General features: G+C 40.6%; 3 long non-coding RNA genes across 3 annotated transcripts; 2 read left to right on the forward strand and 1 right to left on the reverse strand.

The window, feature by feature from the left end:
• The first annotated feature begins 11,588 nt into the window (after positions 1-11,588).
• Positions 11,589-16,091, forward strand: LOC139085080 (uncharacterized). The gene is made up of 3 exons (XR_011543107.1): positions 11,589-11,723; positions 12,337-12,555; positions 14,329-16,091. It is a non-coding gene; the product is annotated as an uncharacterized lncRNA (long non-coding RNA).
• Positions 16,092-18,852: 2,761 nt separating this feature from the next.
• Positions 18,853-34,933, reverse strand: LOC139085081 (uncharacterized). Its single transcript, XR_011543108.1, has 4 exons — positions 34,872-34,933; positions 31,243-31,426; positions 21,007-21,171; positions 18,853-19,106 (listed from the first exon to the last, which is right to left on the reverse strand). It is a non-coding gene; the product is annotated as an uncharacterized lncRNA (long non-coding RNA).
• LOC139085082 (uncharacterized) lies at positions 22,840-25,131 on the forward strand. The gene is made up of 2 exons (XR_011543109.1): positions 22,840-23,112; positions 24,535-25,131. It is a non-coding gene; the product is annotated as an uncharacterized lncRNA (long non-coding RNA).
• Positions 34,934-72,089: the final 37,156 nt, after the last annotated feature.

Here is a 72,089-nt window from a genome sequence, read left to right on the forward strand (position 1 = left end):
AATTTCTCGGGAGTCCTGGCTCAAATAGTTCGATAACAAATGACATATTGAAAATCTTATATGCAAATTTTTCTCCCAGCTCCGTCCCATGATGCATCTCCCCCACTTTCCTGTGCTGGTCTTGATTCATCATTTGGCGGCCTTAAGACCCAGAGACTAGCGTGGATCCTATGGTGTCTATTTCCCATTAGTCCATACTTTCCCAAAGTTAATTTGCTTTAACTAGAGATTAATAATGATGATAATTGAATGGGTCCATCATTCCCACGGGAATCAGGGGAGGTAACTAATGGGCGATATTGTCTAATTCCTTGAGGCCATGGGCTGGCTTGCGGTCTCCAGTGAATCGTGCATCTAGTTCCTACTTCAAAGTTGTGGGAGAAGGAAGGTCATCCTGCCTCCTACAATCCAGTAAAACATAGAATTAGCTCTCATTGTAGAAATTGATAATTGAAGAATTAAACATAGTTCCCAGAAAAATCAAACCCCTACATGTATTGAAGGTTCAGAGAAGTTTTTCTGCAATTTAGCCACATAGCACACAGGTTTTCCGAATCTCCATTCAGCTGTTTCAAATGCTGGCTTTAAAGGGTCCCCGGAGTCCTATAGCACACCCGTGATTATAAAAATATTTAAAGCCACAGAAAGAATATATAGCTGTGCAGACGCAAGTGTTGATTTATCGTGTACCATGGTTTGAGACACACTGGAAGGCAAGGTTTCAGGCTGACAAAAGCATCGAAGTAGCAGGCTTCAATCCATATATTACCGTACCAGCCCCAGAAAGGGAGCAGGGCCTAAATAAAATAGGGTTTCTGAGAACTCCCCTACATAAGCAGGAGACAACATAAAAAGTTACATGACTATTTATGTGACACGGAGTCATATTCATAGTGATATGACCACATAAATAGTATTGTGAATTTTTGGAATATGGAAATTAAAGAAAAATATTTCAAACCTAAACCATATATTATGAAAAATAACAAATCTTCCCAAATGCCACTAAAAGAAATAGATGAAGTGGGAGAAGGGACAGAGTTCTAGAAATATCTATGAGTTTTCTTTACTGATGAAAATTTCACTTTCTAAAAATATCTCAAGATTTCACATATAGTAAATGTATTATGAAAGGGAGATAGTTCAGTGGTATTTTTCTAATGTCCTCCACAATTTTAGTGCCAATGTTGAAATATTGCAAAATACGTGTGTGTGTGTTTCTTCGAGTAGTTGTGTCGGGTGTTTACTTGCAGTTCCCTGTGTGGAGTCTTGGTCTAGGAAGCTCACCAACTACTTCTCACCTTGCCTCATGCCCCTCAGTCTTTGCTCACTAATGTCCAGCCACCCTGGGCTTCTTTCTGTTTCTGAAAGAAGGAGGCTTTGCCCTCCCTGTCTCTTTGTCCGGAATGTTCTGAGCTCAGATCTCCCCACATCTTACTCCTCTTCTCCTCAGAGCAGTGTAGCACCCCTCTCTTTCCCTCTGTCACCTCGGGCTTTCCTCTTCCTAAGAGGCAACCAGCAGATGCTTTCTTCCACTGATTCCAAGATAACCCCAGTGGCCTTTTACAAATAAGTTTCCTCCCAAAAGGAAGATGCTGAGGTAATGAGCAGAGAGATAGGGACAAAGAGAATGACTGGAGAAGCCCTAGGATGTGTGAATTATTTTAGCAATAACCCAAGAACTGTGCTAGACACATAGAAGATACACGGTACATGCATGGTTATGAGTTAATAAGTTAATGAAGTGATAAAGTAAATGAAGGAACACGTTCTGCTGACGTGGAATAAAGGATTGCATTATGGAGAGTCCCTGGTAGGTTATTTTTATTAAAATCAATCGTGAATAGCCAAAATAGAATATGTACAGAATAGAAAATAAAGAGCTATTTTATGAGATGTAATTGTATCTTTAACGTTCCTATCACCATATTTAAAACTTTCAGAAAGCTTGAATTTGTAAACAGTGATCACAAATTGATATTATATGTATTTATGGGCAGTATTCAAAAAGTGTAGCAGGTTAATTACTGACATGTTACACAGAGTTCGATATTTTCATTAGTAGTATAATATCTTGTTGGGAATAAGTGAGAGTAGTATAAAATCAATCCATTGTTAACTATTTGCGAACTAGTACACTTAAAGATTTGAATGGCTGGCTATTCTATACAAAGCCTGACAAGTGATTTTAAAATATTAAAAAAAAGTTTCCATCCCCAAAATCCGTTTCTGGATTGTTAAAGTTCGTGGAGAAGAGACTATGAATTGCTAAGTGTATTTCAGTTTATGCAGTTTTTTTTTTCTTATTATAATTAGGTTATTTAATAAAATATCATGTGACAAAAAAAGTTATTGTTTCTCTGAAAAGTAAGTTGAATTTTTATTAAACATTCAGTAAAGTCAAGTTGATAAGAAATTGCTGATGACTGAAGTGTGGACAATAAAGCAACTCATTTTTGGGAAAACAATCTCAAAGTCTAGGATTCTGCACTTAAATTTCTTCACAAGTTTTCTTATTCTCTTTTTACTTTAAAGAAATGTATAGAAGAAAACAGATGGTGAACTAGGGGTGTGGTTTATGCAAAAAAAAAAAACCAAACAAACCCAAAAACAGTGATGAATCCTGCGTCAAAAAAAGGTTTTGGCCCTCATTGGTGAATGAGTGTAGGCTTATAAATTTTGGTTAAAATAAGAAAAACATTAAGTTGCATGATATTTTTAATGATTTTCCTTGTAACCTTATCAGATAATAGGACTTCATCTGCAATTCGATGGACAGTGATAGGCAATAAAATAATATTTGAGCAGGTCTTCTCAGGAATAAATACATGAAGTTTTTTTGGTAACTAAAACAGGGAAGAAAATTTGTCTTGTCTTTTATGTTTTATGCTATTCAATTATTAAGGCTAATCATTTAAGTTGTTTTACTTTGATAAAGCAGTCAATGACAAAGAGTAAAAAATGAGGAATTGGAACAAGTTTCTTCAAAAAATAAAAATTGACTTCAGATTACCTTACTAGCATGACAGGACACTAAATAGCAAGGACAATGTCTTCAAAACTCTGAGGGAAGGAAATTTGAACTTAAAATTCCAGACCAGTAATTAAACATGGGAGTAAAAAACACTTCCCAGTAATAAAAGACTTGGAAAGTTTACTTAATCTAGAAAAGTCACTCTGGGAAAGCTCCCCACAAAACTGGAAGCGGCGAGGATAGAGGAGAAGTTGAAAGCAGGTAAACACACTCACCTTCTCATCTTTCATTGTAAGGAGTCATTAGATAATCCCTTAGGTTGACAGATCAGCATTTTATCCCCTTTTGTACGATTTGGTATTGTAATTATGTCTATACATTATTTGTAAAATAATACTTAATATTATAAAAAAAGTGTTTTAAAGTTTAGTGATATCTTTAAGTCACATGATGCTTTATGGCTTACAAAGCAATTACACCTATGTGGTTAAAGCTACATCTTGCTTTTTGGAACGCATCATTCCAAGAGCTGAGTAAAACAGAAAAAAGAATAAGATTGCTCATAAGAGAACTACAGACTTTAGGATACTATTTACAAGGGTCTCCTTAGGGAAATATTTTTTGGAAAATGTATCTAATAAGACATTTAAAATTCCTTAACTTTAATTTAGTAACAATTTTAAGGAAAAGACACAAAATTACGAAAGCTTAATTAGCCACAAAAGTCAATCTTTATTTAGGATAAGAAAATAAATTACAAAAAATTACAAATTTATAAAAGCTTGCAAATATCACAGGCTCCAAATAAATGTGTTAAAATTACATAATATTTTATTAACCAACTGCCCGATGTATGTCTATCATTCTTTCTTTCTTACTTATTCCTCGGTAGCCTTTTCATACAAAAATAAATTTGTAATACCATTTTCTATGAAGAGAATAGAAAGATATGTCTTCCCTTTATATGATGGATTAAAATTTATTGTTCCTAATAGTTTAGAGAAATTTCTTTCAGGTTCTCAACTTGCTATTGATATTTTACTGCCAATTATTAGATTCCTTATCAAATTTTGGAAACCTCTATCAAATTTTTATCATTTTTGGAAGAATTTTTAATAGAGTAGCTCCTGGCTTCATAAAGTTAGAACTTTGTTTCTTTTCTACTATTGCGGTGGATCTGGATATTGTAGGGCTTGAAGACTATGTAATTTCGATTCTCACTTTTAAGAATATGCAATTAAGGATGCAAAATTAGGTACAAGGCCTAAGAAGGGACTTATACAAATGAAGGCCTTAAAGCTTAAGCTTTACTAACTTCATGGTACATCACCTTGCTCTACTATTCAAATATCATACTTATGGTTGCTGGATCTGTGTCAGCAATCAGAAGTACATTCCTAGAAGCCATTTGACAGTGGAACAGTTAACAATAACTTCTCCATACTTGGAAGTGACTGTGAGGTACATAAACGTATCTCACTAATCCCAAAATAAACATATCCTCAATTCAGATTCCCTTTGGTCAGATCCCCAGAATGCCTATGGCTGCTGCATCACCTGATAAGCCTGACATCTGACGTGAGGAGACAAGTGTCAGAGAGAAAGTAGGAATGGAAAGAGAAAACAGTGTTCACTGACTGTGGTGAAACTTTTCTTTTGGTTTTCTTCAAACTTTTCTTCAAATTTTGCAAACATGACCATATGAACACACGTCTAGGGCTCCTCCCAGAGCTTTAGAAGGGATCCAAGCAAGTGAGGGGCCCAGAACTTAAGTGTCATTAGCTTAACAATGAATCTGCTTCTACTGAGGACATTAATAAGACATTTAAAAAGTTCTTATCATGTCTATTATTAGTGTCTATTTCTATGTGTATCTACTAAATTTTGATTGAATATTAGACATTGTGTATAAAAGTTGCTGAGGCCGTGAATAATGTCATCTTCCTTCAAGGAGAGTTCACTGTACCCTTCCGTGGGTAGAGAGTCTGGGGAGGTTATCCTAATCCAGTTAGGAACTGAATGAACTGGAGGCTAAAATCCCTTCAGGGATCTCAACAGAAAGGTTGGGGTTTCTAGTAGGGCTTTTCCTTCTTAGCAGCCTCTGAATTCCAATTGTGATCTTTTCAGAATCATGAAACTGCCTAAAATCTCCCTTTGCTGTTCAGCAGTTTTCTGCTTAGCTTCTTAGCTCTTTGCCTTGTGAAGGTTAAGAATTCAGCAAATGAATAAGGATGAAGAGAAAGTGCTTCTTCTCTGAGTATATCTTTTTGCATAGCTTTGACGCTTAGAACCATGGTAATACTTCATGCACTCCCCCAAGTAAACAAACAAACGAATAATATGAACCAGGATAAAGGGGAAATCTGAAATGGAATACAAACAGTAATGTACAAACCCAACTGGATTATAAATGAATTAATAATTCATTTACTTATTTACTTATTTTAATGAATAAGTAATTCCCCACACAATGGGATGGAGAAGAAAAGAACTAGTGTAGATAACTTTGGAAAATAGTATTCTGACATTATAATGTAAGGATAAAGATAAAAATAACTTTACAAAAATACCACAGTTAGTAAACTTGCTTCTCACAGGGGTACGAGTTAGAAACTCTGTGACTATTCCACCTGCATACCAGGATTGAGCAAATAAGTATATATATATGGTAGATGATGGGAACCAGGTTTCTCACAGTGAGAGAAAGGAGTTACAAATAAAGAAGTAGAAGGGCTAAAATGAAATGTGTGGTTTTTGAATTGGAATTGGAGGTATCAGTATGAACTTGTGGTTTTAAATATATATTCAGCCAGATGGATATAAAAAGTGATATGTACATATATATGTGTTAGTGCACATATATATATTTCCTAGCTCTGTATGCTGAGAGGGCCTAGGAGAAATTACAACTCATAGCAGTGAGCACACAGAGCCCAGATCTTGCTTTCTAAAGACCATCTCCAATATAAGGTGCCACAGCTTCCTGGAAAAGTGGTAGATTCCAGAGGTGGGGCAGAGAAAATATCACAAGTGCCTGGGACATCTTGTGGATCTGGAAAATAAGAAAGAGTTTGAAAACTGGTGGGAATACATCAAAAGGACACAGAAACTGACGTGAAAAAGCTCCCAATGGCAAAAGCCGGAATAATTTGGGGAACAAAATAAAAAATGGTGTATTGGGTTATAACCCATAGAATAAAATAAATATTCATGAGTCTATCCTGGTATAAAAAATGAGTAAATGGGAGAGAAGTGACAAAATTTCCTTACAGAATAATTCAAATTAATAAATGTAGAAGAAATGAGGGAAATACAAAATCACTGTAGGCAAGCCGCAGAGTAATAATTATGCAGGGAAGGCCCACTGATGGACACTAAAGTCATTGGACAACAGTTGTAAGATAAATAGAATATTTGCATATACTCAAAGGCTCTTCCCCCAGATATTTACCAACTACAAAGGAGAAATGATAATTTTACATTGGAGAAATATGGGAGACAATACCTTAACCAAGTTGATCAAGGTTAGTATCCCAAGTAATAATAGATTTTGGCAGGAGATTCCCCCGATAGGATGCATCACAAAGAAAAGAACACAACATTACTTCTGTGGTATTCTTGCCAAAAATCATAACCTCAATCTAGTAATGAGCAAAAATCAGACAAACCAAATCAAGAGACATTCCACAGATGAACTGACCAGGTCTCACCAAGTGATTCAAGGCCATGAAAGACAAAGAAAGACTGAGGAACCGGTACTGAGTGGAGTTGTTTAGGGAGATACAACAAATAAACAATGGATTCCTGGATTGGATCCTGGAACAGAAAATGCACAGCAGGAGAAATTTGTATGAAATCTGTATTTCATTTAATAGTGTTATAACACTATTAATTTCCTGTTTTGTTTTGTTTTGTTTTGGTGAGGAAGATTGACTCTGAGCTAACATCTGTGCCAATCTTCCTCTATTTTATATGTAGGATGCTGCCACAGCATGGCTTGATGAGTGATGTGTTGGTTCAAGCCTGAGATCTGAACTGACGAATGCCTGGCCACTGAAGCAGAGCATGTGAACTTAACCACTACACCACCGGGCCAGCCCCAGTTTCCTGGTTTTGATAGTTGTATAATGCTCATATAAATTGTTAACTTTGCAGCAGTCTTCTTCAACCTAGGATGATCTTGCTCCCAGGGGACATTTGGCGATGTCTATAGACATTTCGATTTTCATGACTAGCGGGGTACTACCGGCATCTAGAGGGTAGAGGCCATGGATACTGCTGGGGGAAGGGTGTGTGTGAACTCTCTGCACTGTTTTTGCAACTTTTCTGTGAGTTTAAATTATTTCAAAATTAAAAGTTAATGTTAAAAAAAGGATTCTGCAAATGCCTTGAGAGGAAATCCTTTAGATGTTGGGCATTTTGCTCTGAACCCTCCTTCTCTCAAGTGTCTTAACTCTTAAATTCCAGTTGTCTTAGAAGTTACGAGCTCCCATTTTTCTCTCTCCAGCATTGTGCAATTACCAAATTCTCTGCTGGACTCTGCATTTTCACGGCAGCATTCTGCTTGCATTCTCAGCCTCGTGCTCAACACCAAGAGTTGGAAAACGCAGCTTTCACTTCTTTCATTAAATTCCTTTTCTCCTGGAAGTCTCGGCCCCTGAAGTCCTGGTAGCATTGGCAAGTCCTACAAGCATTTAAAAACAATGTCATCCAGATCTCCTATTTGCTCTCTGTAGGACCATTGGTCTTCCACAAGTGACTCCATCATGGCAGAAAATATAAGTCCGATTGCCATCTTAGCAGCTTCATTGAGGCATAATTTACATATCAGAAAATTCACTTGTTTTAAGTATACAGTTCAATAATTTTTGTATATTTACCAAATTGTGCATCACCATAATCCAGTTTTAGAATTTTTCTAAATTTTCCAATTTCTAAAATTTTCAACTTTAGAATTCCCGCCCCCCGATTTTTTCATGCACTTTTCAGTTAGTCTCATTTCCACCTCAGCCCCCGACAATACTAATTTACATTCTGTCTCTACACATTTGCCTCTTCTAAACTTTTCATATAAATGCAGTCATATAACCTGTGGTCTTTTGTGACTGGGTTCTTTCACTTAGCATAATGTTGTTGAGGTTCACCCATGTTGTAGCACGTATTTTACGTTGTTTCTTTTTATTGCCAAATAGCGTTTGTTGTGTAGGTATACAACATTGTGCTTATCCATTCACCAGTTGATGGACATTTGGATTGCTTCACTTTTTGGTTGTGAATATTGCTGCTATAAACATTTGTGTGCAAGTCTGCATGAACATATGTTTTCATTTTTCTTTAGTAGATACCTAGGAATGGAACTACTGGGTCATAAGATAAATTTGTGTTTGGCCTTTTCAGAGCCTGCCAAACTGTTTTCTAAAGTGACTGCACCATTTTACATTTCCGTCAGCAGTGAATAAAGATGCCAGTTTCTCCCTATCCTCACCAAAACTTAGTATTGTCTGACATTTTGATTACAGCAATCCTAGTGAATGTGAAGTGGTATCTCATTGTAATTCTAATTTTTGTTTACTTAATGATTAATAATATTGAGCATCTTTTCATGTGCTTATCAGCCATTTTGTATATCTTCTTTGGGAAAATTTTTATTTAAATCTTTTGCCTATTTTTAATGGGCTATTTATCTTCTTAGTATTGAGTTGTCAGAGTTCTTTATATACTCTGGATACAAATCTTCTTTAGGACATATGATTTGCAAATATTTTCTCCCAGTCTGTGGCTTGCCTTTTTATATTTTTAATGGTATATTTTGAAGTGGAAAGGTTTTAACTTTGATTAAGTTCAATTTATCTTTTTCTCTTATCACTTGCGCTTTTGGTGTTTTATCTAAGGATTCTTAGCCTAACTCAAGGTCAAAAAGATTTACTCTATTTCTTCAAAGAAGTTAATAGGTTTAGTTCTTACATTTAGGTCTATCATCCATTTTGAATTATTTGTGTATGGTGAGAGGGAAGGTCTGGCTAAATCAGTCTTTTTCCAGGTAGATATCCAGTGTCCCAGTACCATCCTTCCCCCCCATTGGTTTGCCCCCATTACTTTTCAAGTAGGATTTTTACCTCCATTTCATTTTCTATTTGTCGTCTTGTCTTTAAAAGGACACATTTTTATTTTAACTTGTGTTCAGTCACTTTGCTGAACCATCTAATTTGATTCTTTTTTTTATATGTAGTAAAAATCATCTTCAACTAATGATAATTTCACATATTCCTTTCCAATAATTTTCTTCTGAATGTATCTTTATCTTATTGCATTGATTTGGAATTCCAAAGTGATATTGGAAAAAAATGAATTTAGTCATTCTTATCATAGTCTTGACTTGAAGTACGTCTAGTGTTTCACTATTTAGTATAAAATATTTGCTGTGAGTTTTGGAAGATATATTCCCCAGCCTGTTTGAGAACTTTCTTACTATCCTAATTTACTATATATCACTAAAAAACAGGAACAGCTGTTAAATTCTACTCAATGTCTCTTTTCTTTTTTTGCATCTGATGAAATGCTTATGTGAGATTTCTTTGTTTAACAATTAATGTAATAAATCATGTTAACAGACTTCCTAGATTTGAATTACAGTATGGAATAAACCCACTTCTTCACAGTATGTTATCCTTTTTTATTTTGTTGGATTCACTGTATTAATACTTGGAATTCCTTTAACTTGTACCAGTAAGTGAGGGGAAAGTGTAATTTTCAGTTTTTCCTATGTTTATCTGGCTTTGTTTTTAGTCTCAGTATCATAAATTTGTCTGGGAAATTCTCCATATTTTTCTACGCTATCAGATAGTTTAAATGACCCGTGAAAGTTGACAAATAACTCTGTGCCTGAAAACTTTTTGTGGTAGTTATTTGAGAAGCTTTTAAATTTCTTTTAAAATTATTAGTATAATAGGTTTTTACCATCTGTCCCTTTTGGGAGATGATTTTGGTAACATGTTTCCCTAAAAATAATATTTATTTGTTTTGTATGTTCAAATGATTGGCATGATGCTGTGCAGATATTATTTTGTTATGATTTAAAATTCTTTTACATTAATCTGTTTACTATCCTCTTTTCTCATTTCCGTTGTTGGTAATGTATATTTATATTCTCTTTCTCTCAGTTTAGTTTATTGTCTATTTTATTAGTCCTTTCAAAAAACTTCTGTTTTGGTTTCCATAAATTTCTGCTGCTTACTAATCTTTTATCTCTATTTTGTAGCACACATCACTTGCTCAAAAGAAGTCTGTTGAAAAGCATGTTTTCAAAATGGAGAAAATGGTAGAAGCAGAAACGCAGAAAAAGAAATGTGTAAGAAATCCTATATTTCTTAGACATCAATCCTTAAGTTACTTTCTTAACTAATCTTTTAAGAAACATCTTATTTTTCCCTTTTCACGAGTAACTTATATTTTTAAAATTTAAAAAACAAAGATTGCATCAATCTAGGTGTTTAAACTGCCTTTGTTTCGAAAAATCCTCAGTCAAACCATCATTTCTAAGTAGAGTTATTTGAAAAGCATTCAGACTCTTGGAGACACTCCTGAGGACTTTTAGGATGGAAAGCCCACGAGGTGTTCTGCCCTCTTTAAGGCTCATCTGAAACCGAGTCAAGCGTGATAATGGACGGGGCTGTGTGACGGAGCGTCCTGCTTCTTTGCCAAGTGAAAACTTAATTGTTTATTATTTTGTAGCCGCCTGCTCCTCAGTTCCCCTCTTCACACTCTAGGACTCCTCTCAGAACCCTCCCGTGGCTGCTCTTGGTTTATCCCAGAGGAATGGCGTTTGCAGCTGTCGCCTGGCCCGCCCCCCCCGCCCCCCCCGCCCCCCCCGCCCCAGAACAAGGGAGATCCCGGGTCCGTCCTGGGCCCTTGGTAGGAACGTCGGCTCCGGATGAACACATTTGGAGACGACGTTTGCCAGAGAATCGCTCCCCCCTTTCTGCAGACGTTAGGCAATATTCCTCCGCTTTGTCTTCATTTCCAGGAAGAGAAGGTAGATGTTCGAAACCCATGGTCCTGCGGGGTGGACTGACGCCTCTGCAGACGACACCGGGAGGGCTCGCCCTGGAAGGAGCAGGGCTCAGAAAGGCACAGAAACCAAGCCAAGCTCTGCTCTCAGTCTCCAGCCATGTCTTCTGCGTGGGAAAAAAAAAGTACACTTGATACATCATCTCAAATAGCCACAACTAGGAGAATTTCAGGACTGCCTTACTTCTGAATTCTTCGCTTTGATCCACGGGGTGGGGGTGGGGGTGGGGGTAGGGGGTGGGCTAAGGTGGGGGCAAAGGAACCCTTCCGATGGCCCTTTCCTCTCAAGAGTAGGGAGCTCTCTTTAAGACAAGGGTGGGAATCCACTGGAATAAATTCTCAAGTCCTTCTTTTCAAAGTCATGTACAGCAGAAGCGACCCCGGCCCTGGAAACCCGGGTCCTGTGCGACTTGAACTTTCTTAGTCACAGTTTTGTTTTGTTTTGTTTTTTTCCTCAAGGGATTAAACAGAAGTTGGACATAAAAGGACTTTTTAAGTCAGCTTGCCATTAGCCTCTCCCTATGAAATTTCTAGCTTAGTCATTACCGTTCACTTAGCAACACTCAAGCGGTGGGGGCAGAAAGTTGCCTTTTGCTCCCACAAAAGCAAACAATCTTTTCCTACGCAGGCGATGCCATTATGGAATCATTTTTCCTCCCGCCTCGGCCGATAGATAAATAAGGTGAGGCGCCCCAATGCTGCTTCTGAGCTCTGGGGCCCGCTCGGTTCCCAGGCCCCAGGGGTGCGGGCGGGGCGGGCGGGGGTGCCCGGGGCGGGGTGGGGGTGGGGGGCTGCCCACATCTGTCGGGGGCCGCCCCACAGCTGCGCAGGCCCGGCCCATCCATCACCCGCCGAGGCTGCGGGCGCTTCCCGGGCGGGCGGCCCCCTCGCCGGCCGGGTCTAGACGCCCCGCCCGCACACCCCGCGCTATCAGTCAACTTCTGGGTGAACTCTGTTTCACCTCCTGACCTCCCATTCAACCCAGACAAACATGAAAGTGTGAACTGGGCCTCCGAGGGGGCAAGGGGCCTCTTAACCCACTCAGCTCCTTCTCCAGCCCCACATCAAACGCGCGCAGCCTCCCCCGACGGCTGCCATTTGTCCTTACACGTGTACCTGGGGCTCCCGGGCGCTGCGCCGCCTCGGCCACCTGAATAAACGGCCGGGCTCCAGCCACTCGGGGCCACCGCCGGAGGCGGCAGGGATGCAGGGCAGCCCAGCAAGGGCGGCTCAGCCTACGGTGAAAACGCAGCTCCAGATCAAACCGCACCCCTGCCACCTGCCAATTCTTGCAGGGTTTCCAGGAAAGAAGATGCGCCCAAAGCGTCCCCCATTTCTCGCGAGGAAAACCACAGGCGAGCTCGTCCTGCAGGGCAGGGCTGGGCTGGGCTGGGCTGGGGGAGGAGGGGGCCACACGAGCGGCTCAGCTCCCTGCCTGGGCCCGGAGCAGAGTGGCGAGGGGATTGTTGCAGCTGTCTTACTTTAACAAGTCTGATGGAGGAGGCACTGAGACAGTAAGTGACTTTTTCCCCGTTTCCTTCAAAAGTCAGGTGTTAAAAAGCAAAGGAGTTCTTCCAGGACGGCCCGCTGTTTCTTCTGTCTCCCAGAGGAGGCGGTGGGCATCCCCTTGGTCTGAGGGCAGCTCTGCTCTGCCTGCCTCACTTCTCCTTCCTCCCTACTCCCCGGCTTGCCAGAAAGCCCTGTCATTCCCGCCAGGTCTTTGAGTCAACCCATCAACCCTTGAGGTGCAGAGAACTGACTCCACTTCCTCACCATGGCGATGCTCTGGCTCCAGGTTAGGCGTCCATGACGTCTGGTAAAGATCTACCCAACCCTTGGGTTTGTATGGCTTCCCTTGACGCTAACACACTAAGGGTAGGTCGTTAAGGTTCTTTCTAAGAAATGCTTTTCTTCAGTGGTAAAGAGAAAAGAAGAGTTCCTTTAGGTTAAGGGTCCGGATGGAGAGTGAAGGACGGGGAGGCCGCCGCTCTAAGGCACTGCACAGTGCTGGTGTCAGGGCTGCAGCATCAGCTGCCCGCCGGGTGGGCCCTCCTGGCTGGCAGCACACTGCCTCCGGGGAGCCTCCAGGTAGAGGTGAGAGAGGGGCTGGGGGTGTGGTGGCCGGCGAGGTGACCCCCACCTGCTGTGCTCTGGGGTGGAGGGAACCACCATCAGAGCATTCCCAGGGCTGCTGGGGCAAGCCCAGGGCCAAGCCTGAGAGGCACAGCTCCTGGGACGCACGTGGCCCATAGGAGAGCTCTACTGTCCAATTCCTTAAGGCTTCTAGGAAATGAAATTTTTGAATAGAAATAAAACCATGGCTTCCAAGCGACTTGTCGAGCATTATTGCTAAATGTATTGAAATATACTGATCATTGATAGGCTGCCTTAAACTACCAACAGCACCTGGATTCTGGATTCTAGAACTCTCGTGATTTAGTTTCCATACATGTGAATATATTTCCGCCTCCTTAAAGTGTCAAGTTGTGATAGTGTGTCAGTCCTCTTATATCTTGTGTGCTCTGTTGTAACCTGTGTGAATGCAGGTATCTTAGGGCTGTAAATAGTCCTGAGAATGGACTAAAGTCATGGTACAATTGGAATCTATCTCAGGACTTTTAATTGAATAATTTGATATAGATATAAAATATGACTTCATATTTCTGTAGTCATATGTTACACACCAGTTCAAACATATGGAAGAACAATTATAAACTTCATTAATTAGAATAGTGCTGTTTTCAAAATAATCATTCGTTTTGGGTTGAATTCTATCCCCCCCAAAAAGATGTATTGAAGTAATCTCTGGTACCTGTGAACGCAACCTCATCTGGAAATAGGGTCATTGTAGACATAGCTAGTTAAGATGAGGCCATAGTGGAGCTGGGCAGGCCTTTAATCCAATATGACAGGTATCCTTACAAGAAGAGAGAGATACTGAGGTGGAGACAGGGAGAGGATGGCCGCTTGACAATGGAGGCAGAGAATGGAGTGAAGCCTCTGCAAGCCAAGGAATGCCAAGGCTGGCAGGCAGACACCAGGAGCCATGAGAGGCCGTGAAGGATTCCTCCATGAGTTTCAGAGGGCACATGGCATGGCTTACACCTTGGTTTCAGCCTTCTGGCCTCCAGAAATGTGAGAGAAAAAATTCCTGCTGTTTTAAGCTGCCTAGTTTGTGGCACTTTGTTACAGAAGCCACAGGAAACATACAAACCTCTAAGAAAGGGATATGATTGTCTCCCATTTCCCAGATTTATCTGATCATACAACCTCTTCATTTTCTCCAGCATATCTTGAGGGCGTTTGGTCAACCCAGTGTGGCCACCCCTACCTCTTGGATGGCCTTTCGTCTTCATTTGATTCCTACATACCTCAAGAGCAGTGTGCTGGACAAACGACGACCCCCAAAGATGTCCACATCCCAGTCCTGGAAACTGTGACTACGTAGATTACACGGCAAAGGAGAGAGAAGGTTACAGGTGGAATTAAGGCTGATAATCTGTTGACTTTAAAATAGGAAGATAAATGGTGTGCAAATATTTTTTCCCAGTTGGTGGGTTGTCTTTTCGTTTTTTTCGTGGTTTCCTTTGCTTTGCAGAAGCTTTTTAGTCTGATGCAGTTCCATTTGTTAACTTTTTCTTTTTTTCCCTTGCCTGAGTAGACATGGTATTCTAAAAGATGTTGCTAAGATCAATGTTAAAGAGAGTACTGCCTATATTTTCTTCTAAGAGTTTTATGGTTTCAGGTCTTACATTCAAATCTTTAATCCATTTATCAGACAAAGGATTGACCTCCAAAATACATAAAGAACTCATACAAGTCAACAAAAAAAAGCCAAACAACCCAATCAAAAAATGGGCAGAGGATATGAACGGTCATTTTTCCAAAGAAGATATACAGATGGCTAATAGACACATGAAACAATGTTCAACATCACTAATTATTAGAGAAATGCAAATCAAAACTACAATGAGATATCAGAATGGCTATAATTACCAAGACAAAAAACAACAAATACTGGAGAAGATGTGGAGAAAAGCGAACCCTCATACACTGCTGGTGGGAATGCAAGCTGGTGCAGCCACTATGTAAAACAGTATGGAGATTTCTCAAAAAATTGACTAGAACTACCATATGATCCAGCTATCCCACTACTGGGTATTTATCCAAAGAACTTAAGATCAATGATCCAGAGACTTTTGCGCCCTATGTTCATTGCAGCATTATTCACAATAGCCAAGATATGGAAGCAACCCAAGTGCCCATTGACTGATGAATGGATAAAGAAGATGCATATATGTACAATGGAATACTACTAAGCTGTAAAAAAAAAGACAAAATCATCCCATTTGCAACAACATGGGTGGACCTTGAGGGTATGATGTTAAGCCAAAAAGCCAGACAGACAAAGACACATACTGCATGATTTCACTCATATGTGGAAGATAACAAATTCATGGATGAAGAGAACAGATTAGTGGTTACCAGAGGGAAAGGAGGTTGGGGGTTGGGACAAAGGGATAAAGGGGCACATATGTATGGTGATGGATAAAAATTAGACTACTGGGGGTAAGCATGATGAAGTGTATTCAGAAACTGATGAAAAATAATGTGCACCCGAAATTACACAATGTTATAAACCGTCATGATCTCAACAAAATTACTTGGAAAAAAAATAGAGAGATTATCCAAGTGGGCCCAGCGTAATCCCCAGGGTACGTAAAAGTGGAAAGGGGATAAGAAGAGAGAGCCAGAGAGACAGCAATGTGGGAAGGGCTCAGCCTGAAGATGCTGGCTTTGAAGAGGAAGGAATGGCCCACAAGCCAAGGAATGCAAGTGGCTTTTAGAAGCTGGAAAAGGCAAGGAAATGGATTGTCCCCTAGCATCTCCGGAAACAAATGCAGCCTACTGACACCTTGATCTTAGTACAGTGAGATTCCTGTTGGACTTCTGATGCCCAGCACGGTAAGATGATAAATTTGTGTTGCTTTAAGCCACTAATTTTGTGGTAATTTGTCACGTCTGCAATAAAAAAAAATACAAGCAGTAAGTCAAATAGTTCTTTCTCGTTTTTCAGAAAATTTGGATTTTGATATGGAGAGTTGAATTTTAGACTTTTTAGAATCTGTTCCAGAATATTATCTATGTCTGCATTAATTTGTCTCATTTTATACTCAAAGAAAGACAATCTACATGAGTGTTTGCAACAAGACAAGCATATCATAGTGTAAAACCATGTCCTCCCTGGTGGTTCCTGGAAAAGATGTTGTATACATCGGAGCAGTAGGCTGTAATGTTTCTGTTTTAGATAAGCATTTGTGTTCCTGTTGCTATTTTCAGGAGCTCGAGATCATGTAAATCGTTTAATGTGATTGGAAGTGTAGTGATGAAAACATGGTGTAGGCTTCTTCTCATTCATCACGGATTTGCCTTCACAGGTTAGAGCACTGACTCCATTACTTCTCCATTTCCCACCTCCCTCGTCTCTGCTCCAAGTTCTTTGTTATTTGAGCTCTAGGTTTCCTGGTGTATGTGAACTTCAGCATTTGTGTTTTTTGTTTGTTTGTTTGTTTGTTTTTTTGAGGAAGATTAGCCCTGAGCTAACTACTGCCAATCCTCCTCATTTTTGCTGAGGAAGCCTGGCCCTGAGTTAACATCGTGCCCATATTCCTCTGCTTTATATGTGGGACGCCTACCACAGCATGGCTTTTGCCAAGTGGTGCCATGTCCGCACCTGGGATCGGAACCAGTGAACCCCGGGCCGCCAAGAAGCAGAACGTGCGAAGTTAACCGTTGAGCCACCGGGCCGGCCCCGAACTTTAGCATTTAAATCTACCAATTATAAGACACATATGCTTCATAATGTCACTTTACATGGATTTGATGCATGATTGGGGACCCATCTTTATCAGTTGGCCTGGATGTGGCCTCAAATCATTTAAATGTATTGCACAGAGTTTGGTTTGACAGACTAAATAAAAATACTACATTTTTAAGGTAAATGTTGGAAAGCTGTAACAACTGCTCCTCACCTTCCGTCGTGAAGTCAGTGGAGGTCAGAGACAAGTCAGGCTGCCCCAAGCGCAGGCGAATTTCTCGAGAGATTGAAGGGGTGACAGTGATGCTGTGAACTGAGATTCTTTTTCTTGCTCTCTTCCTCTCCCCCGCCTTCCCCTCCTTCCCGCCCTTCCTTCCTTCTTTGCTTTCTGTTGCACTGACAGACTGCTCACGGTGAAGGAGAGTGAGTAATTGCCCAGCATCTGCGGGCAGAGTCCATGGCAGGCCGGCTTCCTAAAAATGGGGATTTCTCTTCTCACAAAATTCACGAGGCTTTGACACCAGAGTTCCAGCGTGTCTGTGTATATTTCACAGGAAAATAGAGATGGCAGTAGCTTGTCAGCCAAGTTGCTCGCCCTCCCAGCCCTCCTCCGTGCTGATCTTGGGGCTTGGCTGCAGTCTGGATGTGAGGCTCGCCACCTGGCAGCTTGTCTCCAGCTAAACAGTCAACAAGGGGCCCAGTAAGCATGCAGTTGAGGTCATTGAGGAAGTACTGGGAAAACAGACACGTGCACAGCCACCTGCACACACACGTGCACACAACACACACATACAGACAGCACAGGCATACATCACAATACACACATGTGCACACATGCACCCACAATACACACATGTGTACACATGCACACATAGCAGACACATGCATACTTGTACAAACACATATGCACAACAATACACACGTGCTTAGCTCCACTGGATGGTAGAGTAGCTAGACTGAATGTGAAAAGCTGGAGAAAAACACTTATTCCACAGATGAGAAGTAGAGTCAAGTGAAGCTCCCGTCTCCTGGAGAACCTGGGAGGTCAGATGTGTGAGCCGTGCTTACTTCGCAGGCCCACCGCCACTCTTCTGTTGTGAGGGGTGCCAGGCCCCCCCTTTGTGCTTCCTCCTCCTCGTTTCTCCAGGCCTCGGTAGACCGGTGGAGATGTCCCTCCCAGGAGCTCGCTGTCCTTGGAAGCGATGGGAGCCATCTCTTACCGGGCAGGAGGTGCTGTGGCTGCTGGATCAGCCTATGAGTTTTGGGTATTCATAGGGTGACAAATTAGGAAGGGTGTGCTCAAAGGTTATTCAAATATTTCAGAGAAAGCATATTTGAGCTTGGAAAGGCCAGGGAACATTAATCAAATGTCAGCATCAGACACTTTGTGGGCTCTTTCTGGTCTGTGTTTGCTGAGCGCCAGTTTGGCATGGGCTCTGTGGGACGCAGGGCGGCCCCAGTGTGAGGGAACACGCGGCGAATTATGCGTGGAGCCTCTAGAAGCACTGGGAATATCAATGGAGTGCAGTGGGCAAGACGTGCTCTTAAAGAGCCCACAGTCGTTCCTCTCAAACAGATACCAAGGGTTCTACAATTGTGTTGACTGACAAGCAGAGTCTGTTCCCATTCCTGCCCCCTTGGGAAGTTAGATTAAAAGAGGGAAATATTTTGCATAAAACTGATTTTCACAGAATAATGACTGAAATGATAATGTGCCAGCAATGGGCATCAATCATAGTAGTGAAATATTGTCCTTCAAGATTCACACAACTGGCTATTCTCCCTCAGAAGTGTTTTTCCTCCCAGCATCCACCCCAGCATCCTTCTCGCTGCCCTCAGCAAGGCTTCCTTCCTCTGAAAGCCGAGCCGGCTCTGCCACCTTCTCTCCCCCAGCTACTATCAAAACAGTGCAGCAGCCCCAGTGACAAACTCAAGAGTCTTTTGACAGCAGCAATTAAACAACTTAATTAATGAGTGAATAAAAATGATAATATTTACTGAATGGGAGCATCCTGTTTTGCATTTTTATTCAAACTCTGCACCTGAAGAACACCACTGAGGAAAGCTCCCCAGCCCTGTTGTCGCCCGGGCTCGCCTCGCTCTCCATCTCTGTCTGGTTCGGTCTCTCTGTATCTCTGTTTGTCTGTCTCTCTCTGTCTCTGTCTCTTTCTCTTTGTCTGCCTCTCTTCTTCTTTCCCTCTTCTTTCTCTCCATCTCCTGCTTCCTTTGGATTGGCCTCAGAAGCCCCTAGGACAACAGACTCCGAGTAAGATGCGTATGTGAGGCAAATCCGTTTCCTGTTCCAAGGGGAATAAACTTCTACCTTTGTCATAGTCCTCGTTCACCCCTAAAAAACCTCATTCATACATGAAGGGCAATTTCAGGATACTTTTCTGAGGCTGAACTTTACATCAAAGTGGGTGATTAATTACTGATAAGGGTATCATAAAACATTAATGCATTTTGTAATTAACCAGCTTAGGAATGACATCCCCCATCTCTTCATGAGTGACGTGCTCAAGAGCACACACACTCACACAGAACTTTCTTTAAAATTCTTTATTTGGCTATTAATCTTGGCAGTGCCCTCAATGCATTACATTCTTTTTAAAAGCCACATATATTTTCCTCAATGAAATATATAATCCATCTCGAGTGTAAGAAAAGCCCCATACATAATTATTTCATTGTGACAGACAGTGAGTTTTTTAGCTATTATTTTTGACGGTGCTGTCATGGATGCCAAATGTGTATTGTGGTGGGAGCCAGCCAAAGTCGGGAAAACCCACCTGGAGTGCGGGCTCCTTTTTTCTCTCAGGAAAGGTGCCCCAAGTTTGACAGGCCCACCATTCTGGTTAAGCTTAATTAGTCAAGAGAGAAAAATAACTGACTTCAGAGCGTTACATTTGGGGCTCCCTCATTTTTTCCCCTTTCCACTCAGAATGTGACATTCTTTGGAGAAGATAAAGTTCCAAGTAGGATGTGTGTGTCGTGCTTTCTGGCCCTCTCGCCATCCTAGTGTGGGACACACTTTTCATAAGGCCCCTCTCTTGTGTAACTTGTGCCTCATAGGGCTCTGCCAGCCTGGCCCGTGGAGCCCAGGATTCTGCAGGGGCAGAACTGATGTAAGGTCACTTTGAGAAAAATTGATTTATTTAAGGATGAAATTGGTTAAAACGGAAGCACACAGGAGTTGGGTGGCCTGGAAGAAGACATCATCTGAATAGTGAGGTGCAGCAGAGTGGTCACGTGAACAGCTCTGTCTACACCTTTGCTGGTTCTCTCCCACGCTAATGCTGTCCTTGGTGATGTGACTTGTCCTGGCCAATGGGACAGTCTTGGTACAAGCTGAGTTTAAACATGTGCTTTTGCGTTTACACTTTCTTTCTTGGGGATGTTGGCCTGCTGGGGCATGTGGGAGACACACAGAGGAGAGCTAAGGCCATGCCCACCAACTAGTCCCCTGCCATCAGTCAAGCCATCAGCCAACAGCAAGTGTGTGAGGGAGCCCAGCTGGGGTCTCCAGAAATACATGGCTCACTCACAAATTTGTGAGAAATAATCAATCAGAATTTTAAACGTTAAGCTTCTGAGTTTTGGGCCGGTTTATGATGCACTAGGAGCATCATAGCACAAAGGAGTTGAGTTGAGCACCTACTGCATGCACAGCTCTGGGCTGGGTGAGCTGGGTATGCAAACAGAGCATAACAAATGGTTGCATTGAGAGTCACACTATAAGTCAGTTCTGGAGACAATAGAGGATGCTCGGAAAGACTAAAGGCTGTGGTGCAGTCATGAAGTTGGAGACTCCTGGGCCAAATTTCTTTCCCCTTACGTGTTTCTTGTACGTTTTTGATCTTAAATCTCTTCACACATTACTGAACTTTCTGACTGGACGTTGACATTTCCCATTAGACAGAAAGCACCGTGAGGGTCCCCATCCTTGCCTCCCTGTGGCCCAGGGGATGACTGGCACCTCCTCACCAAGAGATGTGAAGGGCGGTTATGGTGATTTAGAGGAGTGAGAGGCGGGGCCGAGGCAGGCGGCTAGGCCTCAGGGAGAAGTGGAGGGTGGTGGAGAGCGACAGACTCCTCCACTGCAGAGCTTTCTCTCCGGCTGCAAGGGTGTAATCACTGTTCAACTAACCAAACCTGCTGCTTCTCTGTTTCTGTTCAACTGCTTAACTCTTGACCAGGAAGATGGGCTGGGCCCTGTGTCCAGATTCCATGGAGGTGAGCTCTAAAGAGAGCAGGGCATCAGGTGAGATCTGGAGGGGAAGATCTGGGAAGGCCACCTGTCTCTCTGCAGAATCTGTGAGGGGACACGAAATGGGAGGGGTCCAAGGGCTGTGTAGGCTCTGGTGCACCCCCGGGCCTGGGAGGTGGACCAGCACCATAAGTAAGATCTTGGGGTCTAATGTCAGACTCACCTGAATTGACATGCTGCCTTTGTCAGCTTATTGGCTCTCTGAGGAGCCCTGTTTCCTCCCCTGTCAAGGTCATCGTAAGGATTAAACTGAGGAATATGTGACTGATCCTATGCCATTCCCTTGGCACAGCGAGGATTCCACGGGGAGCAGCCAGCACTGTTTTTGTTATTAATGTTGTGCCTGTGTCCCCTTGTTTTCCAGAGAAACTCTTGAGTACTGAAGGGTCCCAACCAGGAAAGAAAGGTTCATCAGAGAGGGCACATCAGGGCTTACAAAAGAGCTCACACGGGAGAAGAGATGGTTGAGGGCAAGATGCCCAGGAGCTTTCCTGTTGCCGTTGCCTGGGAAATCAGCACTGAATGAGACAATCCGCGCTAGGAATGGCTTCAGTGCCATCATTCAATGCGTTTATAAGTCATTAGATTTTGAAACGAAAAACATGATAACAAACAACCGTGGTGGGTGTTGATGATTCTGGTGTAGTCACTGGAGTGCTGGACAATAGAGTCCCTGGGCCTTGGTTTCCTGGTCCTTTCCTACCCAACACTGTCCTCGGGCAAAACACCAAACTCCCATGAGATCCACAATTCTTCATCTCAAAAATGGGAATAATTACCAATGCTTTTCTCTCTCGGTCCGTCTCTCTCTCAAGGCTAAGGTGAGCAGCTGATATGGTGGTGCTCATGAAAAGGATTTGGGAGCAGCCAAATGCAAAGCAAATATGAAGCCCATAACAGTAACAAGGTTCTGGTAACTCCCCTTCATTGATTCTGCTGTGTGCCACTCACCGTCTCCACACGGTGGATGTGCCCTCTCACTCAGTCCTCAAAACAGCCTCGTGAAATGTGTACACTCACTCTCCCGATGTTCCAGTGACTTTTAATGTCACAATGTTATTCACTATCTGTTGCATTTCATGCCACAGTATTCGGTTGTGCATGCCCCCAAGCACTGTGTCACAAGGCATTAATCCAGTTACTTCAGCTCTCTCAATGGCTGCTCTGGGTCCTTACCTACCTATGGTCTAGCCGATCAGCTGGGGACAATGGGCCATTGGTATGATTGAACAGGGCCAACCGGCTGCAAAACTGGTGGCTGAGTATAAACGAGGCCTAGTTGGGCATTAAGTGTTTCACACTCCCATACTTAACGAAATCCTGATACACCACTCCCTCCTGCAGATATAGCGCATCTGACAGGAAGGGGCTTCCCATCCCACACCAGCCATTCGGGTCCAGGGAGGCCATGTGCAGATGCGTAGTACTTTCCACCTGCTCAGGGGCGCGGCCTTCAGACACCACGCCTCCCTGGTCTCTCTCCACATTTACCTTTGCTGGGCTGGTACAGGCAGGACTCCGGATTACTTCCTCCCTTGAGCATCCCTTGCATTGCACTTTCTCATCATTGCCACCTCAACTTCTAGCTGGACATCATGACCAGCACGAGGCAAAATTTCTTATCAATGCCACACATTCTTTTTCTCTGCTGTCATTTTGGGCAGCTCAGGATTTCCCCCTCTTACTTCCCTGACCCTTGCACCTCTTTTCTAGTCTGCCTTAAGTATGACAGCTAGCCTTCTGAGGATGGTTTCATCTGTGGGACACATAAACTCACACCCTGAGCTATACTGATGTGTTATTGCGAGCAGCTTGATTTCCAGCCTCATCCAGACAAGCGTGAGCCTGGAGCGCATCCGTTACACCCTCAATGGGACGGCGAGGCACACACCGGTGACCCACGCTGGGCTTTGAAGGTCCTAAGTTGAGCCCCTACACGGCACCCTCACCTGGTCTGTGCTTCAAGTTACATAGGAGACGGAAGTGGTAAATACATTCTCCACTCCTAGCCACCTGCTAGCTAATGAGTGACATCATTTAACACTGTTTTGAAAAGAGAGATTTAAAGTTGTTTTGAAAACTGAAGGAAAAATACAAATGTTTGAGTGTTAAACATTTTGCCCAAATACTAAGATGTTAATGTCTTTTTATTATGACAGTTCTCCAGGAAAGTGAGCTTCAGCATGCTTGTGGTTGTCAATGAAAATCTCAGCACGGAGTTTGGTAAACATTATGGCAGCAGAGAGGCAGCTTAGAAACAAAGTTTAAAGACAGAAATGAGAGGGGTCCAATTTTCTTCAGATTTTCCCAAATTCACTCAATATTTCACTTTTTTCTTTAGTCTTTTAACTAAAATTTTTAAAAAGACTTCAAATTCTATCCATTTACATCCTATAATTGTTATTTATTGTGTTCTCTGATTATAAAATATATGCTTTCAGCAGGAAATTTGGAAAATACAAAGGTATGAAGAATAAAATAAAAATCACTCTAGGTTCCAAGTCTTAGGAATAATCACGTACATACCCATATTATTTTGATGCATATACTATACTCCAAACTTTTAAAAACAAAATTTGACACTACTTTAAATAGAAAGTTATATTCTGATTTTGTCTCTTAATATTATAATTTTCAAAGTAGGAGTTTTGTTACCTTTAATTTTCTTTATTACACAAACATATACATTCTTTTTAAGAAAAGTAAAATTATGGAAAAGAAAGGTATGGAAATAAAAATTATTGGAATCCCCTCACTTAGAGATAACTACTGTTATCTTTTCAGTTTTTGTTTCTATTTGTATACACTTGAATGAAAATAGTCTAATTATATATACATATATAATTTAGTAGCATAATGGCTTAATTTTATAATGAATAGCATTATATACCTCTTGTGAATAATATTCTATATGAGGGTTTATATTAGTTGCGTAGTGTTCCAGGTTCAATAACTTATTTAACAAATGAACTGTTATCTGACGTCTAGGCTGTCGTTTGTCTTCTATGACTTACAATGAAGCTGCAAACATCACTTATACCTAAATATTCATGGATACTCCTAATTACTTATTTCTGAAATAATGCATAGAAGTATAACTTTAGGACCCAAAAGTGGAAACATAATTTTGTTGTGTTCAGCAGATACTCTATCATACGGTTCCACCATAATTTATTTAACCATTTTCCCATCTTTTGACATTTAAGACACTGCAATGAACACCCTCATACCAAACTTTTCTACTGATTATAGATTGTTGGGATAGTTTTCTTCAAGGGGATATGGGGCCAGAGGAGATGAAGAAGTTTAAGGTTAAAATGGAAAGTTCAGATTGCTTATCTGTGGAATCTGGGTCTGATGAAGTAGAAGTAAATTATTTTAGTATTTTAATCTTTTTTTCTGTTTTAGCGAGAAGTACTAGCTATCAAAGAGACCTAACAATAATCCTAGTAATTGTATGAGATGGAATGAATGGTTCGGAAAGTGCCTGATTGAACAACGTATGAGTAAGCTGGTGATACAAGGGCTCAACAGAAGAGAGAAGAGGATTAAAAACAGGCATGCACAGGAAAAGAGAGAGGTGACAAAAGAAGCCACCTACACAGACTCTTCAGCTGGTCGTGATGGTAATCAAGCCTTATGTGAACCCCAAGCCACTGGGGTTAGCATCTTTAGATAAACTCTTATTGGAATCCTGCAAAAATTGACTTCTGTTATTTAAAGTGGATATTTGAGTGCAAAAGAAGCAGAAGCAAAACCAAAGTTTCTATATTGGCGTAGAGCATCCAAACCGTTACTAACGGAGCTTCTGAGGCTTCCTTCATTCAGATCATCCCGCTACGTGGCCTGCTTGGATTGAGATGGGCACATTCAAGAGAATGACCCAGGGATTTCACGTGATAGTAATGATCTCAGGAGGAAAAGTTTGGTGTTTTAATAAAAGAAAAGGTCTCACTAGAGGTGCTAAGCTAATGAAAAAACGTGCTAATAAACCCGTAATGCAGACTTTCCTGGCTCTTTGGCTTTCTTCTCTTTTTCGCCGTAGAGGTAGCTTCTTCAACAGAGGTCAACCAAGTGCAGGAGCAGTGCATGTGGCAAGCACTGTTCTGGGATGGGGCTGGATTTTGGAGATGCTGAGAACCACAGGCAAGTACTTGACCTCCAGAAGCTTGCCATGTAGTAGAGGAGTGGACGTGTGAACTGATAGTTGCATTACCACGTAACAGGCGTGGTGGAGGTGTGTGTAGAGGTCTCTAACAGATATAGGAGGTGTACACAGACAGTTTTACCTGCTTTTTTCACTCTATTCTCTCATGATAACTTTGACACCTGAAAAAAATCATATGCAAAGGCAAACAATACAGCTCCCTTGGGAAACATTTGGAATTTGCCAAAGTTAGTTGTGTGGGCTTTCTCTGAAGGTTCACATTATGTCCCTGGATTCCTGGCATGGACCTATCACATGAATTTCAGAAGAAAGTCCTTAGGGAAAACGAGAGAACTCAGGAGGCTGGCAGAGACTTTTAAGCTCTGTAAAGGAAAGGACAGACGCTGTCCTCACCTTTCTCCACTATGTGCCTTGGGTGGTGCTGGGGGTCAGGGTATAAGGCAAAGGAGCTCTGTCTTTTGCCCAGGTAGCTTCACTGTGGCAGAAACATCATGTCCTGCCCTTGTCACCACATTTCACTGTCCACAATTTCTCATCATCTCTACATAGACAGCCCTGGAGGAGATCATCAATTGCCAATGCAATTCAGCAGATACACTTCATAAATTTTAATTACATTCCCACTGAAAATGAATGGTCAGAAAATATAAAACATCTGCCATCCAGATCATTTACATTTTTCATACAATAAATCATCAACAACATCCAAAACCATGGCTTGAATCCTATGAGTGTGGTAGGTCATGAAGAAGGAACACTGTCCATCCTGCGATAACTGTTTGGATCCCAGCCCCTCTCAGGGTGTGGAAAACATGGCAAAGAGAGAGGAGGACCCCCAACAATGCCGAGATGTGATGGAGAGCATTTTGGCTTCGTCTTCCTAAATTCCCAAGTCCTATCTAGAACCTGCTAATTGATCTATTTACTATTATTTTGTCCATAGTAAAACAGGAGCTTGTTTAAGTAAAAGAATGTTTGGCCAATTATGACTGGGAAAAGCAGGCATTCATCACTCAAGTGGCTTGTTTCTCTACCCTGCAGGTAGTATAAAGAGGCAGCTTCATTTTCAAAAATCAATTTTTATTAACATTATATTCATAAAACTCCCATTTGCCTCTAAGCATCTTCCATGTCATAAAGCATGAGGTGGGGGCATTCCCTTAGTGATGGGCCTCTTTAGCGATCCCTTGGCAGGCAGACACCCCTCTGCTAAGGAAAGAGAGACTCTCAGGGAAACAGCAGCTCAATAAAAGCGTCCTGAATTACCTAAGCCACAGACAGAAAACGACCTGAAATGGAATCGCTGTGGAAGAGGTTAAGTCTCCTAAGGGAAGTTCTCCACAACTGCTTGCTGTGTCACCAAACATTTTTTTTCCATTCATTTGTGAGTTTTCCTCTTTCTGTCTCTCTTCCAAACACTTCCACCTCTATGGGATGAGCACAGTGATTGGGAGCAATCACTCCCTTTCCTGGCTTTGGGGAAAACTTGGTACGCCACATGAGTGAAATCGTGCACAACAAAAAGAAAATAAACAGTGTTGGGGCTGGCCTGGTGGTGCAGCAGTCAAGTTTGCACATTCTGCTTCGGCCGCCCGGGGTTCACTGGTTGGGATCCTGGGTGCCGACGTGGCACTGCTTGGCAAGCCATGCTACGGCAGGCATCCCACATATAAAGTAGAGGAAGATGGGCACGGATGTTATCTCAGGGCCAGTCTCCCTCAGCAAAAAAGAGGAGGATTGGCAGCAGATGTTAGCTCAGGGCTAATCTTCCTCAAAAAAGAAAAGAAAAGAAAACGAACAGTGAGAAGGGGCTCAAAGGTTGAATCAGAGTTGGGCTGGATGCGGAACCACTGGCTTTTGGCGATTCGTGACATTAAACCCAATAGGAACAATGGATGATGGCTATCTTTTTAAAGGTCAAAGAGACGTTGGAGTATTAATGTATGTCTTTCTAACTGAGGACACTGGGGCCCACAGAGGTCAAGTGACCTGCCCCCTGGTGCTGCAGTAACCAATCCTCCATCTGGAGGATCTGGGTCTCCTGAGAGCTGATTGGGCACTCGTAGGCTCCTGCTCTCCTTCTGCATTTATTGAACCCTGCAGTAGGCTATTCTGACTCAAATGTGTGCCTTACAACATGTGTGTGGTCTGAATTGAACTGAGAAATATAAAAAGAATGTTATAAGATGTGGTCCAGCTCTCAATAAAACAACCAAAAGACCTGACGGTCATTGGAATAGTATATGAAAGCATTATGTGAACTGTGAAAATGAAAAATATCATATTTGTGAGCATTATTTCGAAGTGCCAGGCACTAGGCTAGTTGAAAGAGAGGATGCACACCCGCTGTGGGGGTTTCTTCTCACCTGCCTGCAGCGCCCCTCTGGCCTTGATTCAACATGAAGATGCTACAAGCAAGTGTCTCCCCACTGTCCCTTTAACCACTTTGGACCACACGTCCCAGAATTTAACACACAAATTAACTCTCTTCCCATTTCCCAAAACTGCCCCTGTATCCTGGATTCTGGTTGATATTTCTTTCTCTGCATGGCATATCTCCTTTGACATGGTCTCAGGACATCCAAATAGGTGTACTGGCCTTGCCCAGGCTCTGTCAGGTGTGCCCAGGACTCCACTTATAGACATGGCAGACCCAACCCCTTCCCACAGGGTCTACTTGAAACTCAAAGCTGACTTTGACTTGGTCTTTTACAAGTTGCTGTTGCATTTCCCTCTAAAGTGAGCTGGGATGACTAGTGATTTCAAACAATATAGATGATTTAATATACATGAAAACTTGATAAAAATCATTAGAAGATGCCATTCAAAGTTAATGGACCATTTTTCTCTCTGGTATAGGTAATTGTTTTGGTAGGCATTTTTAAAAATAAAATCTTAAAGTTTACTGAATAATTGTTTTCCCTATTCTATTCTGAGCAGGGATGTGCTGGCTGACTAACACTCTCTTTTCAGATTCAATTGGATTCAGTTCTCCAGTGTTTCTTGGCTCTAATTATAGTGGAATGTGCCTGTGAGTTGTCCAACAGCTGCCATGTCCTTGTGAAGGGTAGTTGCATTTGAAAGTTGCTCTAACGCTAGCTATCCTCAGCAAAAGTAAACTAGAAGTTGCCGTATTTGTCTAGATAATTAAGAATGAGATGTGGTAAAAATGGGTCTGAATTTCAGATGGGTACTTTCTTTCCTGCTTGACTGTAATTGAAAAATAAAATGCCATTGTTTTGGCATTAGCATATTTCTGTTTCCCAGAAAAAAGTGTTTCTCATTGTAACCATTTCTGACGGGTCTAGAATTCTCTAGAAGACTGAGAGTCCTATCTGTCTAACAGGCAAAAATATTCAACACACCTGTAGAATTTAATATTGAAGGTGGATAATATTTTCCTTCATTCAGTTTGGTGCATGTTTCTGGCAGCGTAGAATTGTGAATCTTTATTTCTCCCTTATCATTTTCTAAAATAAAATTTTAAAAAATGAAAAAAAGCCAAAGACATTTTTTTGGATAAATTTTTCATATTCTTCATCTTCTCCTAGAATTTCAATTTTTGGAAATCTTGGAACAAATTTGTTTAACTTCAATATGCATAAAATAGTAAACTTTTAAAACTCTCTAAGCAAATAAGATATATTTTGGCTAAATGAAAAACGCGATTGAAGCTTTTCTTGGTCTACACTTTAATGAGAAAAGGTCTTGTGAGAAATTAGAAAGAAAAGATAATGAAGTTTAAGAGAAGATGAATGATATGTGGAGTGGTCAAACCATGGGGACTAGCCACCACTCTTTCCCTGTCCAGTAGCCCATTAGCTCATAGCATCTAGTTTGATGGGTGGGTTCTGAATTTGTGCTTTATCTATAGTTTATAAATGCAATAAACCCACTAAAACACATTCAATCACAAGTATTCTACTTAGCCACCATTATGTCTACCTTCACATCGGAAAACAACTTATGCAAAGTGCTTATGAGAAACTCTTTGTTGTTGGGAAATATTGGTCTGGGAGGCCTGTCATCCCATAAGTACGCTCATTTCTGGGTCAAAATTGGATCAGAAAAGAGTAGGAGCAAACATGTAGCTGGTTCTTTTAAAACATAAAAACCCGTTGGGTGATTTTCTAATTGTTGACAAATATGCTCAGTAAAATGATAAATGAAGAAAAATGAATGAATTAGGTGAGATTTACTTATATTTCAATATTAATAACAATAATTTACATTACTTCCGTTGAATAAAATAATCCTTGTTCCAGCATCAGCAGAACCTTCTGAAAGGACATGTAGCAAAAACAGTGGTCCCATGGGTTATGGAACACTTTCTATGTCAGGTCCACATTGTGCTCAACACTTACACGTTATTTCATTTGATCTCCTCTTAAGGTTGGCTTGGGTCTCAGATCAGAAAACAATTACCAAAGGCTTTAAGGCCACGTGGGTGGGTCACCTGGGCATGTCACTCCTCTGTTTAAACTCTAGGATGGAGTCCTAATGCCTTGAAAATAGAATATAACTATGTGAACATGTTATAAGCAATTTATACTACGATGATATCCTACTCCACGTGTCCAAGACAATTAAAAAAATCAAGTGTACTCTTAATTCTTCCTACCATATACTTCCATGTTTGTTACTTCCTGACAATTCCCTAACGTCTTTACTGATTACTTTCTTAAAAATATTATGAAACTGATAAAATTGGTAATCATCTCAGCTATCCTTTGGTAAGCCTTCTTTATCATGATGCTTTTGATTTTATTTTCCAAATATGTATACTGCCTCAAACCAGGCCACTGATGTTTTGATCCAAGAGCTCAACTTCTTCCATTTTAAGAATCTTGCTCAGTCACTTTCCTAACACCATCCTCCAATCATGAAAGTCAGCCAGCTTTGTAACATAGTCTTACAGATCCTGTTCAACTTTTATTGGTCACAACTTGTCTCCCTGAATTTTGTACATCTTTCAAATCTTCAAAGTTAGTGAAGCTTTCTTCAGCCAGGATGCATCTGTTTACAGAGCAGAGTGGGTGGTTTTTGGAAGACTTGCCATGTTGGAACATTGGGCTGGGGAGACATATGCTACTGTCCAAGGTCTCATTGAATGTACATGTCCTCCTCGGAATGGAGTCCTTAAGACTTTGAGTTCATCACCAATGGGAAAAATTAACATCCCTTAACAGTTTAATCTGTTGTAATATTGTGACCTCTGCATCAATGGCTTCCAATGATTAAGTTAGTTAATTTTCTCCTGATGTCATAAGCTATGTATTTCTCTTGCATTCTTGCCTTGGCCAGCAGCTACACTGCTCTTTCGGGTTATGGCTACAAACTATGATGAAGACAGTAGTTGTGTATTCACACTCAGCCACAGTGTGGTGAGCTGATCTCATGTTCTGAGCCCAATCTGTGTAGAGGAAAATATTTCTCATGTTCAGGAAACAACTTTGGTGTGTCCCCTGGTCTCAGCTTTAGATGTCCTTGGGACTGTCTCTAGTTGGAACAAACAGCCCGGAATAGAAGTCTTCCCTCTCCCTGGACTCTGCTCCTACTTTGTCCAGCTTTTTGGTGCTTCCAAATATAGGTTAAACAAGAAAACATAACAAACCAAAAAAACGAAAGACAAAAAGCAAAATAAAAACATACTGCTGCCACCCACCACGTGAGTTAATTTTGTTTTCTGTGAATGATTCCTTTAGAATTTATTAATTTTATATTCTCCAAGAAATCTGTGAAGATAATTCACAAATATATAAATAAAAAATATTCCTGGGTTTTAAGGAAAATCACAGCTAGCGAAAGTACTGATTTAAGACTGTAAAATAACCCCTGGTACCTCAGGCTGAAGGATATCTCAGTAAATGATTTGCTCCACCTCAAAATTTGGACAAGCTGCGAGCCTGAGGCCATTGCATTTGTGTTTAGAGGGCTTTCTCACTCGCCTTCTTGTCCTCTTGGTTCCATGAATCAGGAGTGCACGGGTGTGGCTGGCTGTGTGTGTCGTTTGCTCATCTTGTTTGAAGTACATGCTTGCTCACGAGTTTGGTTAACCTCAGCATATATGGCATCTGATGAAACAGGCTAGTCATGAATCCACTGAGCAAATGTTCATTTTGACTGCGAGCCCTGTCATTTTGTGAATTTATAAGAAATAAGCAGATGTACAGTTAACCCAAGTTTGTATCTTTTTGTTTAAGAAAACGAAAAAGCCATTCATAGGATGTCTCTAAAAGGCTACTTCTTATCCACTTCATGTTCTTCCAATGTTTCTCCCTGATTCTGTGTCAGGATGGAGTGATTTGGGAGTGTTACTACAGGGTCATGGATAGGAACGATATTGGCTTTCTGAGCACTGTTCACATGATGATTTATTACCAGTTGTATACACAATTGACACTGTGGATGTCAAGCATTGATATGAAAGTTTGCCCCTCTTGATTTCTGCTACTGAACCTCCCAAAGTGTCCCCGCATGTGTCCCCTTGACCAGGCTCATCCCATCTTCTCTAGCTGCCCTCTCCTCTATTTTTCCTCTTCCCCTTCAAGCTTAGCAAAAGCATTTCTATCAAGTTTTTTCTTCCAGTTTTGATTTGATAAAGTCAAATACTTTCTATTATTTCACTTGCAATGCTCTTTTTCTTAGACTATTAGCATTCTGTATGCTTTTCATTTTGGTGTCTACACTGCATTCCTACACCGCCTCCCTGCTCTCTCTATGGCATGTTCATATTCTACAACAGATTAGGCACTTTCAGGGTTCAAGGCACAAAGTCCATCTCAAGTTACCTCACGTGGTTGGGGTTTATTGTAAGGACACCACGGGACAGAATGAGCTTATAATATATTGTTCAAATCAGGGCTCTTTGGAGAGTGAAGAGAAGCGCCATTAACCACATCAGGCCACAGGTGTAACTGGGACCGTCCTGGCCCTACTGAGACAAGTCTTCCTTTCCTCCATCTGCCTTCTGCTCCTACATCTGCTCCTTCTGCTTGTCCTGCTACCTCCTGCTCATAGGGGAAATACACCATGTCTCTTTCTCTACCTAATCAATCAATCAATCTATCATCTTTCTTTCTAGCTATATCAATCAATCAATCTATCTATCTATCTATCTATCTATCTATCTATCTCCCAAATATAAACACTGGATAAGTCTCTTTACAAATTTTTGACTCTAGAACAATCCAATGCTGGCACACTTGCTAAACTCTTAGATAATTCCAGAGAGGAAAGGAATAGGGTTTTAGGTATTGTTTAGGATATGGATTAAGCTGTGGAGACAGAAACACAAAATCACAGTGGCCTAAACAACTTAGAGACGTATTCCTCTCTCAGTAAAGGTCTAAGCTGGTGTGGTGGGGTCTGCTCTGCAAAGTTGTGAGGGGCTCAAGCTCCTCTTGGTTTGCTGCTTCACTCTCTGGGGTGTTGTCCTCTCCACACGGTCTGAGATGACTCGCTATCAATCATCCTCCTGCCAGTGGGAAGGGGGAAGGGCAAGGGACGAGCATGTTCCATTCTCCAGCGTGTATTACCACCATTCGCCCTTCTTTTCATATCACTTCCCTTCCCTTCATATCCCATTGGCCAGAATATAGTCATCTAGCTTCCACTGATTGCAGAGAAGTCTGGGAATTGTAGTTTTTCCCCTGAGAAGGCATATGTACAGCTAAAAATTGGTAATTCTATTAATAAGAGAGAGTAGGAGCAAACAGGTACTTGGGGCATCAACGGTTTCTGCCACATTTATCAATATGATGCTGGAGGATGTATTCGTAACAAGACATAAAAATTCATGCTGCTGTTGCCTCTTGCTGTATTTTGTGGTCTTTAGTTTACCATATGGTGATATATGCTATGTAGCATCTATAAGAGCATCGTTACTTTAACTCAAAAATTCCCATGAAGAATCATGCAAATCTCTCTCTAATTGCAAAAGTATTATTTTAGTAAATTATGTGAAAAGCTCACTAGACCTACCATGCATTTCCTTACCATGACATTTTACTCAACTACAAAATCTCAAAATGTCTTTGAGTCCAAGACCTTTTGAAGCTCTTTTCATTTTGTACATCTTGCATTATAATTTAAAGCTTACAGCCACCTTTTTCAAGTCTAAAAATCTATCAGTCTGAATTTTTCTTTTTTCTAACCTTTCTAAACATTCCATCATATCAAGGAGCTGATGATGCTTATTATGACAATGAAGGTTCTTATGCGTTTAAGTTTTAGTCCACTTTAAGTGATAGGTGCATGATTCCTTCTTGGAATGGGATAACTTCCTACAGGCCCACAACTTTTACACCCTCATTAATTTGCAAGGCTGTTTTAGGAAATATGCTCTTGACACTGAATGAGGTACATCTTCAACTTTGAACAAATCATTGCATGAATGTTCTTCAGATTATAACATCCATCTAAAGAAATCCCTCACCATTGTCCCCAGGAGAGTCAATAAAAAGGCTTGTGCTTTGTTTATGGTCACTTAAATAATAGGAGAGCTCCCCCTACTGATTGGCATTGGGGAGTTATGGAGGAGGGGCTAATCTCAGGCCCTTTGCTCCTGGTAACTCCACTGATGCTCATGCACAGACCAAGATGAAAATCAAAAGGAAGCCTGTTTGACATTGGCTTTTGAAATACTTAAAAACATCAGCATTTGTCAGGTAGAAAGATTTTCATTTCAAAGTTCTAACAGGTTATTATTATTCCAAGCAATGGAGAGTTAAAAAAGGTTGAACAACTATAATAATGGTGGTGTCTAAATGTGGGTAGGGAATAGGTTTTTTTGTTTGTTTGCATAAAACTATATCACCTAGCCTTGTTTTGAGTTTGTTTAAGAAACGTCAGCTAATTAGACCATGCAAATCACTTTGTTTTCTGAAAATTAATTAAGCTTTCATGGCCTTACCAGGTTACAGGGCCAGGCTCGCATCCCACACAGTTCCTCTACAGTTACGTAGGAGGTGAGCCTGTCTCACGCTGAACTGTCAGATGATTCCATCAGGGAAAGAATGGAGTTTAGTCATGTGGCGTTTGAAAGCTTGTTCAAGTTGTAAAATGTTGGATTCTATTTTTATTAAATCACTTAAACTTTCAACATAGTGAAAAAAGATTTATTTAACATACATTTCACAAGCCATTTTGAATGCATATTTTTGGGAAAAAAATACAGCAGAGGACATTTTTAAAACTAAAGTTATTGTCCTGAAGGGACAAAACTAATGAGTTAACTATTGAAATCCTATTGTTTCATTAGACTGTGCATAAAAACATTTAAAATTTTATATTTGTAGTGTTATGAGGAAGCTATATCCATCTCCTTCAAATATACAGATATAAATACTCTTTATTATTTGGGCATATTATTTATAATGTACATAAACTTGTAGAGGCTGCAGAGAAATATGTTTTATTGTAAGAACCCCTAAGTAGAGAAACTAAAGCAAGCATCTGGAGGAGCATATAATGCAGTAAGCTTGATAAAAATGCCAGATCTATAGAAAGAAGACCATTTTTAGCAATCCCCTTTTCAAATCTGAACCTTTTTTTTTTAGCAGCTTTACTTACATACCATAAAACTCTCCCATTTAAAGTGTGCAGTTCAGTATGTTTAGTATATTTACAGAGTTGTGTAACAATCATCACAATCTAATTCTAGAACCTTTTTCATCATCTCCCAAAGGAACCCCGTACCCAACAGGGGTCACTCCCTATTAGCCCCCACTCCCCTCAACCCCACCCCAGCCCCAGGCAGACTCTGATCTACTTCTGTCTCTATGGATGTGCCAGTTCTGGACATTTCATATAAATGGAATCACATAATATTTGATCTTTTGTGACTGATTTCTTCCATGGCATAACGTTTGAGGTTTATCCTTATTATGGAGTGTGTAAGTACTTCGTTCCTTTTTTTGTGTGCTACCAAATAGTATCCCTTTGTATGGGCATACCACATTTTGTTTATGCATTTAAGAGTTGATGGAAATTTGGGTTGTTTCCACTTTTTGGCTATTATGAATAATAGCTGCTACACACTTTCATGTACGAATCTTTGTATGGACATATGTTCTCATCTTCCTTGAGTAGTTTCCTAGGAGTGGAATTGCTGGGACTTATGATATCTCTATATTTCACATTTTGAGGTACTGCCAAACTGTTTTCCAATGTAAATATATCATTCTACATTCCCAACAGCCAGATGGATTCTGATTTCTCCATATCCTTGTCAACACTTGTTATTGGCTGTCTTTTTGATTATAGCCATTCTGATAGATGTGTAGTGTTATTGTGGCTTTGATTTGTATTTCCCTAACAAATAACGGCATTGATCATTTTTTCATGTGCTTTTTCACCATTTTTATATCTTCTTTGGAAAGATGCCTGTTCAAATCCTTTGCCCATTTTATAATTGGGTGATTCTTATTATGTTATAGGAGTTTTTTTTCACTATACTCTGGATAAAAGTCCTTTATTGGATATATGACTTGTAAATATTTCCCCACATTCTGTGGGTTGATTTTTCAGTCACCTGATAGCGTTGCTTGATGCATTGAAGTTTTTAATTTGGAAGAAGTCCAATGTATCAACTTTATCTTTTATTGCATGTGCTATTAGTGTCATATCTAAGCAATCATTTCCTGACTGGAAGTTCCAACAGGTCACAAAGATTTATTTCTATGTCTTCTTATAAGAGTTCTATTGGTTTAGCTCTTAAATTTAGTTTTTTCAATTCAGTTATTGTATTTTTCAGCCCCAGAATTTCACTTGGTTCTTTTTTTATAGTTTCTATCTCTTTGTTGATATCCTCATTTTGTTCATGCATCTTTCTTGATTTCATTTAGTTGTTTATTTGTGTTATCTTTTAGCTCACTAGGCATATTTATAACAATTATTTTAAATTCCCTGTCAGGAATCTCATAAATCTGCCTTTCTGTAGGGTCACTTTTCTGGAGTTTTACTTTGTTCCTTTGATTGAGCCATGTTTCCCTGTTCCTTTGTTTGCGTTGTTATTCTGTTGTTGTTGCTGCCGTTGAGACTTGAGCATTTGAAAAAACAACCTTCTCTCCCAGTCTTTAAGGACTGGCTTCATGCAGGGGAAGACCGTCACTAATCAGACCAGGTAGAGATCCTAGGATCTCTCAGTGCTTACTGAAGATGTGTCCTCTCTTGGCTTGTGCATGTGCTCTAAGCCATCTTAAGCACCACAGCTTTTCTTCTTCTCAGAAGTCTGTAATCTCTTGCTCATCCTGGCATCTGCCTTTACAACTGCAGCTCTAACGTGGTTTCAACAGCTTCCAAATGATGCTGCAGTCCTGTCGGCGCTTTGAATCAGGCCAGAGACAGATATCAGTCTCTCATGCAGCCTCCAGACTAGCCAGAACCTCAGCTGCAACATCAGTTCTTTTGTTTCTGTCCTGAGAAAGTAACCTCAGTGTGGGAGCTTTCCTCCGGGTTGCACCTTATGGGGTCATATGGCGGGAGACATGGATGTGAACAGAAGAACAGCAAACTTTCCTACCAATTTTACTGGAATCACTTCTTGGTTCTACATTGGGCTGAGTGCTGAAACTTCTCAACTGGTCTCTAGAGTTCTTGTAAAGGTATTTTGGTCCATATATTAACTCAGTGTCTCTGTAGGAAAGTGAGGGCCTGAAGCTTCCGAGTTCCCCACCTTGCTGACATCACCTATTTGTCCTTTACTTTTGAAGGATAATTTCACAGATTACAGAATTCTAGGTTGTGATTTTTTTTTTCCTTTTAATACTTTAAATATTTTACCGCACTCTCTTCTCGCTTGCATGGTTTCTGAGAAGTCATGTGCAATTCTTACCTTTGCTCCTCTATAGGAGGTTCTTTTTCCTCCTACTTCTTTCAAGAGTTTTTAGTTATTTTTGACTTCCTGCAGTTTGAATAAGATATGCATAGTTTAGTTTTGTCATTTATCCAGTTTTGTGTGCTCTGAGCTTCCTGTACCTGTGGTTTGGTGTCTGACATTAATTTAGGAAAAATTTCAGTCATTATTGCCTACACCTATTATAGAAATTGAATCAATAATTAATAACCTTTCAAAAAAGAAAGCACCAGGCCCAATTGGGTTCACTGGTAATTTCTACCAAACATTTAAGGAAGAAATTATACAAATTCTCTACAATCTCTTTCAGAAGATAGAAGCAGAGGAAATAATTTCTAACTCATTCTATGAGACCAACATTACCTTTAGCCCCAAACCAGACAAAGATATTAAAAAAAAAGAAAACAACAGACCAATGTCTCTCATGAACATAGATGCAAAAATCCCCTAAAAATATTAGCAAATTGAATGCAGCAATGTATAAAAAGAATTATACACCATGACCAAGTGAGATTTGTCCTAGGTGTTGAAGACTGGCTCAACATTCAAACAAGATGTCCTTCAGTAGGTTAGTGGATAAATAAGCCGTGGTTCATCCAGACAATGGAATATTGTTTAACACTAAAAAGAAATGAACTACCAAGCTATGAAAAGACATGGGAGAACTTTAGACACATATTAGTAAGTGAAAGAGTCCAATCTGAAAAGGCTACATACTATGCAATTCCAACTATACGACATTCTGGAAAAGACAAAACTGTGGAGACAGTGAAAGGATCGTGGTTGCCAGGAGACAGTGGGGAGTAAGAGATGAATGGGCAGAGCACAGAGGATTTTTAGGGCAGTGAAACTACTCTGCCTGATGTTATAATTACGGATACATGTCATTATACCTTTGCCCAAACTCATAGAATATACAACACCAAGAGTGAACCCTAATGTAAACAAACTATGGACTTTGGGTGATAATGATGCGTCAAAGTAGTTTCATCGATTGTAACTACGTACCACTCTGGAGGAGCATGTTGACAATGGAGGAGGATGTGCACGTGTAGGGGCAAGGAAAAGTTGGAACTCTCTGTACTTTTTGCTCGATTTTGTTGTGAACCTAAAACTGCTCTAAAAAATAAAGTCTATTAGGAAGAGTTAAAGCCAAAACATGGCAGTTGAATAAAATGTGATTTTGTATCTAAAGTGTTTAGAACTCTGATAGCACATGGTGAGCACCCAGTAAATGCTAGCAATTATTACTATGTCACTCACCCCTCAGAACTCTGGTGAAGGTGGAAGCTGAGTCCACTTCTCATGGCAGTCCATTTTCTCCGTAACCCTGAGCTGAGAGAACTTGAACAAAGAATTAAGAGAAAAATTCTGATTTTGTAGCAATAAACCTTTTCTTTCTTCCTACATTTCCTCTCCACGTCCTTCTCATAATACATCAACTTAGATGTATATTTTTTCTGTTATCTCTCCTACTTAATCAACCATTTCCCTGGATTCAGCCCACTGGAAATCATTCTTATGAAAATTAATGACAATATATTTTAGCCATTTGAATGAACTCACATTTTTTTGTGAGTTTTTTTCCTTTTTGTCTGGCGATGTTAAAGCCCTTGTTAGCTATTTAACGGTGGACTAAAATATCAGAAATTAATTTGCCTTAATAAGGGCTCTGTGCCAGAGTTTAGGTAGGGGCTGTTAACAAGATTTCTGTTGACTAGCAGCATAGAAATCGCAATACCTGCATTTATTTCTGTTCCCATCTTTACTGAACTATGACAGACATCTGGCCAAACATTTCTAGGCTTCCTCTTCTACAACTGACAATAACCTCTAAGTAGCTAATAAGAATCTCAAGAGTGCCCACTGATGTCGATAGCTTGTAGACTTGAGATTCCAAACTCCTTCTGTTCTGAGGTGGGGTAGGTATAGAACAGGTAAAGAGGCAAATTAGGAGCATTTGGTTTACGTGTAGTTGAAGTGCAAAATCAGGTTAAAATAACAATAAATAACAACTAGAACAATAATGGATATTAACTTAACTTATTATGTGGGCCGGACATTCCTTTCCATGTGGTATGCTGTGTAATTCTAACAACCTTTTATAAAGACACATACTGACCTGCATTTTACTGTTAAATAAATGGAATGCAAATGAAGTAATGATTTGGACAAAGTCATCCTGATACTAAGTGAGTCCAGATGTGAATCCAGGACCTTTTGAGTCCGAAGCTTCACCACCTTACTGTACTGCAGATGGACAGAAGTTTGGGGACTGTGGCCATGGGGATGCAAAATTTCCGTGGGTTGGGACCCAGAGGAATTTGGGATTATAGGCCTTAACAGAGAGAGGGAAGGAGAAGAGAGCCAGCAACAAAGGCAGTGAGCTGAGAGGTGCTGGCTGCACACACAGTGAGGACCTGAGGCTGCCAGCTCCACCCTTCCGTGATAGGGATGCTGTTGCTCCAGTCACACTCTCAAAGGTCCGCGTCCAGGGGAACAAACGTGGCAGTGCTCCCTTCACGCCCAGCAGCCACACTCATGGGGGGCCAGAGAGGCAAATATGTAAATAAAGACAGGAGATGCTTTCAGGGACCAGCAACCCTGCTGTTTACGCCCCGCATCCTCCCTGCAGCCTGTTCTTGCTGCCTCTAATAGCTACTTCTGTGCTGGAGTTAGCCAGGCAAAGAGGGCTCGTGCTTTCTAAGACTTCTCAGTGCTACATAGATTGTAACTTTCTTTGTTCTTTTTTGTTGTTGTTAGTTTGGTGACAAAATTTTGTGTGTATGTGATTTTGATGCAGTCTCCAGGAATGGTGTCAAAATTCTTCGTTTACTATTAAGATATTATTTATGAAATGCCAAGCTGGGCTACAGGTAAATGATGTTTTAATTGCTAGTTACTTCCTTGTTGTAATAGTGACCTAGGAGACAATCTCAATGAGTGTAAGAACTTAGTAATGACACCTTTTGCATTTGACATCTTGCTTTGTTGCCCAGGTAAACATATATTTGAAATGGTTTTGTATAAACCATTGGTTAAAATGAAACACTTTAACAATAGGTTAAAATAAATTCAACATTATATGTTTCTTAAATTTTCTAAGGAAGAAGTTTTCCTTTGAATCAACATCAAATATGATATACCCGAAACCAGATGGATCCCTTTCCGTATGTTTGGATAGACTATAAATTCTCTGATGACAGGGACCATGTCTTTGTCCCTAACATCTGATATAATGCATGTTTAATAGTATTTGCTTAGTAATTTCTAAATGACTGAATTATTTTAGCTGTAAAAATGCTCCTATGAATTATATAATACTGGTGCATGCACTATTTTCTCTGTTAATCGGTGGTAGTAAGGATACAAACTGGTAAAAACATCAATTTGGAATTTAATCATTAAAAATGCACAAATTTATCTAAAATTAAATTGACAAATTCTTGGGCAAAATGGTTCTTAGATCTCTTTAGAAATTATGGTCGTTATCTTCATAATGAGCGGGTCTCAATGTGGTCTAGTATATCAAATTTACCTTCCCCACTTTAAGTGGCTCCAATTTTTTCCATGCTGCTTATCATTATCTATCTATCTATCTAGTCAATCTATGACTTCAATGTTTTTTTGGTAGAGAAATTCTCTAGAATATTTTCTTGGAAAATTTTAGAATCATGAAATTTTAAAATGAGCATTCTGTAATCTCATTTGAAACAAAAGTGATATGATCAATTGTATATTCCAAATAAAAATAGACTGGAATTTCCAAAACAGATGTTAAAATATTTATTAACATGCACTCTGTGTCTCCACATATATCAAAAGAGATTATGTTTTCATTAGACACCGCTCTTAAGTTCCTGCTCAATTCTTTTTGAGTTTTACTGGGCCTAATATGAGGTGTTCACATAGTTATCACTGAGAAAAGTACACCAAAAGAGAGGAAGAAGTATTCACCATTTGGGGATTTCGTATAGCTAAATGGTGGGGGAGGTTACCAGTGGGGGAGCAGCAGCACATGGGGTGAAAAATGACTTGTTCATGGACACCTGGCAATGACTTCTTTTTCACTTCCTTTTTTATTTATGCCAAATAAATAAGTATATTATTTATGGGGCATAACAACAACAGGGACAGAGTCAAGAATATGTTCTATTATTTACTTTAAAAAAAATGTTTTAAGCACAAAGGTCATTATGTAGACTGGCATTTACCAGAGTGTTGTCCTGGAACATTAGTCCTAGAAATAAATTGGATGGTTTAAAATGCACATTAATAATAAACTTGTCTAAGTTTGTTCAAGTCAGCATTTCTCAAACCTGTTTGACCAGAGACCATGTGTTTTTGGCCACACCCCTAATATCCTCTGGATCTCACATTCCAGGAGCATGCTTTGTGGAGTGCAGGCAGGCAGCAGATGTATGCTGGACTCAGATCCTATTCCTTGGGTCAGATCCACTTCCTGTGTGTGTGCACAACACACATACGCCACCCAAGGATAGATTTGAGTCATATTATATTCCTGTGTAATAATTTTCTTTAGCTCTGAAACTCTTCTACACATGTCCTCAAATTTGCAAAATTGTCCCCTACTGACAACTTTGCCCCTGTTTGATTGCTTCCTATTCACCCCATTGGGGAGGGAGGGATCCTGCAACCTAAATAGCATGAGATGGCTGGATACATGACAGCCGAGACTGGACAGAGGAAATCAAGCAGAAGTTTATTAATTAAAGATACCCACAGCCCCAGACAGGACACTGCATGCCATGAAGGGCCACACGGGGGTTGCACCCAGGATCAGAGAGAACCAGCAGAGACTGTTGGCTGCAGGCTTCACAGTAACAAAAGGGTGAGTTGCCCCCTGGTTCCTGTGGGAGGATGCGATTGGCTTGTCTGAATAATTCTGTGCCCTGGCAGGGAAGTGAAACCTGTTAGTTGAGGACTGGGTGGGGTTCAGCTGGTTCAGCTGACAGGGCAACTAGCTGGGTGGGGAGCCTCTCCTGCTGATTGGGGGTCACGTTGGTGAGAACACAGGAGTTCGTGGTTAAGATTTTGAGGCCCTGTGAGACTCAAAGATGTCAAGGCCACACATGAAATTTTAGGCCTTACAATACTACCTCCCCCAAGTGTCTCGAGGTCTGTGCCTGTGTTCAGTGGACTCTGGATGTGGTGGAGGCAACAGGCTCTCCTTCCTTCTCTGCAGCAGAGTGCCTCTCGCACACGTTGTCAGATTTCTGGGTACCAAATCGCAGTGTTGATTCATTTGGTATTCAAAGTCAGCCAGATTTTTATCCAATATACTGTCTGGAGATCCCCCGGTGCTGCTCCTTACTATCCCAATTGATGGCGGCTATTATACTTGATTCATTACATGCCATTGATCTTCGAAATTTTGATTAATGACAGGGAAACCTGAAAAGTTCAGAGTTTGGCTTTGGTTCAAATGAGCACCCAGAAGTTCAGATGCTTAATTCAAACTGTCTAAGTCTCTTGGATAAGCAAATGTGGTTATGCAAAATTAGTCTGAAAAATCTCCTGGAAGCAACCCTTCTCTTGGAAATTTCTGGTATTTCCTGCTTTTACTTAGACCACAGACTATAAATACTACAAAGACATTATTTCTTTCTTTTATTTGTTCTGCTCATTTACTTTTCTGGCCGGAACCCAGGTTTCTAGGTTTTTGGGGGACAGGTAGCAAATCATGGTGGGAAAGCTCAGGGTGGCATTGTTTGACTGTCGTGTTCCGCCAGGCGTACATACATTTTCCATGCACCTGGGCACGCAGAGAGATGGCAAGCACATCAGCTCCCAGGCTTCACAGTAAAGAGTTATCTATTTATCCCTGGCAAACTGACTTCTTTTTTGGATCCATGAGAATGTGCTGGTACTGTGTGAATACACAGGCGTCATCAAGACAAAGCAAGGGGTTGATAAATGACAGTGGGAGAAATTCCCTCCAAAGTACACAGTTCGCTCTTCTCAGCGCTCTCTTGCTTGATTCAGGCAGGCAGGCTTGAGAAACAGATAATCTAAGGGCTATCTTCTCAAGGTCAAAAAGCATGCATACTCTCAGGTTCATAGGAAAGGACATTTGGAAAAAAGGGCTTTTGAATAAGAACATTCAAGAACCTTATCTACTCCCCACCCTAAACATCCCATCTAAGGTCAAACCAAGGATTCATTAGCCAGAGTGTCCCAGTTCATCTGAGTTGCTGAGGGCAGCATGCTGAAAGTTTTAGAAAGTACCAGACTAGATATGGCGAAATGTAATTCCATGGGGATCCCCTGGCATTCAATGCCAATCTACATTTTGTTTGCAGTAAGTAACCTGTTTCAGTTCCTTTAAGACCAAATAATAATAATTATGTGTTTATTATATGGAGAAATTCTATTAGGATTTGGATTATCCTGAATTATTCAGAAAATAAATTAAAATTTCTGACCTTGGATACATGCATGTGTTTCACGTAGTTCATAAATTCTAGGAAGCACGAAAGCAAGCACCGACCGCAAACGCTGCAGCTCAGAATTCTGGTTGTCTTCACCCTGCTCTTCCCCCTCTGCTGTAGACTGTTCCTGGATGTAAATAATGCCGTGTTTATACCTGGAGTCAGCAAAGGAGAACTGGTAATAATTCATACTTTTCTCAAATTGCAAAACTGTCAATTTTGAGTAAAACAAAACCCAAGGTCTCCAGCTTTTGCTGAATAAAAAGGAGATCCCATGTGAACATCAAACATTACTGCCATGTTTGTAATATTGCTAACATATGCCTATGTCACGGCTCAAATTAGTTAATTGAACAATAAAACATATAGTGGCGTTGGATTTTAGCTGCCTGTTCTCTTAGAAGGGAATACACAAATTGACTACTCAACAACCAAAGTTCTGAATAATTCTAGAGAGTCATGGAAGATCAATAGAAAATTTTAATGCACTGATTTTATTTAATAATTTAGTTTTAATTATTTTGTAAATAAAGTTAATGCTAAAGGGCTTTGTATTTCCAGTTTGTTATTCTTATAAACACGAAAATTTGAAATTTTCTTTTCTCTTTCGTATTAATTTATAATAATTATTTTTTAATTATAAATGCTTAGAAGGCCAATACACTGACAAGCCTGTAAAGAGACATTTCCGTGCCACATATGCAGTGGGCTCTCTTCTATTATACTGATATTATAATTGATTAATTCATTAGACTTTTACAGTTTCTTTTTTCTCAGAGTCTTTATATGGAGAAATTTATTTAAGTAGATGGACTCCTACTGGCTTGGCGGATAGCCATCTTTTACACATGACTTTTTTACTTCTTTTTTTTCCCCAATAGTAATTTACGACTCTTACACAATTCTACCTTATTAGGGTGTAAATATGGCCAATGAATGGCAAACATTAATATTTTCTAAACACTAATATTTTCTAAAACTCTCAGCTTTCTGCCTCTGGATCTGAGCTCTTAACATCAATCAGTGGCACTTGAGGAATTGTGACCTTACCCCCTGACTTTTAGAACCATTGTCTCCTTACATACACGACCTTCAGGTGACCTCATGATTAGCACTTGTAGGTCTATCCACAGTGAGAGCAGGAGGACTCCAAGTGGCCAAGAAAAGCTTGCTTTCTCTTGTACAAATGGAGGAATCTCTTTTTGGCCAATTGCCCTTTGGCTTTCACACTCAAAGCTTACTTGCCCAGGTACTGACACTGAGGCAGGGAAAGAGGGGGCTGGACAGGCACTCAGGAAATGACCTTCGCTTGGAGGAAACATTACCAAATGCTAACAACTCTTTTAAAATGGAAAATACGGCTTCTCCCATGTCATTTTTGGAGTAAATTAAGAAGATGGAAAATGGATGTCTCAGACATCAACCACATCTCTGTTTCCAAGCTGTTTTTTGGAAATACTAATGGTTTTTAAAAAAATCATATTTTTATTTTTGCCTCTGAAAAGCCACTAATTATTTGGGCAATGTGTAAGAGTCATAAATTACTATTGGAAAAAAATAGAAATAAAAAGACATTTTTTTCCCTCAGCTGTTACAGCCAAATAGAGGCCATATGTATTTTCACAAGAGAGAAATCATTTCATTTTCACAAACATAATTACTATTTTTTAAAACAGCATCATATACACCACCATTGCACTAAATCAATTGACGTTTCTGAAACATATAATGGCTGAGTTTATAGCAGCTTCATTTGTGCAACAACACTCTAAAAGACCTATAACTCACACAGGTGAGCACTTTCTATTCTCCTAAAGGACCTCCGAAGAGAAGAAAAACAGAACTGATCACAAACTTGGTGTCCAAATATTTTCTCTCATTGTAAAAAGCCAGAGTAGTGTCAATATTCTTAACTTTGGTAATTCAGTAAAAATTTTTGGTGAACAGTTTCCTGGAACTTTAAGGAAAGGTAAATACCACCAATGGGGAATTAATTGATCAGACAGCTGGGAAGTCACATTCAGGAAGCGGAGCTGAGCAATGGGAAAGCCATAATTTCGGCTGATTTGCAGTCTAAGAAGAAGGAAGACGGTTTACGATGTCTGACCGAGGCTCTACCAGATGACGGCAGCTCCTTTCCACAATGATTGCAGGAGGCGACTTCGCGGAAAGGGCTTCCAGGGGCAGAAAGACGCTGTCCAGAGGCTGGGCCTCTACCTCCATCTTGAACTTCTTTCCTCTTCTACCCCTTCCACCTTCCGCCTCCCATCCTACGTCCCACTTGATGTACCATTTAAATTTATGTCTGTTTTAACACTTCCACAGTCTTTGCTAAAACTTTAATCCAGCTATCATCTCATGATTCAAAAAAAATAGGTTTAATCAATCATTGATTCTGGGATTGAGATCATGAGTTTGGAATAAGATCAATAGGAGATGAATGAGCAACATCTATACACCCTTGAAGTACTCATATCTCTGATTATGTACATATGTGTGATTTTTTCCTAATAAAATACCCACGTGTCTCCATAAACTTACCTGTTTCGCTTCCCCAATGGTGTGCTGGAAATGAAAGCTACCCAGTTCCACCTGATGGCCGGCTGGCCTCGTATGGAGCAGTCACTAGCTAGTTTCGTCTCTCGGCATGACGGGTCTCCATTAGTTGTTGTCTGTGATTCTAACTAGAATTTGGTCCATGCTGTGCATTTCTTATCTGACATTAGTCACACCTACCCTTAAACAATGAGTCCATCGTACATAATTTAGCATTAAAAGACTTGGGGTGCTAGGAGAAGGCCTTGTTGTGATTTGTTCCCCTAATCTTCATGCATCCTCCCAGAATTTCTCCTTTCTTTCAACTAACATATGGAAGTTTCTTTTTCCAGCATCAGTGTGACAGTGAACTCTGCCACAGAATGATTTGCATAGGAATTAATACACTCAAACCTTGAAACAAAGCTGAGGGAGCTTAAAATATCACTTCCAGTAACTGCTGAATATCACATGTGTGTAATTAAAAACCAAACATTTCTTTTTTGCATATCGCTGATAGAACAAAACAGCATAGGGTAAATTCAGTTTGTTAGAAATCGAAGAAAATGGTCATACGCCATCAGGTTCTATTTGTTCTATTCTGCTATGAAAATTTTATATATAATAAATATAAAATAATATAAAATAGGACCCAGGTTAAAGAAATAGAAGCTATTTCCAAAAATCACCTGGGCCGTATCCTGGCATCTCGGAGTGTTTCCCTCTGAAGCAGATGACTCTTCATCTTCAAGGAAGAAATACCTGTTAACCTTGTGGGGGAGCACGTTTTAGGGTATGATAATCTTGACCAGACAGCTCTCGGATAAAGGATAGCGGGATTGTTTTAGAGGATCAGAATTTAGAAAAATGAACACATGCCTAATTTTTTAAGAAGAAGTAAAGTGACCGGGGCTGGCCCCGTGGCCGAGTGGTTAAGTTCGCGCGCTCCACTGCAGGCGGCCCAGTGTTTCGTCGGTTCGAATCCTGGGCGCGGACATGGCACTGCTCGTCAGACCACGCTGAGGCAGCGTCCCACATGCCACAACTAGAGAAACCCACAACGAAGAATACACAACTATGTACCGGGGGGCTTTGGGGAGAAAAAGGAAAAAATAAAATCTTTAAAAAAAAAAAAAAAAAAAAAAGAAGTAAAGTGACCATAGGGTTAGTTTTAGTAAAACTGCAATAAAAAACTATCATAAAACACTGTGCAGTTTTCTGGTTTCTCCAAGTGTGAAGTTTTCTCTGGGAATGAAAGCCATTTCAGAGATTTCATTTGACTGTCTCAGTCGGCCAGCAAGCCCCTCGATAGCCACTTGGAGCACATTCTTAATCAAATCAGAGAGTCTCGGAGCTGGAAGGGATTGTGAAAGCCATCAGTCCACCCGGCTCAGTGTCCAGACCCACAGAGCGATTTGCCAAGTTTAGATAATGCAGCTGAGATTGTTTCTATGTTACAAGTTGCCTGAATTAATGGGTTATAAAAAGAATTAATAAGACATAAATACTTCACTCAGATCCCTCCCTTACCTAATAAATAGCAAAGCTTGAATAGTTGTAAATTCTCTCAAAAAATAAATTACATTACAAATGTGATCTTGAGTGGCATGACTGATTTACAGCTCACAGTGATTTAGAGCTTTTCTATATTGCGTGGTTGGTCCACCTGGTGATTTTTCAGACTCAAAGTTTTGTCTTACTTTGGTATGTGTGAGCTACTTTATGCCTCAAAAATCAAATATAACATTTTAATCAAAAAGAAAGAAAAATAATAGCATACGATTTTTACACAAAGAAAGAAAGAAAGAAAAGCATATTCATCAACATAAAAGTCAATCCTGAGATAAAATAGGAACTTCCTTGCATTCTTGCGTTTTAAGATAAAAAAAAGATGTTTAGTAAGAAAAGCTTTATGAAATAAATACATTTGAGGATATTAAAGAAATAATAAAACTTTACTAATGAGTTGGGGAAAATTTAGGATTATAAATATTTTGTTAAACTCAAATAAAGTAGAGTTTGACATTATTTACGTTTCTAGGTCTTTCAAATGTTAACCAAATTTTATATCAGCATTCATTTGCACAAGTTCAAAATTATGTTATATCTTATTTTAAATTAATTTGTGTGTGTGTTTTGTGAGTAAAATGTGGATATTGCCAAAGTTGAACTAATGTGATTCATTTAGTGCCTTTGGAAGATTGAGATTTATAAAGTAGTTTGCTACTTTAAAATTCAATATAAATCTGTCCTTGTTTGGTGTAAGCTGCTCCTTTGGAAAAAGTTTTCTAAATTGGGTTTCAGTCATGTGGAAAAAGAGGTATGTGATGCCATAGTGGAGTGTTTGTGGTTACAGAATTTCACAAAATATAGGTCTGAAGTTTTGAGTTACTAAAACCAGTCAACATATTTTTTTTTTTTTGGAGGAAGATTAGCCCTCAGCTAACTACTGCCAGTCCTCCTCTTTTTGCTGAGGAAGCCTGGCTCTGAGCTAACATCCGTGCCCATCTTCCTCTAGTTTATACGTGGGACGCCTACCACAGCATGGCTGCCAAGCAGTGCCATGTCTGCACCCGGGATCCGAACCAGCGAACCCCGGGCCGCCGAGAAGCAGAACGTGAGAACTTAACCGCTGCGCCACCGGGCCGGCCCGCCAGTCAACATATTTTTAACAAAATTATTTGCCTCCCTTGGGCAACTGATTTTTAAAAACTTAATCCTGATGTTAAGTTGCTTCATGGTTGGGGCACAGAGAAAGATGTTAACATTTGCATTTCTCTATGAAAATTCAATGCAAGTTATTTTGAAGCAAAGAGCAGAATTAAAAGGTAAAAGTAAATGAGAAGATGGTTGTATAACACTTCACAAATGTCACATGTCTTTATTCTCACAAATGACTTTCTAATAAATAGCTTGGTAATCTGAGCAGTGTCTAGATTTCAGGTGTGTCTGTTGGGGAGCATGGTGGGTTGATGACACTGCTGCTCCTTCTTCACTAGAATGCAACAGGAAGGAGTGGTCTCCTTCTGCATTGACATCCAGGGGCTGTGAGCCACTGCTCTGCTTAAGTGCTGAACACAGCACGGTCGTCTGCTAATTACTTTGAGTAATTTATGTGCTGGTACCTCTAGAAGAGGTACTGTCAGCAGTTTTCAATTAAAAAATGCTTTCTCCCTGATAAAGGCATAAGAAGAAGAAAAAGGAAAAAGAGGAGGAGGAGAGGGAGAGAAGAAGAAGAGCCATAAAAGATTCTCCCTGAAGAGGAGACCTAGCTGACCCACCTAATACACAGATATAAGCACAGAGAAAGAGGCAAAATAAGGAGACGAAGGAATATGTTCCATGTAAGGGAACAGAAGAGAATCCCAGTAAAAGAACTAAATGAAACAGAAATAAACAATCTACCTAACAAAGAGTTCAAACAAAAAATTATAAGGGTGCTTATTGATCTTGGGAGAAGAAGGGGTGGACTCAGTGAGAATGTCAACAAAGAATTGGAAAACATAAAAAAGAACCAATCAGAGGGGGCTGGCCCCGTGGTCGAGTGGTTAAGTTCACGCGCTCTGCTGCAGGCGGCCCAGTGTTTCATTGGTTCGAATCCTGGGCGTGGACATGGCACTGCTCATCAAGGCACGCTGAGGCAGCGTCCCACATGCCACAACTAGAAGGACCCACAACTAAGAATATACAACTAGGTACCGGGGGGCTTTGGGGAGAAAAAGGAAAAAAATAAAATCTTTAAAATAAAAAAAAAAAAGAACCAATCAGAAATGAAGAATACAATACTGTAAATGAAACATTCACTAGAGGGACTCAATAGCAGAGTAGCTGATACAGAAGAAACGGTCAGTGAGCTGGACAAAAGACTAGAGGAAATCACCTAAGTTGAACAGATAAAAGAAAAAAGAATTACAAAGGATTAGAACAGTCTAAGGGACATCTGGGACAACAGCAAATGCACTAACATCCATATTATAGGTGTCCAGAAGGAGAAGAGAGAGACAAAGGGGCAGAGAATCTATTTGAAGAAATAATAGCTGAAAACTTTCCTAACCTAAGGAAGGAAACAGGCATCCAGGTACAGGAAGCACAGAGAGCACCAAACAAGATAAACCCAAAGAGGCCCACATCAAGATACATTATAATTAAAATGTCAAGAATTAATGATCAAGAGAGAAGCCTAAAAGCTGCAAGAGAAAGGCAAGTGACATACCAAGGAAATTCTATAAGGCTATCAGCTGACTTCTCAGCAGAAACCTTACAGGCTAGAAGGGAGTGGCGCAATATATTTAAAGTGCTGAAAGGAAAAAACCTACAGCTGAGAATACCATAACCAGCAATGTTATCTTTCAGAATGGAAGGAGAGAGAAAGAGTTTCCCAGACAAGCGAAAATTAAGAGTTTATCACCAAGAAACCAGTCTTGAAAGAAATACTAAAGGGCCTTATTTAAGTGAGAGAGGGAAAGCCAAAAATAGGAATAAGAAAATTATTTTAAAAAAAGGAATAAAATCATTGGTAAAGGCAAAAATACAGTTAATGTAGCAGACCAACCACCTATGAAGATAATATGAAGGTCAAAAGACAAAAGTACTAAAATTACTATTTCCATGAAAAGAGGGTAGTGAATACACACACACACAAAGAGATTAAATATGATATTGAAAACATAAAATTTGGGAAGTGGGGAGTAAAAGAGCAGGGTTTTTAGCAAGATGTTAAACTAAAGAGACCATCAACTTAATATAGATTGCTATATACATAGGTTATTATATATGAAAATCATGGTAATCACATACCAGAAACCTATAATAAATACGCAGAAAATTAAGAGACAAGAACCTGAACATAATACTAAAGAAAGCCATGAAACCACAGGGGAAGAGAGCAAGAGAAGAAGAAAGGAGCAGAGAAGAGCTACTTAAAACACCCAGAGAAAAAGTAACAAAATGGCAATAAGTATGTACATGTAAACAGCTACTCTAAATATTAATGGACTAAATGTTCCAATCAAAAGGCACAGGGTGGCCGATTGGATAAAAAAACAAGACCTACATATATGCTACATACAAGAGACACACTTCAGACCTATAGACACTCACAAACTGACAGTGAAGGGATGGAAAAAGATACTCCATGAAAATGGCAATGAAAAGAAAGCTGGGGTGGTAATACTTATATCAGACAAGATAGACTTTAAAACAAAAAACAGTAGCAAGAGACAAAGAAGGGTACTTCATAATGATAAAGAGAAGAATCCAACAAGAGGATATAACACTTGTAAATATCTATGCACCCAATATAGGCACACCTAAATATATAAAGCAGCTATTAACAGACATAAAACGAGAAATAGACAGTAACTCAATAATGGTAGGGGACTTTAACATTTCACTTAGACCAATGGATAGATCATCCAAACAGAAGATGAATAAGGAAACATGGGCTTAAACAACACATTAGACCAGATGGACGTAGTAGATATATACAGAGTAATCCATCCACAAACCCCAGAACACACATTCTGTTCAAATGCACATGGAACATTCTCCAGGACTGATCACACAGGCCCCAAAACAAGTCTCAATAAATTTAAGAAGACTGAAATAATACCAAGCATCTTTTCTGACCACGAAGGCATGAAACTAGAAGTCAACTACAGAAAGCAAATCAGAAAAGCCACAAATATGTGGAGATTAAACAAAATGTTTCTGAACAACTATTGGGTCAATAAAGAAATCAAAGGAGAAATCGAAAAATACCCAGAAACAAATGAAAATGAAAATACGACATGCTAAAATTTATGGGATACAGCAAAAGCAGTTATAAGAGGGAAGTTTATAGCAATACAGGCCTACCTCAACAAAGAAGAAAAATCTCAAACAATCAACAGTGCACCTAAAGGAGCTGGAAAAAGAAGAGCAAACAAAGCCCAAAATCAGTAGAAGGAAGGAATTAAAAATCAGAGCAGAAATGAATGAAATAGAGACTAAAGAAAAAACAACAGCAGAAAAAATCAATGAAATGAAGAGCTGGTTCTTTGAAAACATAAATAGAATTGACAAACCTTCAAATAGACCCACCAAGAAAAAAAGAGAAGGCTCAAAGAAATAAAATCAGTAAGGAAAGAGGAGAAATTATAACAGACACCTCAGAATACAAAAGATTATAAGAGAATATTACAAAAAGCTATACGCAAATTGGATAATCTAGAAGAAATGGATAAATTCTTAGAATCATACAACCTCTCAAGACTGAATCAAGAAGCCAGAGAGAATTTGAATGGACCAATCACCAGTAAGGAGGTTGAAACAGTAATCTAAAACTTCCCCAAAAATAAAAGTCCAGGACCAGACAGCTTCCCTGGTGAATTCCTCCAAACATTCAAAGAAGGCTTAATACCTATCCTTCTCAAACTCTTCCAAATAATTGAAGAGGAGGGGAGGCTTCCTAACTCATTCTATGAAGCCAGCATTACCCTGATACCAAAACCAGACAAGGACATCACAAAAAAAGAAAATTACAGGCCAATATCACTGGTGAACATCGATGCAAAAATCCTCAACAAAATACTAGCAAATTGAATACAAAAATAAATTTAAAAAATCATACGCCATGATCAAGTGGGATTTATTTCAGAGATGCAGGGATGGTTCAACATCTGCAAATCGATCAATGTGATACACCACATCAAAACAAATGAAGAATAAAAATCACATGATCATCTCAAGAGATGCAGAGAAAGCATTTGACAAGATACAGCACCCATTGTGATAAAAACTCTAAATAAAATGGATATAGAAAGAAAGTACCTCAACATAATAAAGGCCATATATGACAAACCTATAGCTAATATCATTCTCAATAGAGAAAAACTGAAAGCTATCCCTCTAAGAACAGGAACCAGACATGGATGCCCACTTTCACCACTCTTATTTAACATAGTATTGGAAGTCCTAGCCAGAGCAATCAGGCAAGAAAAAGAAATAATAGGGATCCAAATTGGAAAAGAAGAAGTGAAACTGTCACTATTTTAGACAACACGATTTTACATGTAGAAAACCCTAAAGAATCCACAAAAACGTCTTTTCGAAATAATAAATGAATATGGTAAAGTTGCAGGATACAAAATCAACATACAAAAATCAGGTGTGTTTCTATACACTAACAACAAAGTAGCAGAAAGAGAAATTAAGAATACAATCCCATTTATAATTGCAGCAAACAGAATAAAATATCTAGGAATAAACTTAACCAAAGAGGTGAAAGATCTGTATACTGAAAAATATAAAATATTGTTGAAAGAAATTGAAGAAGACACAAAGAAATGGAAAGATAGTTCATGATCTTGTATTGGAAGAACCAACATAGTTAAAATGTCTGTAGTTCCTAAAGCAATTTTTAGATTCAGTGAAATCCCTATCAAAGTTCCAACAAAATTTTTCACAGTACTAGAACAAAGAATCCTAAAATTTATATGGAACAACAAAAGACCCTGAATAGCTCAAGGAAGTCTAAGAAAAAAGAACAAAGCTGGAGGTATCACACTCCCTGATTTCAAAATATACTACAAAGCTATAGTAACCAAAACAGAATGGTACTGGCACAAAAACAGACCCACAAGTGAATGGAACAGAATCAAGAGCCCAGAAATAAACCCATACATCTATGGACAGCTAATTTTCAATAAGGAATCAAAGAACATACAATGGAGACAGGAAAGTCTCTTCAAAAGTGATGTTGGGAAGACTGGACAGCCACATGCAAAAGAAGGAAAGTAGACCATTATCTTACACCGTGCACAAAAATTAACTCAAAGTGGATTAAAGACTTGAATGTAATACATGAAACCATGAAACTTCTAGAAGAGAGCATAGGCAGTATGCTCTTTGACATTGGTCTTAGCAGCATATTTTCAAGTACCATGTCTGAACAGGCAAGGGACACAATAGAAGAAATAAACAAATGGGACTGCATCAAACTAAAAATCTTCTGCACAGCAAAGGAAACCATCAACAAAATGAAAAGACAGCCTAAAACTTGGGAGAAGATATTTGCAAACCATATATCTGATAAGGGGTTAATATCCAAAATATATAAAGAACTCATACGTCTCAACAAAAAAAAGTACCAAAGCCTAATTAAAAAATGGGCAAAAGATTTGAACAGACATTTCTCTGAAGAAGATACACAGATGGCCAACAGGCACAGGAAAGGATGTTCAACATCACTAGCTATCAGGGAATGCAAATCGAAACTACAATGAGATGTCCCCTCACTCTCGTCAGAATGGCTGTAATTTACAAGACAGGAAGCAAGTGTTGGAGAGAATGTGGAGAGATGGGAATGCTCGTACACTACTGGTGGGAGTGCAAACTTACGCAGCCACTGTGGAAAATAGTATGGAGATTTCTCAAAAAATTAAGAATCGAACTACCATATGATCTAGCTATTCCACTGATGGGTATTTATCCAAAGAACATGGAAACACGAATGTGTAAATATACATGCACCCCTATGTTCACCATAGTATTATTCACAATAACCAAGACTTGGAAGCAACCTAGGTGCCCAGCAAAGGATGGATGAATAAAGAAGATGTGGTATATATACACAATGGAATACTACTCAGCCATAAGAAACAATGGAATCCGGCCATTTGTGACAACATGGATGGAACTTGAGGGCATTATGCTGAGTGAAATAAATCAGAGGGAGAAAGTCAAATACAATATGATCTCACTCATAAGTAGAAGATAAAAATAACAACAAACAATCACATAGAGACAGAGATTGGATGGGTGGTTACCAGAGGGGAAGAGGTGGGGGGGAGGGCGGAAGGGGTGATTAAGCTCATGTGTGTGGTGATGGATTGTAATTAGTCTTTGGGTGGTGAAAGTGATGTATTCTACACAGAAATCGAAATATAATGATGTATATCCAAAATTTATATAATGTTATAAACCAACGTTACTGCAATAAAAGAAAGAAAGAAATAGAGTAAAAAGAAAAGAGTAAATGGTGTCTTTGTAAGGTTTCTGGATATTAAAACAACTCAGGAATGTGCCAATAACACTGCTTCAAAATTCATTTCCATCTTTTGGCATGTTAAAGAAAACTTCCCTGGTAAATTTTCAAGTCCTTCAATTTTCTCAATAGGCTAAAATGAAGAAATTCATTTCAAACAGAATGATTGGATTTTTTTTTTTTTTAAAGCAAGGTTTGAGCCAAGAGAGGAAAAGGAAGGAAAATTGTTTACTACTTTTGGAACTGCATATGACTTTGTTTCATCACCCTGAAAAGCAAAACTCATCTGTCAACTACTGGAAATGTCCCTCAGTGATACAGTTCTGTTCCCATCCTTATTTTGGAGGCTGGCCCTGGGAGGAACAGGTATCTGTAACTTCAGCTTCTGGGATTATATGTGCAACTCTTGGAATGGCCTTTGGTACATTAGGAAACTTTTATGTATCACCCACTCATTACACCATTTTGAATTGTGAAGATAATTTTAGCCCTGTTTTCGTTAGCGATATTTGGGAAAGCACGCATGTAATCTTATGGAGCTTGTGGAATGAAAATAAAGCTGCCTGAGATTATGATGTTGACATATGTATGTTGGCATGTGACTCCATAGACATGTGCGTCTGATATAGTCATCTGGTAACATTCCAGCAAAATCATTACGATTTATCATATGTTGTCTTTTTCCTCTCACTATTTCAAGATGAAAGTTTTCAATACTAATGCTGCAAAGTGGGTATTATGTTGATTTATGCTAATCGGTTTCATGGATGCTGTCATATTACATTGTTAAGCAATGACTCTGGTGAAATATTCTTGTGTCTACTGTTATCTTGCAAACAGCCCAGTGGTGCGAGAGCAAAACATTCAGGGACCCGCCACCTTGCTGTTTGATGGTTTCTGTGTGGGGTGGTTTTGCTAAGACTAGTGGGAAGGGAGGCATAGAAGGTTGTGTCTGTGCTGTTATATGTCCTCTTAAAGAGAAAATAATGTAAAGAAAGGGCTGATGTATTGTGCGTGTGTGTGAGTGTGTGTGAATTTATGGTGACTTCATTGCCCCATATTTTTTTCACGGCAGTACTCCTGTAAATGGTATGTTACTACCTCACTGAGGAGCCTCTGGTTTTAGGGTTTTACCACTAGCTCATAAACCAGTGAAACTCTACTGTTAAAGCTAACGCTTCAAGAAGCAGTTTTCAGAGATAAGTTTATTTTCAAAGAAAAGTCTACAAGGGAGATTGATTTGGCGGTTTTAAATGTTGCTTCTGCAGACCTGTGTGTGCTGTGTTTCCCTCCCCTGAACGCTGAAGCCACTTTATAGGGAGCTGGAGAGTAATGCGGACAGAGGCATCTTCCTGCAGTGAAGATGTCCTGCCGATAGGGTCAGGCCACAGAAAGTCGCGGGGTTGGCAAGGTTTGTCTTTCTTGACCTCTGCCTGTGGGTAAACCCCGCTTCACAGTCAGCCTCTCTGTGAAGTGTCCAATGCCCCAGTGTCCCCAGGATCCTCCTTGCTCTTCCGGAACCCCTCACGGCCATGCATTCTGCCCCTGCTCGCTCTGCTGTCCACTCGGGATCTATTTGGGTAATTGGCTATCTAATCTAATAAGGTAATTCAAAGGAAGATTAATGATAGATAAAAACTTAATGTGCTGCCACTCAAAGACTTCACGTACCTTTCAACTACTTGTCAATGTCCTCAGAGCTGTGATGAGACATAGGAAGGAGACACTATTGTATAGATCTTTTTATAGCCCCAGCGCCCCCGTGTGTCATCATGTAGGTGACCTAGCACCTAATCTGTGCCTAAAATTCCTCCGTGCTGTCAAGGTGAATGTTATCATCCCCAGACAATGATGGAACACTCACAGTATGCAAAGTGTTGTACCAGGAACCCAGAATCCAAGGAGAAATGAGGAACAGTCCTTGTTTCTCAAGAGCTCACATCCAGAAGGTCATAAAATTTTATTGTAATTATTGGTTAGTGTGTGTGTTGCATGAAGGCTTGAATTGTGTCCCATTTTTCTCCACATCACAGGATCTTCTATCCAGAGCTTTTGGCAAAGCAGATTCACAACATGAGTGAAATAAAAACCAATAACAGGTAAAGAAGACTACAATAACTGTGAAGTGGAAGTAGCTGTAAGCTTCCTGCAGATCCACAGAACTCAGGTACATATCTAGAGGAGGACTCCTGTTCATTTGTGGCAATGGCTGAATAGATACTGAAGGGCAAAACGTAAAGTGATTTCATGGGAAACTCAGGTCCATGATAATTAAAAATGAATCACTAAAAAGGAGCTCTTCTTGGAAGCCCATTTTCCTCTTTAATATTTAAAAATCATTTTCACACAAGATCTATCAAAGCAAAATAGCAGTGCTTTGGTCTTCCACCTGTTGTGAAGTATCACCTCAAAGCTTGGACTTCAGCTCAGTCATTTCTCATTTAAAGCAACTGGAGATTAACTATGTGCACTGAGCTTGCTCCTGGGGCTTCCTTTTTTTTTTTTTTTTTTGAGGTAACATCGGTTTATAAAATTGTATAAATTTCAGGTGTATATCATTATATTTCAGTGGAAGTGTAAACTGGTGCAGCCACTGTGGAAAACAGTATGGAGATTTCTCAAAAAAATAAAAAATAGAAATGCCATATAATACAGCTATTCTACTTCTGGGTATTCATCCAAGGAACAGGAAATACTAATGCAAAAAGATATACCCACCCTTAAGTTCATCGCAGCATTATTCACAGTAGCCAAGACTTGGAAGCAACCTAAGTGCCCATCAATGGATGAATGGATAAAGAAGACGCGGTATATTTACACAATGGAATACTACTCAGCCCTAAAAAAGATGAAATCTTGTCATTTGTGACAACATGGATGGACCTTGAGGGTATTATGCTAAGTGAAATAAGTCAGATGGAGAAAGACATGTACCACATGATTTCACTCAGTTGTGGGAGATAAACAAACACATAGATAAGGATAACAGATTGGTGGTTACCAGAGGGGAAGAGGGTAGCAGTAGGGTGAAAGGGGTAAAGGGGCACCTTTGTACAGTGAATGATGGCAACTGGAGTTCTGGTGGTGAACCTGAAGTCTATATAGAAGTTGAAATACAATGGGGCTCCTTTTTTGATCACTATATCAACTTAACGGAAGAGTTTCTCTCTAAAGCGAAAGGAACACTGGTACCCTGCAAGTAGAGGATGTCACAAACACTGTGACATGTGACCTCTTGGACAGAAGCAGTGCCTGAAAAAGGAGCTATAGATCCAGGGCTCTCCCTAGTCAGCCTGTGGGAGAGAAGGCAGCATTTGGCCATTCCTCTTCTGACACACTGTTTCTTTAAAAAGTGAACTGAGTTTAATCAAAGGAACGCATTGGCCATTTAGCAGTGATGCGTTAGCCTTGCAAAAAATAAAAATAATGATAACTGCTATGTCACTGCCAGTGATCGATGAGGAAAAGATAAATGACAAATAGTGAGGAGCATTCTCCATTTTATTCTAGATTCTTCCTTCTCTCCTGTTGTGTTTGCCCCTGCCTCGTGTTTGGACCCTAAGTTAGAATAATCTCAGTGTGAGGTACCAACTAGAAATTAAACACACTACTTCTGACATCCATGATTTATTTTGCTAAGAAGTGTATATATATATGTGGTGTGGAAGGCTTGGCGAGGGGGAGGTGGAGGGGGAAGTCTGGTATTTACCTCACAAATAGTGTTATTCAAAGACCAGGAAAGAAATCCGATGTTTGCCACGGCTAAATGACAGTATTTATTATGTACTCACAAAAGGGTAAAAAAAGCTACTGTTGATTATTTTGACATTAAATTGCTTGCAATACATGAGGGATTAATTATGACATGGCACACTTCATCCTGCCACCTGAATTAGCTGGAGTTTTAAAGAAGAGTCCGTATTCACAGCATCCTTCGTCACAGGGGGAGAATAGGATTTCTCTGTGCTCTGTTCCTTACCAGGAGGTTTGATCATGAACTCGATGGCCTCACTGAACACAAGCATTCCTTATCCGGATGAAACAAAGGTGTACAGCTGGGCTTCATGGGTAATCCTCTTGCATATAGCCAGCCTTTCTAAACTCTGACCAGGCTTCCATTGACTGAAGTTTTAACTGACAGTTCCACATAGAGAAGTTTCCGTTTTGTTATCCGGAAGGAGGCTTCCTGTCAAGTAGTCAGTCTCCCCAAATACACATGTAGGAATATAAAAAATAATGTGCAGCTGGTCCCCAGATAGATGACTATTGAGTTTTGTTGGTAGAGAGGCTGACGTCTAGGTAGGGATGATTCCAGGAAAGGAGGGCGGAGAGAGGACACTGGTGGTAGTGGATGGCAACCAAAGATAATGCCATTGTGCTTGTGTGTTTGGCGATAGGACAACTCTTGCTTTCTTCTTGTTGCTTTAACACCCAGGGAGACATTGCAGCCCATGGGCGCTGAGACAAAATGTAGCCCTTAGCACCAGGTGCAGGGAATTCATGGACTTATTATCCCCAGTCCCCAAACGTGAAGATAGAGCAACCTCAAAGACTTGGCATGTCATTTTTAACATAAAGAGCCAGAACACCAAAATCATCCCGGAAAGAGGAAAGAACTGCCATGTGGAATGGAGCATTCCCGTTTCCATGCCTGAATCTACATCTCCTGAAGGCACAGGAATGAAAATATCTGGAAAGCTCTACAGGACACCACAGCCTGAAGTGGGATGGAGAGATTAGAGCGAGGACAGTCCTGGACTTCCTCTGTTATGATCAGGACCTGCCACCTCCTGACCACTAGATTTTATGGGTTATTGAATCCTATACTGACTCCTGGTAAATATATCTCTACTTAATTGAAAGAGTCTAGTTACTAAAAACAAAAACCAAAACATCAAACTCTTAAACCACGGAACTATAAAGAATAAATATGATGAGGGAGCTCACAGCTTGTAGCTGTGGTTTGAAATACTTATATATGGCTTTTGGAGTACTTTATATTTGAAAAATCCTTCCAATCATTTTGAGTAGTTTTTCCTTGTGACAATCCAGCGAGGCCACCTGGGATTGTCTCTGGCTGATGGATGACCACACCTGAGTGAGGGGACTTTGCAAGGTCACACGACAGGCATATAGAGAGATCTGGGAACAGGTCTATAGTCTCTGTGACCCCAAATGCATCAGGTTCCATTGAGTCTGAGGTCCCTCTTCCCAGAGGACACAGGATGAGGTGCTGGGAAAGGCACGAAATGGCTCTTTCCATTGACTCCAAGTTCATTTTTATAATAGGATGGGAGACCTCCTTACAAGTCAGGTCATTGTGCATTCTAGTCTCATAAGCCAATGAGTGAGAGAGAGAAGAGAGATGGAAAGACGTGGAGAAATCCAGCTCAGAGAAGGGGATTATAGCTCCAGGATCAGAGAAGTCACCGGATTCTGCTGAGGGTGAAAATCCTTTATAACAAAGAGCCTGAGCCTCAGAGCAACGCTGGGGGGTCCAAGGTGGTTTGTTCATTCCTCCCACAGGAACTTTAAATCTTTTGAAAAATGAACTTTTTGTAAATGTCTGATTCATCTATTTAGCAAGAAAAATGATCTTTTGTTTACAAACTCTTACTGCTTGGGGAGAAATACTAGAGTAACTTCCTTGGGATCTAAAATCACTGTGATCCTTGAAGGAATTTCCCTGTGCCATTTCAGTTCATCTGTGCAATTTTCTATATCTAACATAAAGAAAAATCCAATAGCATTGAGTTAAATAATACATTTTTTCCCTCCTAGAACCAATAAATCTGTTTAAAGATGCATTACTACTTTTCTTGAGGGATAATTTAGACTATGTATCAAAAAAGGAAAATCAATAGTTTTTTCTATTACAAATAATTGCCTGTTTGATTCTTTTCCACTTTTTCTTTTTTATTTATTTTGCCTTCAAAATATTTCCACTAAGAATGTCTCATGTTTCAAGTTGAAGCCAGCATGAGTTTCTATGAGGCCGTGTTTGTCAGTGGGTCAGACCCTGCCCTCTCGTGGATTTGGGAAGATTCCCATATGTCGTATCAGGGGAAGTAAGAGCAGGCCCAGGTGCTTGGGGGAGTGCTTTGAGCTGTAATTGTAAACGAACAGAGCGTGCTCCCGGCGTGCAGGTGTGCAGCACTGCAGCTGGTGCACACACCCGCCATGGACAAGCAAAACAGACGGCCCCGCCCTGCTGGCTGACGCCAGGGGGCAAAGTTCAGGTCGCCTGTGGCCCCGTGGGCATGAATAAGATTTATCCTCTGTACCCAGCTTTGAAATAGTTAATTGTACAACTACTTCTTGTGCAAACTTTGGCCTGGCCAACCCAATAAGTAATTAGACATGACTAGATGGTTATCCGAGAATATCTGGTTTGAAATACCTAATGGTCCAAAGAATACCTGGTTTGCAATACAATATCCAGAAGAATATCTAGTTTGCGATACCCAATGAGGTTCTTTATTTTCAGACTTTTTTTTTTTAAAAGAAAAGGAATGACTTGAGAAGAGCCAGCATTACACTGGCTGAAATAGAGAGAGCTTTATCAGACCAACTTTAGATAGTCAACCATTCAACGATAGTGAAAATTTCTCAGTATTCTACGCCAGGCACAGAGGAGGGAGTAGCCACATATGGACCATAGATCTGCTTCTGCACAGGTCATGCTGAGTGACCAGAGGGGACTGAGGCCACTTCTATCTGGGGCAAAAGGAGAGGCTCTATCGAGGAGGTGACAGCTGAGCTGAGCCTTACAAGGCAGATGCATGTTTACGGAGTGGAAGAAAGTGGGTAGGAGGCGAGGCCATCTCTTGAAAGGGCAGCATGGCAATGCACGGGAGCGTGAAGTAGCATGGGGAGCTCAGGGATGCAAGCAATTCAGCGTCATAGACTGCATGATTGCTTGGCAGCCATCTCCTTCTCATCCCTCCCACTGTGGGCGAATGTTCTTCCCCACTTCATGGAGGCTGGGTTTGGCCCTGTGACTCGCATTGGCTGGTAGATGTTAGCAGACGTGAGGTGAGTCAAGGCCTTAAATGTGCGTCCTTTGTTTGGCTTGGCTCTCGTGTTGTGGTGATCAGCCATGGAAAGGGCAGGCACTGAGTAGTGACCGCTCCTTCAGCCAGGACTGGGAACTAACACAAGTGGAGCAAACTCAAACCTAAACTGCAGCTTGAAGCCCACATACCAGTCAAGCCTATCCTGACCCATTGGAGCCAAATCAGACTCATCCCCCATGGGGATGGTTGTTATGTGGCGTTACTGAGGCAATAGCTGACAATTATATCCAGCAAGGCTGACACATGGAATGCGGATGGTGAGACCTTGTCTAGAGGAGTTGGCAGGGCTGCCTCATGGACGGCCTTGTATCGTGTGAAGGTGTGCAGGCTTTCCCTGTAGTAAAGGAGATACTGACACACTCAGGGAGACAAACACTGATCTGGTCTGCATTTTAGAAAGAGAATTATGGCAGCAGTGTGGCAATTGGCCTTGTGGATGTATGACACTGGAAGCAGTGTGATAAACAATGATAATAGCTGACATCTACTGGATGCTTACTATATGCCACGACCCAGCTAAGTACTTTACCTATTTTATCCCTCTTGATTCTCTAAGCAACCACACGGAGTAGGTGCGCAAATCACTTCTGTTTCACAGACAGCGTAACTGAGACCCCAAAGGAAGTCTGTTCATGAGATACCCCGAACTCTTAACTGTGAAACCAACTTGCTTATTGCAAAGCCAAAGTAAAAACAGGTCTGAATTATGGCACTGTGGTGGGGAGGGGGGAAGGGCTTGACTGAGAAATTACAAGAAGGAAGAATCAGCAGGATATGCTCACTGATCACATGGGGGATGTGAAGGTGGGGTTGTGTCTGGGGACACTCTAATTTCTGGATTAGGGGACAGAGGAGAAGATGGTGATTCGCACCATGAAGAAAATGTGAGAAGGGAAATAGGGTATGTTAAGGTGCCCGTGGGACGTCTTTAGGAAGACACACAGTCTGGAGGGCTGAACTGAGGATGTGGTGCCGGAGTGAAGAGCAGATTGCTCCTGGGAGAGGGCACGTGCCCTCAGAGAAGTGGAGGAATGGGAAGAGAAGAGGGCCAAGACCAGAACCCTGGAGACATCAAGGTGAAAGGCACAGGCAGTGAAAGGGGAGGCAGAGAAAGACGAGCCAACAATGATGTGTCAGTGTAGGTTCGTCAATTGTAACAAATACCACTCTAGTGGGGGACGTTGATAATGGAGGGGACTGTGCGTGTGTGGGGGTGGGATATATATAGGAAATCTCTGCACTTTCTTCCCAATTTTGCTGAGAACCTAAAACTGCTCTAAAAAATAAAGTCTATTAAAAACAGATAAATAAAAATGTAAATAAAAATTTAAAAAGACTATCTGAGTTGTAGGAGGAAACTCAAAAAAGCACAGCTCTCCAGCAAGGGTAGGAGATAGCAAAGGGCTGGGAACAAGCTTTTGTTTTGGGAGCTGGGTGGCTGCTGGCTGTTGGTTTGTAGAGCAGAGCTAGCAACGCCTTCGGAGACTATAGGATGCAGGGGTAGAAAATGATTGTGGAAAGGGAAGGCAAAAGGAAGGAAGGACAATATTGATAGGTTTGATCCCGTACAAAATAAAAAAATCACTCCCATAAATAAGAAATGGAAAAAGGAATGACAAACGGGCAAACGCATTCCTAACAAATAAATTGGAAGAGAGTTAATGTTGTTAACGCATAAGTAAGTTTTTTTTAATGAGCGAGTAAAGAAAAGAGACACAGTTCAGAAGAAAAGTGAGAAGACACAAATAGGCAGACTATTTTAATAAAGGGAGAAGCACCAATGGCAAATGCAAATACAAGAACATATTTGGCCTCAAATTAAAATGAAAAATGTTCACTTAGCGAATTTGCTTTGATTTAGCAAGAGTGTGGTGAAACGGATGCTCTCCCTCTCTGCTGTTTGTAGTCTGTGTTGGTTCAACCATCTTTTGAAAACAATTCAGCAACGTGCTTCAAGAGCCTGGAAAAATGTGTGTCATTTGGTGCAGTGTTTGTAATCGGCATTGATCCCACATAAGCAATCAGAACGCACACGAGAGCTGGTGGTCCGTGAAGCTCATCGTACTGTTACCTGGAACTGCAGAAATCTAAAAGCCTGGAAGGCACCACAGTGAGGATGCAGCCACGTGAATTTGGGCGTATACAGAAAACAGAATACCAAGATGCCATTAAAAATCATGTTTTGACATGAGAATACGTTCATGATTCAACATTAAGTAAAAACAACAAAACACAAAAGTGTGACCCTAATTCTATTTCTAAAAGTGCACATATGAAAAAAAGCACACATCTGAACTAAAATGACTAGCTTTCTCCAAGTTGTAGGATTACATGTGATTTTTATTTCCTTCTATGTGCTTTTCTACATTTTCCAAATGTGCTATAATGAATGTGTATTATTTTGGTATTTATAAAAAGAAAGACAATAAATGGTGTTATTTTCAAAAAGAAATAACAGTGAATGGTTGATGGAGAAGAAGTGATTTCCAGGTTGCTTGCTCTGTGAAGGGAGGCATAAGACAGAGCTGGGCTAAGATGATGAGGGTGGAGGGAGGATTTTGAAGAACAGCTAAGTATCCTCACGTTCAAAGGCTTTAAGAAAGCAGGCAGTGGTGAGGAAAAAAATTAAAAGTATAAGCAATAACTCACGGCACACCATCTACAATGGAAAAAAAACAGTATGGAGTTAAGAACACGGTGGAGGGATGGCCTTAACAGGAGAAAGGGTGGTTCCTGTGCTGAGAGGTAGGATAAAGGTAGAGGAGGTGCAGACACACGTCTGAAGGGATGGGAGCAGGCTGTCGAGAGAATTCAGGGCTTATTTGTTCAATCTTCTTAGAGAAGTGGCAGCGAGGGCATCTTCTGCGTGTGGCAGAATTGACAGCCTGGTGAGGATGGTTCTGTTTCGCACAGCTTCTGCACCCACGGTGTTTTCATCCACAGAACCAAGAGCCGAGGGGTGGAGATGAAGCAAGCTGACTTCACGCAAGACCGGGGATTTGGGAGTGGGAGGGGTAACCCCAGGGTGGGGGTGTTGGAGTGATGGAAGGCAAAGGATTCAGTGCAACTTGGTCTTCCGATGAGCAAGGGGGCCAGGCTCTGGGTTAAGAGTCTGGGAGGAAAAGGACAGCAGGAGCAAGGTCTCAAAGTCAGAGCAAGGGTGCAATGAGAGAGATGGAGTCAGAGCAGGTGAAAGAAGTTGTGATCAGACCCTGATGGACTGGAGCTTACCCTCCAGAGAGGGGCGACTCGCGTGGGAGAAGAGCATCTCCTGGCAGCATAGTCCTCCATCAGAGCAGACATTCACAGATGTCCCTTAGTAATTTTGTGGGGTGTTCCTGGGCACACAGTACTTCCAATAATCTTGGTGATATCTAAAATATGGGCCAGGCATTCTTAAAGTGAAATTATATTGAGTAATATATGTGAGGAGTTACATATGACACGTTGCAAATATTAAGCATATGTGTTAAATATAGATTCTAGAACTTTCTAGGACATCTTCACCTGTCAATGTAATTCTCTTATTTCACTGGCAACTTTTGATGCTTTCTTAAAGGACCACAAACTCTGAAGCCTTCAAGGGCTGGTCAGATCACAGAAACGAGTGACAAGGCTGGAGTAATGCAATAGGGAACGACAGGGCCTGCGATATGTTGGAGCAGGATGGATGACTTTCTCAAAGGCACTGGAATAAAAACCATTTAAAACATCTTGTCTCCCCAACCAACATGTCAGTGGCCATGGGGTATTGCTTTCCTGGTTGGTATGTGAGCCTTTGCCTTCGCAGCTTTCCCTAAATTCATGTTACCAAGGGCTGGCTTTCACTTTTTTTGAGACCATGTTGACTCCATCTTCACTGGAAAAATTAGCTTTGCCCTCTAGAAGTAAGCCTGTTCACAAAGAGTGTGTGCCAAGTGTTGGAGGCCTCCAGAAGCACCTCCTCAGTTTGCACGAGGACAATTACTGGGGTGGGGGGGGGGTAATTTTGCCCCATAGGGGATATTTGGCAATATCTGGAGACGTTTATGATTGTCACAAATTGATGAGATGGGGTGCTACTGGCATCTATGGGATAGATATCAGGGGTGCCACCAAACACCTCACAACGCATGGGATAGTGTCCCCACAAAAAGGAGTAACCCAGCCCAAAATGTTAACTGTGCTGAGGATGAAAACCCCACACTGGTGGACAGCCATTCCTCCAGCCTTTGGTGACTGCTGTGGACTGTCCTACTTTGTCCCATAGTTCCACCTCCCCAATCTAACGAGAGGTGACAACTCAGTTTGTTTTGCCAACGATCACGATACTTTCACTTCTATTTCTCTACCTCTCTATCTCTTTTTCTTTTGCTTCCAAGCTCCTTTGGGCCACACTTCCCGGAAGGCTCCCTGTGTTCCACCGCTGCAGCCTCGGCTCACACAGCGTCACCTCAGGACTCAAGCAGCAGAGTTGTGTCCACTCACACCTGATCGATCAGGACTGGAGCTTCCACACTGTGCCCAGCAAACCCAGCCAGACTAGGGGAAGGTAGGCAACTTTGAAAGTCCTCCCTTAATCCTTTCTCCCACCAGCCATCCCACAGAGGCTGCAAAAATAGATACTGTGAGTGGCAACTGCAGATTATCTATTACACAAGGCAAAACTCAGGGGTAAGTAAAAGTTGAATCTACCCACTCGTGAAAATAAACATCGATGGCCTTTATGTGTCAGACATTGCACTTGACTCAGAGGAAGCCAAGTCGAGCATGGTAAAGGCCCTGCCCTCGATGCTCTCAACCTGGGCCGGAGGTAGGTCCATAAGCACAGGGGTAGGACGCAAACTGGCTCAGGACACGTTCAGGGGTTCAGGGTTGGAGGAGGGGCTGGACCCCTAGAACAGTCTGGGGGTGGGGGAAGGAAGAGTGGAGTCAGTGTGGGATCTTAGAACAGAAGCCTTTAGGCAGTTTGAGATTTACAGGGAACTTCTTCCTTAAAACTTTCATAAATTAGGAGAAAAAAGTTTCATTCTTTTACTCAAAAAAAAAAAATGTTTGTATTGAATGTTTCCCCTGTGCTGCACGCTTTCTAGGTGCTGAGCGAGAATGGAAAGGTCTCCCTTCGCCTGGAGTCCACGTTCTGGTAGGAGAAGAAAGACAAAAACTTAATCATTACTGACATATCATCAGATGGTGATGCGGATGCTATGGAAGAAAAATAAGGCGAGTGACTGCAGGAGGATCACGTTAAATCAGGTGGCCAGGGAAAGACTGTCTTCATGATGGGCATATTTCAGTTTAAATTTGAAGGATGAGAAGAACTAGCCATATGACTGCATGGAGAGACGGTACTCCAGGCAGAGGGAACAGCAGGTGCAAAGCCCCTGAGGCTGGGATGACCTACGCTTCCTGGAGGGAGAAGGAGGAGGCCAGCATGGCTGGCGTCTAACAGGTGAGCTACTTGGTGGCAGGCTGTGAGGTGCCAGGGCCTGAGGTACCATTGTAACGAGTCTGGATTTTATTTTGGGTACAATGAGGAGCCACTGAAAGGTTTTGACCAGGGAAGTAACATGATCTGATTTGTGCCAGTAAAAAATCATTTTGACTACTTTGTGTAGAGAATAAACAGGGAAACCAGCAGGAAGACACAATGAAATTGATCAAACGAGAGATGATGCTAGCAAGTGATGATTGTGGACTGTATCAGTTAGGGTTGGGGTGAGCCATAAGTGATCCAAAACCCCAAGTAAAAGCAGTGGCTTAAAGGAGATGGAAGTTTATTTCCCACATGGAATTCTAGGAACACAGTTCAGAGCTGCCATCGTACTCCTTTGCTCAAGAGATCCAGGATCTTCTATCTGGTCCCACCATTCATGGCCTCTATTCTGAAGCTTTCCTCATTGTCCAAGATGGCTGATTCAGCTCCAGCCATCAAATTTGCATTCCAATTAGAAGCAAAGAATAAAGATAAGGAGAAATGTATGCTTCCTTCCTTCAAGGGCATTTGTTGGAAGTTCACATACTATGTTTACTTACATCCAATTGACCACGGCTGGCTGCAAGGAAGGTAGGGAAATGCAATCGTTGTGTACCCAGGTAACATTCCCAAGCTCTATTACTGAGGAAAATGGGGAGGATGGATGTTGGGGGGACAATCAGCTCATGAACAGAATTAAAATATGTTTTAGTTGTAAAGCCCCTAGGACTTGCTGATGGGTTAGATATCAGAGTTGAATTATAAAAAGGGCTCAGGATAAAGGACAAAATATGTGTTTCAGGGCAGTGGAAAGAAATAAGACTTGGTGATCCAGAAAAGAGATGTAAGTATGTATTTTCCCAGCAGAGAACAAATTCTTTATAAGGAACGATGGTGTGTTGCCAAAGAAGGAGGGCTTCCAGTCCAACCCTATGACAAAGGCCACGCTCATGCATGTCAGCCTGTGGGACTCTGTGGACAGGTCAACCAACAGTCATCATGACCTCCACTATTGTTCTAAACATCTCCCTGATTTGGTCCAATTTCTCAAAACAGAGGACCACACCACCTTGTGGATGTGGACACAGTCCAGCCCTGAGCTCTGTGCACTCCACGTCTGCAGGCTCTTTCCTACTGGAATGCTTAGAGAGGAGCTACTGGAGAGCCACTGCTTGCCCGAAGACCTTCCCATCCCAGCTAAAAATGAGTGCACACACATAGTGGAACCTTGACATGGCCCAAGGTGCTTTGCTTTCTCAGAAACACCCTGCTATTCGTGTGGGCTCCGGTTTGGCTTTGGCAGCCCCAGGGCAAGGACGGCTCACCCAGGTGCCGTGACTGGAGAGAAGGAAGCCCCCCTGAGGCTGTGCCAACACCTTCAGGATGAGATGGTTTCAAACCAGGAGGTCGATGGGCTGCACGCTGTCCCTCCTCTCGCATCTCTGTCCTCTCTCCCAGGACCACAGGGACCTGATCACTGGGTGAGTGACATGAGAGACATTCATTCTGAGATGCGCTGAGCCATAAAGCAAATTTGAGATTCTCCTTGGAAACACGGCAACAGTCTCATTTTCCCTGTATGTTCACTTAAAAAAAAATGACCATTCATGCCAAAAATGAGATGAAAAGCAATGCGTTTGTTTCATAGCATAACAAGCCCCATATCAGAAACCGGGTTTGGATATTTCTGCTGGCAAATAGGGGAACTTCTGAAAATTCCTTTGTTTTGGAAGATCAAATTGAACACTTAATTCTGTGCTGTGCAACATTCCACCTAGTAGCGTGAAGATGTGTCCTTGCCCCCGCCATGGAAAGGGGGTGACTCAGCTCCCAGAATTATCACATGAGCAGTTCACAAAAACTGGCGAAGGATGCATATACTTATTTTCCAAGTCTGCACAAAGACCTTATCAGAAAAGCTCCTGGCAATGGAACATGCTTTATTCTGGCCAAAACATCTGATACTTTCTATATACCTCATGGGAATATATGTTTTACAAGAGAGATGAATATTATCTCACAATCTGCCACAATATCTAATATCTATCACATCTCAAAATGAATACAATTACTGCATAAATCTCAGCATTGGCAATTTTCCTCTCTCTCTGGAAATGTTTTTTAATTGAAAGCATTTTAAGGTTTGAGAGAAAATGCACCATTCATTTCTGTTAGATACTTTAAGTGTATTTAGTTACTTGGGAATAAAATAGCTCCTCCTTCAAAGGAAAAAAAAAAAAGTCCTTTAGGCTTCTGTGACAATTGTTTCCGGCAGAATGATGAACTGGAGCTGCAGTTTCCAGAGTTTACAGAATGAATGGATGATAGCACAATCTGTATAAGAAGATGCAAAATCAAATTCTCAAGCGACAGAAATTTTTTACAATTTTGAGGACAAAAGCATTCATGTAGAGGAAAATCTACATAGATGTGCTTTTCTATTCGTATTGTTATAGTCATACACTGTTCGAAATCTTGAAAGAAATACTAATAAAATAAATTTCACTGTTAGCCATTAACTTCCTATGTGAAAGCTTACCTTCTTCATAAAGATGTAACTCTTGTTTCCTTTGATAAGCTTGGGCTCTTAATACAGAATTATCTAGTTTAAGATGAGGGAATTCAGTTCTTGCAATGATTCCAACATTAGCTATGTTTTCTTTCAACTCAATTGAAACTGTGTTTTTCCTCGAAAATTGCAAAGTACTCAAATTGTAAGACTATAGAGACTATCGAGGTATCATTTTTTTCCTACAGGAAAAATAATATTTGGGATACACAGAGCACTGTCCCCAAGTTAGACATCTCAATTTGAGTTTGGGGTGACAAATGAACTCAGAATTTTACCCGCTACTGGTTTTGGCAGTTACTCTTGAAAGTCCTGTGAAATCTTTGCTCGCCCAGAGTTGATCAACAAGCTATGTATATTATCCTGGGGCCAAGAGAAACTATTTTGATTCATAAGAACTGCTTCTTGGCCCTGGTATGTCTAAATGGAAAGGAGGAGAGAGCGTGTGCTGTTGCTGCTGTTGGAGGAGGGCCTGTGTTTGCAAATGGGCGAGGCCAGTGAACTGCCTTCTGAAACTGGAAGCTGAGAGGACCAAGTGCAGACACGGTGAGGATGAAGAGAAGGCAAATTCAAACACCTCTTCTTATCTCTTCCTTTCTCTTTGGATCACATTTTTCATTGATTCTTAACAACAAAAGTACTTTCAGAGAAATAATTTGAGGATTTCCGTTCAAATATAGTCATCAGAATCCCAGAAAATCTCTGTGAGATTTAGAGGACTTGAGATTTACCATCAGACAGAACGGGGTAGAAATTCTGGTCTACCAGATTCATCTGCTAAAATTTATTAGTAACTTTGGCATATTTCTTTCCTTTTATGACTTTAAATTTCTCCAACTATAAAGGGGAAATTACCAAATCTACTTTTTGAAGATCTTTGGAGATTAAATAAAATAGTATGTAATGTACCAGATACTAGCAGGATTATTTTTGGAACTTTGTAAAGTCATTCGAAAGTACAACTGGAGGAAAAGTAATAGATGTCCCTATTATTTGACATACTCCATAAATCAAAAATTAACATCACAATGAAAGCATTTTTGGGGAAAGAGATTAAAAAACTGAACTTGAAAAGTTTAAATGAAGATCTAAAATATGATAAAGAATACACTGTAAAAGAAGAGAAAAGGGATGTTATCCAACAAACAGTGCTGGAAAAATTAGCAACTCAGGGGAACAAAAAAGCCACATCGTCTCCTCCCCAGAAACCTTGCTCCAAAAATTTCTCATAAAGTCAGGACAAAAGGAAAAACTGGGTCTGGAAAAATATTAAAAATATATGTTAATATTTAACTGGTTCCAGGATAGGGAAGGGCTTTCTATCACACGGTTAGACTACAATCACAGAAAATGACTGATAAATTTGACTGTATAAAGGTTAAATATTTTGTACATCAAAAATCACAACCAAAACTAAATGTGAAAGACAAATGAAGAAAAGACCTGCAAAAGTATGAAACTAAAGAGTTAATATCCTTAATACATAGATAGCAAGTCACACGGAAAATACTACCATTCCAAATTTTTTTTTCCTGAGGACAACATCTGTTGCCAATCCTTTTTTTTCACTTGGGGAAGATTAGCCCTGAGCTAACATCTGTGCCAATCTTCCTCTATTTTGTATGTGGGTCGCCACCACAGCATGGCTTGATGAATGGTATATGTCCCTGCCCAGGATCTGAACCTGTGAACCCAGGCAGGTGAAGTAAAGTGCACAAACTTAACCACTAGGCCATGGAGCCAGCCCCACCCCACGATTTTTTTAAAAGAGACATAAACAGATATTTTACTGAGGAAGAAAATGGAAATTTACCAATATGTGAAAA

Source organism: Equus przewalskii, chromosome 8, assembly GCF_037783145.1.
Source record: "Equus przewalskii isolate Varuska chromosome 8, EquPr2, whole genome shotgun sequence".
Lineage (NCBI taxonomy): Eukaryota > Metazoa > Chordata > Mammalia > Perissodactyla > Equidae > Equus > Equus przewalskii.